General features: G+C 33.2%; 7 protein-coding genes and 4 long non-coding RNA genes across 16 annotated transcripts; 6 read left to right on the top strand and 5 right to left on the bottom strand.

Annotated features, from left to right (window-relative positions):
- Positions 1–14,617: 14,617 nt before the first annotated feature.
- LOC106449912 lies at positions 14,618–17,131 on the top strand. Of its 2 annotated transcripts, none has more exons than XR_002657713.2 (7): positions 14,618–15,487; positions 15,566–15,602; positions 15,672–15,722; positions 15,819–15,916; positions 15,999–16,086; positions 16,170–16,267; positions 16,342–17,131. It is a non-coding gene; the product is annotated as an uncharacterized LOC106449912 (long non-coding RNA). The 2 variants fall into 2 exon arrangements; XR_002657712.2 differs by having other exon boundaries at positions 14,618–15,499.
- Positions 17,132–17,531: 400 nt separating this feature from the next.
- BNAC04G36530D (uncharacterized protein At2g24330) lies at positions 17,532–20,103 on the top strand. Its single transcript, XM_013888418.3, has 5 exons — positions 17,532–18,032; positions 18,098–18,242; positions 18,364–18,473; positions 19,116–19,539; positions 19,623–20,103. The coding sequence occupies exons 1-5, from the start codon at positions 17,730–17,732 to the stop codon at positions 19,856–19,858; spliced, it is 1,218 nt and encodes a 405-aa protein (XP_013743872.1). The 5' UTR covers positions 17,532–17,729; the 3' UTR covers positions 19,859–20,103.
- A 1,570-nt stretch (positions 20,104–21,673) lies between these two features.
- On the top strand, positions 21,674–23,146 carry LOC106449910 (alpha/beta hydrolase domain-containing protein 17B). Its single transcript, XM_013891573.3, has 5 exons — positions 21,674–22,244; positions 22,332–22,368; positions 22,440–22,676; positions 22,757–22,804; positions 22,880–23,146. Exons 1-5 carry the CDS (start codon positions 21,778–21,780, stop codon positions 23,138–23,140), a joined length of 1,050 nt encoding a protein of 349 aa, XP_013747027.2. The 5' UTR covers positions 21,674–21,777; the 3' UTR covers positions 23,141–23,146.
- A 2-nt stretch (positions 23,147–23,148) lies between these two features.
- Positions 23,149–24,270, bottom strand: BNAC04G36560D. The gene has a single exon (XM_013891574.3). It carries the CDS (start codon positions 24,071–24,073, stop codon positions 23,354–23,356), a length of 720 nt encoding a protein of 239 aa, XP_013747028.1. The 5' UTR covers positions 24,074–24,270; the 3' UTR covers positions 23,149–23,353.
- Positions 24,271–25,539: 1,269 nt separating this feature from the next.
- Positions 25,540–36,776, bottom strand: LOC106446637 (calmodulin-binding protein 60 E). 5 transcript variants are annotated; one of them, XM_022712563.2, is made up of 10 exons: positions 30,084–30,574; positions 29,355–29,630; positions 28,708–28,838; positions 28,199–28,288; positions 27,826–27,901; positions 27,683–27,741; positions 27,101–27,597; positions 26,855–27,015; positions 26,552–26,755; positions 25,540–26,462 (listed from the first exon to the last, which is right to left on the bottom strand). In XM_022712563.2, exons 4-10 carry the CDS (start codon positions 28,282–28,284, stop codon positions 25,782–25,784), a joined length of 1,764 nt encoding a protein of 587 aa, XP_022568284.1. In that variant the 5' UTR covers positions 28,285–28,288; positions 28,708–28,838; positions 29,355–29,630; positions 30,084–30,574; the 3' UTR covers positions 25,540–25,781. The 5 variants fall into 5 exon arrangements, 4 of the variants coding, with proteins under 4 accessions (XP_022568284.1, XP_013743871.1, XP_022568285.1 ...); XM_013888417.3 differs by having other exon boundaries at positions 29,355–30,574; XM_022712564.2 differs by having other exon boundaries at positions 28,708–28,818; positions 29,355–30,574.
- Positions 36,777–39,297: 2,521 nt separating this feature from the next.
- On the bottom strand, positions 39,298–40,131 carry LOC106449908. Its single transcript, XR_001289324.3, has 3 exons — positions 40,119–40,131; positions 39,933–40,050; positions 39,298–39,856 (listed from the first exon to the last, which is right to left on the bottom strand). It is a non-coding gene; the product is annotated as an uncharacterized LOC106449908 (long non-coding RNA).
- A 26-nt stretch (positions 40,132–40,157) lies between these two features.
- On the top strand, positions 40,158–42,899 carry LOC106449907. The gene is made up of 4 exons (XR_002658053.2): positions 40,158–40,650; positions 40,753–40,818; positions 40,899–40,975; positions 41,777–42,899. It is a non-coding gene; the product is annotated as an uncharacterized LOC106449907 (long non-coding RNA).
- A 1,141-nt stretch (positions 42,900–44,040) lies between these two features.
- On the bottom strand, positions 44,041–45,389 carry LOC125586359. The gene is made up of 3 exons (XR_007322846.1): positions 45,118–45,389; positions 44,505–44,875; positions 44,041–44,437 (listed from the first exon to the last, which is right to left on the bottom strand). It is a non-coding gene; the product is annotated as an uncharacterized LOC125586359 (long non-coding RNA).
- Positions 45,390–46,277: 888 nt separating this feature from the next.
- On the top strand, positions 46,278–47,724 carry LOC106449906 (non-functional pseudokinase ZRK15-like). The gene has a single exon (XM_013891571.3). It carries the CDS (start codon positions 46,472–46,474, stop codon positions 47,522–47,524), a length of 1,053 nt encoding a protein of 350 aa, XP_013747025.1. The 5' UTR covers positions 46,278–46,471; the 3' UTR covers positions 47,525–47,724.
- A 632-nt stretch (positions 47,725–48,356) lies between these two features.
- On the top strand, positions 48,357–52,897 carry LOC106395137. Its single transcript, XM_048756387.1, has one exon. It carries the CDS (start codon positions 52,127–52,129, stop codon positions 52,523–52,525), a length of 399 nt encoding a protein of 132 aa, XP_048612344.1. The 5' UTR covers positions 48,357–52,126; the 3' UTR covers positions 52,526–52,897.
- Positions 52,898–66,506: 13,609 nt separating this feature from the next.
- On the bottom strand, positions 66,507–69,330 carry LOC106446636 (lysosomal Pro-X carboxypeptidase). The gene is made up of 10 exons (XM_013888415.3): positions 68,582–69,330; positions 68,310–68,490; positions 68,071–68,204; positions 67,868–67,980; positions 67,674–67,797; positions 67,450–67,605; positions 67,169–67,321; positions 67,013–67,092; positions 66,879–66,928; positions 66,507–66,811 (listed from the first exon to the last, which is right to left on the bottom strand). Exons 1-10 carry the CDS (start codon positions 68,939–68,941, stop codon positions 66,684–66,686), a joined length of 1,479 nt encoding a protein of 492 aa, XP_013743869.1. The 5' UTR covers positions 68,942–69,330; the 3' UTR covers positions 66,507–66,683.
- Between the last annotated feature and the right edge of the window lie 1,410 nt (positions 69,331–70,740).

The following is a 70,740-nucleotide window of genomic DNA, read 5'->3' as shown; positions in this document are numbered from 1 at the left end:
AAATTTGTTTCTTTTTGTTTATCGTGGATAACAAGATTTTTTTCTATTCTTTGATAAAAAATTATAACATGTAAAAATATTTTTTTGTTACTTTTTTTTAGGGGTGGACACTTTACCCGATATCCGAAACCGCATCCGAACCCGATCCGAAAAACCCGAACTGAAATCCGAACCGAAGTAGCAAAATATCCGAACGGGTATTGATTTAGGAGAGATTGGATATCCGAACCCGAACGGGTAATATCCGAACCCGAATGGATATCCGAAGATAACCGAACATATGTATAATTAACCATATATTTTTAGTTTACATCTCTCATTTTATATAAAATATTTATATTGATACTACACATATTTTAAGTTCATATGAAATACATAGAATTACGGAGAAAATGATTTGATACTCACTTAAAATGCATGTCAAACTTTTTATTTCAAGAATTAACAAAATGTTACATCCAAAATTTTAAAACAATAACCAAATTAATGTATTTTTTAGTTTCATAATGTTATGTCCAAATCTATTAACCATTCAATCTATTAAAAATAAAAATTAGTTAAGTGAAAGTTATATTTTTAAATACAAGAAATTTGAAAAATGAAAAATTTAAATTTTAAATTTTTTTTTTCAAAATTTAAATATTCGTACCCGATCCAAAATAACCGAACCCGAACTAAAAAAACCCGAACCCGACCCGAAGTACAGAAATACCCGAACGGGTTCTATACCTCTATACCGAAATACCCAAAAATCCGAAATACCCGACCCGAACCCGAACGGGTACCCGAACGCCCACCCCTACTTTTTTTCATTATTTGATTATCTTTACTAGACAAATTAAATAGGAAAACCAATTAAATTCTCATGTTAATCAATAGTGTGTTAGTATATATATATATGTATCTATAATATTATTTGAGATGTTAGTTTCTTATGTGTCGCACTCACGTTAATTCTTACGATGGTTGGTTGATTACGGAGGTATCCTTAATGAAATTCAAATATTAGTAAACAGCATATAGACAATAGTGTGTTAGTGTATATTAATTACCACTAGGTGATTTTCCTGTGCTCATGCACGAGTATAAATATTTTTAAAGTAAATATACTATAATAATTGAATGCTATTTACTTTTAAATTTAAATTAATTTATAATTTATAGACATCATTTATATTAATAATATTATATTACTTTAATTATACATATGATTTTATATATGTTATATCTAATCGGTTTTGTTGTTTTTATAGTCGATTTAGTTATCATTTGGGTAAATTGGATTGCATCTTTGAATTCAACAGTTTATTCTAAATATACTAAATTTTGTTTAATTTTTTATTTTCATTTAGGTAGATCTTGTCGTAGATATGTAAATATAATTTATGAAGATTATGTATAACTTAAGATATATTGTGTTTAAAATGAAATAAAAAAATAAACTAAAGTGTCTGATTCCAAAGTACATAAATTAATATAACGATAATATTCTGAAGTCTCATGCATATATATACATTTTACAAAAAGAACTAAATTGTAACAATTGGTTAATATTTTATTTCCAATTTTAATATGTTTTGAGTTGTCCTATGATTTATATTTATAAACTAAATTACTATTCTTATAAAATTATATATTCTATCGTATTTAAATCTATTATTTTAGATATATGTTGGATTAGTCGAGTCACTCATGGTGTGAGTATATTGAGTTACATATATTCTTTCAAATTCAAAAAGCAGTATAATTATTTTTTATTATAATTAAGTCAAATGAAATCAATTTTATTTATCATTTAAATGTGCATGTATTTTCATAATATTTATCAAATTATATGTTGATATTTTTTTTAAAAAAATATTAGAAAATAAAGTGATGATCAATAGGAAATTACATGCATAAGTAGCTGATACATTTTGTAAGCTCATGAACACATATCAATATTTACAATAATTAAAATATTTTATAAATTCTAAATAACTTTATGTCTTTGATTTATTGAATGAAAACTGAAATTTATTTAATATAATCTTAAGAATGAAAATTCAGATTTGCTTTGCTATTTAGATTATGGTTATACTAAGTTCTACAAACATAAAAAAAAAAATTTAAGCGTAAATTTAATATTAAGAAAACAAATAACTTTAATAATGATAAAATATAATATATTTACCTCATTAAACTTTTTTGTAACTATTTGATCAAACGATGTTTATTTTTAAAATCTATTTTTAGTTTTTTTTAATATCTCTTAAAAATAAACAGTAAACAAAATTATGATTGTATTTGAAAATAATATTATATAAGTAAAATATAATTTATTGATTTTTTTTGTTGTAATTGAAAGATTTTATAATCAACTAAATAAATAAAAAATAAATAAAACATTTAAATAATACTAATTATAAAATATTTTTAGTCAATTAAACATATATTAGGTTATGTTACTTAATTATTTTATGTAATCATCTAAGAAAAATAGATAGATATATAAAAATATTTATATTACTTTGAATTTTTTTGTATTGTTTAAAATTATGTTTTAAAATAAATAATATTTGTTTTTCTAATATCAAGATTATATGTGTAAATTATTTTTAATGAAATCACATTATATACAAATTTATATTTTTCGTCTATAAAAATATAGATATAGAGAAAGTATTTTTTTTACTTCAAAAGTATATTTTATGTTGTTTTAAAATATTTTTTAAATGTAATATTACTATTTTGTGAACTTTCTATTTTTTATAAAATCATATTATATACACATACATATTTTTTCAATTCTTTATTTTAACTTTATAAAACAATTCCTTTTTATTATATGTATATGTGTTTTTGGAAAATTTTAAACAGGAAACTAAATAAAAAAAATAATAGTATTTTAAATGTAATATTTTAATTCATTAATAGTATTAGTGTAATCAACCATTGTGAGAATTAACGTAAGAGCGACACATAAGAAATTGACTTCTCAAGTAATATTATAATGATTATTAAATTTTATTTTCCTTTTTAGTATAGTTTACGTATTATATTTTTACAACAACAGATATTATAAAAAGGAAATATTTCAAAATTTCAACACAAATTTATAATAGGGGAATTTGCGAAAAATGACTCAAAACTTGATTTTGAATACAAAAGTGTACCCCAAATTCAATCAAATGCAAAAGTAACCAAAAAGCCTAGTGAAATTATAATAGTCCCCTTATGAACAAACAAAAAACATGTATTCAGTTTTACCATTATAACCCTCTGTTAGAGAAAGCTTATTTGTAAGTCTTCTCGTTCAGTAGATTTTAAAAATAATTTTATAATTTTATAAAAAAATATTTTGATGGGTAAAAAATTGAAATCATGTAATAATAAACATTTTTCAATGATGTAAATTTAGTTCATCTGAAATTAAATTATTTTCAACATAGATGAGTGAATGTATATTGGTTCATGAGTCATTGGTTTAAGGTTTGGTAACATATGTTATAGTATTGTATGTATATTTAGGGTTAGATTCTGAAATCTTACCTTCATTTTTTTTCCAAATTGACTCATATATGTTTAGTAAGTATCTAATAACTTGATTTAAACATTTTCTAAGTTTCTTTTAAGTTTAAGAAATAATTTTTTGCATAGTTAATTAATTGTAGGGTCTGGAAGACGCACAGAAAACTTTAAAATAAGTCTTCCGACACATCCCGCCTAAATTTTAGTAGAACTTAGGGTTCCCACCTAAATTTTGGAAAACATTAGGTTTCCCGCCTAAATCAAAGTCTTCCATAAGTCATCTAGGAGTCTTCCAGAGAAAGTCTTATTATGGATTAGATCTTAAAAATAATTAATAAATTTTATAAAAAAATATTTTCAATGAGAAAAAGTCAAAATCATGTATTAATAAACATTTCTAAAAGATGGAAATTTAGTTTTACTGAAATTGAATTATTTTTACATAGATGATTGAATATATATTGAGTCATGATATTCTTTGGTTTAGGGTATGGTAACATATGTTGTAGTATTATTAGTATTTTTAGGGTTAGATTTTGAAATCTCATCTTATTATTTTTTTTAAAAAATTGACCTATATGTGATTAGTGACTATCTAATAACTTGATTTAAACACTTTCTAAATATCTTAAAAGTTTTAGAAAATATTTTTTGCTTAGTTATTTAATTATAGGGTCTGGAAAACTCACAGAAGACATATCTCGCCTACATATTAGTAGAATTTAGGGTTCCCGCCTAAATTTAGAAAAATTTAGGTTTTCTGCCTAAATCGAAGTTTTCTAGAAGTCTTCCCGAAGTCTTCTAGGGAAAGTCTTCTCATGTATTAGATCTTAAAAATAATTAATAAATTTAATAAAAAAATATTTTGAAAGAGAAAAAATCAAAATCATGTATTAATAAACATTTCAAAACGATAGAAATTTAGTTTTACTAAATTTGAATTATTTTTAACATAGATGAGTGAATGTAGAATTAGTCATGATAGCATTTAGTTTAGGGTTTGGTAACATATGTTATAGTATTGTTTGTATTTTTAGGATTAGATTTTGGAATCTTAACTTAAAAAAACTTATTTTGACCTCCATGTGTTTAGTTTTGTGTATATTAAACACTTTATAAGTTGATTATAAGTTTAATGAATTATTATTTGCTATTTAGTTAGTTATTTGATTAGGTTATGGTTTGGAAGACTTCCAGAAGACTTCACAAGAAGACTTCCCAAGAAGTATTCTGACATATTTCCGCCTAAATTTAGTAGAATTTAGGTTTCCCGCCTAAATTTTAGTATAATATAGGTTTCCCGCCTAAAGCGAAGTCTTCCAGAAGTCTTCTCATGTATCTGAATTTAGGATCTAGAAGACTTCCCAAGAAGTCTTCCCTTAGAAAACTTTCTAAGAAGTCTTCTATATCGAAAATATTTAACCTAATTGGAATTTTTGTCTCTATATATAAAGAAAATGTACACATTATATTTCTTCCTCTCAAATGGCTGCAACAAAAATGTAATGTTTCTCACTCTAAAACTCTCCAACCCCTCTCTAATCTCTTTGAACATCAAAACACCAAATTTAAATCCATTTCTCATTTTTTCTTATGTCTTCTCACTAATTTATTTTCTTTTTGCAAGTTTTTCATTACATGGTTCTCATCTTTCACTCATTCAAAGGTAGATCTATAAATGTTGGATATGTATTTTTTTATGTTTTATATATTATATTCTAAAAAACTATAGATTCAACCTATTGTGACTGTTTTGCTTATTATTTAAGCATAAAATTATATTTTCGAAGTTTTTATCTATTTTGAAGCCATTTTGCAGGTTTTTCAGATCTAAGACTGATTTTGAAAGACTCTCGGAAAACTTCTAGACAAGTCTTCCAATGCATTTTATGCTAGAAGACTTCCCACGAAGTCTTCAGGAAGTCTTCTGCCCAAAGTGGTACAAATTTTGGATATGTATTTTTGTGTTTTATATATTGGATTCTAAAAAGTTATAAATTCAATCTAATGTGACAATTTTTTGTTTATTATTAAGCATAAAAAAGTGTTTTTGAAGTTTTTCTCAGTTTTGAAGCTATTTGAATGCTTTTGAATATATAAAATTTTCAGATCTAAATAATACTTTGGAAGACTTCTCAGAAGGCTCTTGGAAGACTCTTGGAAGACTTCTTGGGAAGTCTTCTAATGCATTTTATGCTAGAAGACGTCCCACGAAGTCTTCAGGAAGTCTTCCAAAGTTTGAATACGCAGATTTTTTAGATATGAATTAGACTTTAGAAGATTTCTCAGAAGATTCTGGAAAACTCTCGGAAGACTCTTGACATACTTCTTGAGAAGTCTTCTAATGTATTTTATGCTAGAAGACTTCTCACGAAGTCTTCGGGAAGTCTTCTGTCCAAAGTGGTACAAAGGAATGATGTCAAGTGGAGTCCAAACTTATCTATGTTGAGGAATGATATCTAGTTCCATGTGTAATAGTTTTGTTTATGGTCTGTTTTATGATTTGTATGTGCACTATTTAGTTGTGAATTCTTTTGTAAAATTAAATGAATGTTAATCAAAAGAATTTGCTAAATATGTTTATGTTTTGCCAAAAGTACTTGATATTATTGAAGTAGACTGCTCAGATACTTTGAATTTGGTATCCTGTTTCATCTTCATACCAGAAACCGATGAACATTCCTAGAGCTCATTGTTGTGTTAACTGAAAAATAAACACATGGGTTGACTCTAACTGTACTATTTGCCTCTCTTCACCTCAAAGATGGACATTCCTAAAGTTCATCGTCAGTCTATCTTTTTCTCTAGCTATATCTGATCCTCAAAATCTTAAACCTAAAGTCAAGGTCTCGAACCTAACTACTCCAAATCGTTAGAGCCTCACCATTCATTGGATAAGCCGCCATTTGCTGATAATCCGTTTTGCCAAACACAGACTCAACGATATTAAAAAGCTTAATAATAATGGTGGCAACACCTCTAAAGAAGACAACACCTTTCAAAGGTTTAACTCATGCAAGCATTATTATAATTTGGTATAATTTGAGTCTCACCATTCACTGGATAAGCCACCTTCCACTTATGACTATAATAGTTCAAAGTATTATTAAAATATCAGATTTAACTAACAGTGATTCTCCTTTTTAGTTATTGTTCTATGTAGGCTGATGTATATAGGCTGATGATGATGACATATATGAAAGGTTAAGTTCATACCTATTGTTTGCATGTAATGGAAAGCATGATTATAATAAGGTGTAGCCGTGCAGAAGACCTCGCATTAAATAAAGTTAAACCATACAAAACTATATGGGTCGTCAAATTATTCAAGAAGTCAGTCAGTACAATGTATCATTAGTAAATAGTCTAGTTATGGAAGGATTAAGGTTAAAAGAGGCTAAAAAGGATTCTCATGATGACACATAAGCAAAATGGCACAAATGTAAATAATTTACATTTTAAATATTACTTTTCTATTTTGCTTCTCTTTTAATAATAAGGGGATTTGATCAATTAAAATCCTACCAACCGACCTTAATTTAACTAAAATTCAACCCATCGCGACAAAGGAAGAAATCAGAAAATTTAGTGTTTTGATTCAAATTAGTGAGAGAGAAAGGAAGTTGGTGAAATCGTGTTGGGTTATTGACCATAATCGAATGAGGGAGAAGTTAATCGACCCCGAAATCGATTAACACCTCTCTCTCTCTCTCGATTTTCGTCGATAACCCACCTGATTTCACCAAATTTATTTTCTCTCACTGATTGTATTAAAGCTTAATCTCTTAGAGTTTTCCCTTTTGTCGCGACGGGATACGACGTCCCCAATATTTTTCTAATAAAATTGGGCCGATATTAAAATTGGGAAATTTGCCAAATATGACTCAAAACTTGATTTTGATTGCAAACGTATACCCAAACTTGAATCAAATGCAAAATTAACCCAAAAACGTATAACCCCGTAAAGTCTTATGAGATTTTTTAAGTCTTCGGATGTTATGTAAGTCTTCTGGAAGACTTCCATGAATTTGTTTCTCATATAGTATATCTTTAAAATAATTTATAAATTTTGTAAAAAATATTTTGATAGGAAAAAATTGAAATCATGTAATTATAAATAGTTGCAAGTGATATAAATTAAAATATAATAAAATGGAATAATTTTCGACATAGATGAGTGAAAGTAGTGAGTCATGATATTTTTTGGCTTAGGGTTTGGCTTAGGGTTAGATTTTGGATGCTTAACATTTTTTATGAAAAAACTAAATTTTAATCTATATGCATTTATTTTATGTATATTAAACACTTTTTAAGTTGTATTTAAGTTTAATGAATTATTTGTTTCTATTTAGTTAGTTATTTGAGTTTATGGTATATTTAGGGTCTAGACGACTTTCATGTAGTCTTCTAGACGATTTCTTGAAAGTCTTCTTGTGTTTTTACGTTAGAAGACTTCCAAATCTTCCTAGTTAAAAATATTAAAATGTTCTTATTCCTGTTAAAAATATTTTTGTTTACTGCTTAAACTCTGGAAGTCATCTAGATGACTTCGAGAAAGTCTTCTTGTGTTTATTAAAAGTCTTTTTATTTCCGCTAAAAATATTTACGTTTCCCGCTTAATCATTAAATTAATTTATTTTGTCAAAAAAATATTAAACTCAAAATCTAAAACTCAAAACCCTAGTTTCTTTTTGCCAAAAAAAACCTTTATCTCATAATTTTTTTTTTGTTACTCTCTCTCTGACGGTTGTTCTTCTTCTTCCCTTGTCGTCTTCTTTTCTCCCCTCTCTCCTTGAGACACAAGACATAGAAACAGAAGAGAGAAAAAGAGAAGAGAGAGAGAGGAGATAAAGTTCGGACATGAGAAAGGAAGAAGAAGAGACGACGGCCGGAGTGGTGTCGATGACGACGGAGAGAAGACAGAGATCTCGGCTTGGTCGGCAAAGGCGATAGCTTGGGTCTGATATTCTGAGATTGAGGCTTCTTCTGTAAGATTAGACTCTAAAGGTATGTCTCCCACTCTCAGATTTAGTTTCGTTTTTTCATTTAAGATACTGACGTGGAAGCTGTTGACCATTTGTGTACAGATCCCGAACTTCTCTCCCATATGGCGTCGTCTGTGGTAACCAAAGTTTGACCAGAATCTCAGAATAAAATCCTGGAAGACTCACACGTAAGTCATCTAGCGGAACACTTACATGTAAGTCATCCGGATAAAATTAAATATTTAAGTTTTATTTTTCAATTGCAAAAGTAAACCGAGACGACTTACATGGAAGTCGTCAAACAAAAATTAAATATTGAAGTTTTATTTTTTTGTGGAAGACCTCTCTGTAAGTCGTCTAGGAAAAATCAAATTTCTAACATAATCCGGTCAAATGCAAAACTAACATATTTATCGTAGACGACTTAGAGGAAAGTCTTCTCTGGGATTTTTGAATTTTTTTGAAAACAAAGAAAACTGGAAGACATCCAGAGAAGTCGTCTCGAAAAGACACACATAAAATCAATTGCAAAACTATCCTCTGCATTGACCAGAAGACTTTCATGTAAGTCTTCAAATACAAAACTAACCTCTGCACGAAAGTCTTCTGACGGACAGATCTGAAATTTTTTTTTATTTCATACCTTAAATTCGTGAAATAACTTCCTTAGCACAAATAAGTCTTTTCCAAGCACCCAAAACCTCAAATGAAAGCGACCCACCAAGAATCGTGAGGTTGAATGATTGAAACTATATACAAACAAATATAAATCCAAAACAAAACTCATGTACAAATAACTTGTATAGTATCATTTTTATAGAAACCCCGATAAAACTAAATTAACAAGTATAACTAACATTATTATTTTTCAAAAGGAACACACAAATATGAAGAAATGCAATGCATGATCACATATACTTTACAATAAAATGATCACATATGACTTGGTCAGAATATTTCCAATCCATTGCTACTTTTTTTACTTTTATAATAGCAATTAGAAGTAAAATTTCTCCAATCCATCTATATTTCTTTTTCTAAAATGAAAGTTTTTTTTTTCATTTATTAATAAAGTAAAAAATAACATTCCTTTATTTTTACTTTATATTTTTTAAAAATACATTGGAATATATCTCAAATCTATTATGGAATTTTCTATTTTAAAAATAAAAATAAAAAATATATTGGAGATGTCTTAGTTACTTGGAAATTACCTCTTTCAACATGAACTTTACACATCATGTCTTTTTCTTCTCAAACTTCATAGGGAGTTTTTCAAAACTAACCTATCTTTTCAAGTCAAATCCAAAACCAACTTTTTTTTTGTTATTACTATTCATCAATGAATTTTCTATACTATCTTTATATTTTTGAATTATTTACAAAATTGCCATTATTATTTAATATTTTATTAATTTCAAAATTCACAAAAAAACAAATACACCCACACCATTTCTTCTTATTTACAATAATGTCATTATCATCAATTTTACCAACCATCATGAACCACCATTTTTGAGCTCTTAAAGCCTATAATTCAATTTTCAACCACTTTTTCTCATTCTAAACCAACAAAACTTCATTTTCTCTATATTTCAATCTAAAAAAACTCTCATAACTTTCATTTTCATAAGCACAAACTTCATATTTTCGAGTTTATTCATTAGTGAATCGTCAAAGGTGGTCTTTTTGTTCATATTTGGAGTTTGGGCGGTTGAGAAGGTTGGAAACGAGCTTTACACCAGAAAAAATAAAAATTTACATGGTTTTCATCATTTTTCAGATCTGTGTCGAGATAGTAGATTGTTTTGTATGTCTACGCCTATATGCAGACGTACAATGCAGTCTACTTGTCAACGCACACGTCAGTTTTGTAATTGACCAAACAAATTTTTTTTTGGTACCGCAGACTTCCCCAACAGTATTCGTCTTTACCTTTGAGAACAAAAACAAAAATTTAGGTAGACTTATAAGATGTCTACGTAAAAGAAGTTAGTTTTGCATTTGACCGAACTTTTGATTTTTTATTATAGACTTCAACGGAAATCTACAAAGTGTAGACTGCCTGAGAAGTTTGCAAAAGGTCAGTTTTGGTGACCAAAACTTTGACTTCGTTGAATAGGTTTGTTTTGTGTTTTACTATTTAAAAAAAAAAATAATTAAAAAATAATTAAATTGTACTTCATGTGCAATCTTTGTATCTTAGAAAAAAAGGTAGACTGCATGTGAAGTCTACTATTTTATTTTGGTCAAATGCAAAACTAATCCGTCAGATTTGAGAGTAGATTTCAAACGAAGTCTAAAAATATGTAGACGTTCGTTTCCATTTACTCGTAGAAAGTCAAACTTGGTCAAATTCAAAACTAACCTCTTTCAAAAAATTTAAAAATGTAGACAGCATATGAAGTCTACTTCCGAAATTCAAATCATGGATGAATTTTGGTCAATTGAAAAACTAACATTTTTGAATAGACTGAAACGAAAGTCTACATGTATAAAATCACAACTTTTTTTCATATATAGAAAGTAACCCGTAAAATTTCCAATTGCAAAAACCAACCCAAAGAGTAGACCTATTTGATAGTCTACATTAGTAAAGTGAAAAGAACGTCTACATCTTTGTAGATTGAATATGAAGTCTACATAGAAAAATATATTAAAAGTGAATTTGTGTATTATTCATTAAGTTTTTTCAAGTTTTTTTTTGTTTGAAAGTGTGTATTAGTTAATCCTTATGAGTTCAAGTGATTTTGAAAACAAAATCTTCGGATGATTATGAAAGTATAATACTTTTTATTTGACTATGTTCTTTGCTAATAATTGTAGATGTATTTGTAAGCCTACCTTTATAGTTTTATGAAACATGAATTATTTCTCCGCTAATTATGTACTGTATTTTTTCCCCAAAAATAGCTATGTTACCTGTTGTATACGGAGAATAAGTGGTGAAAGGCTCTTTGTGGGATTTTGTGATCAATAATTGGATATGAGGAAGAATGTTCCTTGTGCATGATGGCTGTACACATGGTGAACTTCTTGAAATGGCATAAGAAGATTATGATTTGGACAAGAAAATCGACAAGATGGTGCTAACATTTCTTACCATACGTCATTTTACAACAAATGACTCCGAATAGGCGAATACTCCTCTTATGCATGTCATGAATTATCGACAAGTGCAGAACTTGATCGAGTTATCTAAGACACTGTTTATACGTCTTTGTGTATCAAGCCAGCGCCAAGTACACTACAAATTTTTGGTTTGAGAATATATTAGATAATAAGTGTTGACATCTTTGTAAATCTACAAATGTAGACTCTAGTTGAAGTTTACGTTGTAAATTCTATTAAAATTGCATTTGTGTATTATTCATCATATTTTATTTCACGATTTAATTATTTTACAGTGTATGTTAGTAAAATTTTATGGTCTTGGATGAAATTCAAAAGTTAATGTGTTATAATTATACACTTGATATTTATTGCAAAAATTTGTGATTAGTTTTACTCTTGAAACTTCTTGGAAATTTTGTATAGATTTTTTTCTTCTCACATGTGTTTTAGTTATTGTTTTAGCTTATGGCGGTTTTACTTGTTTGGTTGATTAGATCTTGTGAAAAAAATGATATCTAACAAAAAAATTAATAATATCATACAAGTGAAACACAACTAAAAATGAATACAATATTTGTAGATTATGCATTAAACAATTATTTACAAATTAATAATTTATTATGCGAAATTATCTCAAAGCAATATATTAAAAAGTATTCTTGAGTGTGTTTGATTTTTCATAATCTTGATGCCTTAAATAAAGTTTTAGATAAGAGTACGTGCAAAGTAAGATAATTTTATGAAAAAAACATAAGATAAAAAATGAAATCATATTTTAGTAGACTTTTTATTAAGTCTACGTAAAGTTATTTTAGTAGACTTTAGTTGAAGTCTACACTAGCGGAAAATTTTCATATCTGAAAGTGTACATTTAGAAAATTTGAAAATACTTTATTCTAGAAAATATTTCAAAATAGTTTTTTTATCAACCTTGTAACAAAGCAAAAACATAAAGTATAAATCTATAAATTTAGTTCAATATAAACTTAAAATATCCTATAATGAATATATGTAAAACTTACATTTTTGGGAAGATGATTTGAAAACTTTGGAAGAGAATACTTGCAAAATAAAATAAAATTATGAAAAATAAGATAAAAATTAAAATCATATTTGAGTAAACTTCTAATGAAATATGCTTAAAAGTTAAGGCTAGTAGACTTCACCAGCCATGACTTTTAGGTAGACTTCAAATGAAGTTTACTCAATCAGAAAAAAAGTTAGATCTGAAAATATATACATTGAAAATATGAAATAAGTTTAAATCTAAAAAATTTTAAAAAATATAATTTAATAGAAAAATATTAATAAATTAAAGACATAGAATTTGAATATGTAGTTTTATTTAAATATAAATACTAGAACACATATTTAAGATAAAATTATTTAAAAATCATAGAAAAAAATTAAAGTCATATTTTGGTAGATTTCCAATGAAGTCTGCTTAAACTTTGTGGTTTAGTAAACTTCATATGACGTCTACTAGCTTTAGTCACTGTCTGATAATTTTCAGATTTGAAAAAATTTATACATTTTGAAATGTGAAAATAATTTTAAATCTGAAAATACTTTACAAAATAGAATTTATAAGATAAGATAGTAGCAAAGTAAATGCCAGAGCTTGATCTATAAATTTATTTGAATATAAACTTATAAATACACATTTAAATTTTATTAATCTAAAACTTACATTTTTAGAGGAGAAGATGAAATCCATGAGTGATAATAACTACAAAAAAAATATTGTGAGAAAGAAATAACACAAAATTACACATTTAAAAACTATAGATCTAAAACTTATATTTTTAAAGGAGAATATGAAAACCATGAATCATAATACCTAAAATGACAAAATAATATTATGAGAAAGACTTGAGAGAATTTTAGAGAGAAAGAAAAGAAATGAGAGAGTTTTAGTGAGAATGGATAAAACTTTAAAGAGAAGTGAGAGAATTTAAAAAACTTATGGAGCCATTTTAGAGAGAGATTGTATAAATTTCATTTATATAGGGAGACAAAAATGTAACTAGGTTAAAAATTTACGACATTGTAGACTTCTTTTGGAGTTTACTAAAATTAAAATTTTGGAGTAAATTTTATTGTAACTTAGTATACCTTTTTGGAAGTCTACTATAATAATTTCATTATTGCTGTTCATTCTTTATTATTTTAGTAATTTTAATATATGATTTACTAAATTTTTATTTTATTTTTTAATATTTATAGTATATGATTTCACATTTTTACTTTTAAGGAACTCAACTTAGTTTATATATAATGATTTTTTGTAAACAAATTTGAAAAATGTAGACCGAAAAAGACGTCTCCAGCTAAATAGACTTTATTGTAGGTCTATGAAACCCTAAACCACAAATCTCAAACTCTAAATGTTTTGCTCTATAATAAAAAAAGTCTTAATTACTGTATCAAATATCAAATTATATAAAATATAAACTACTAAACATTAATACACAAATTTAAGTCAATAAAACAAAAAAAAAATCTAAATGTAAATCTAACCCTAAGAAATCTACCACTGGAATACATAACATGTTATAAATTTTTTGTTTCTAAACTATATTGTCTAACACATGGTTACCAAATTAGAGTATATTCTTTAAAATTATTCAATTATATAAAATTTTAATTTATTTACTTCATATTAATCATTATATTGTTGATTAATTAAAAATATCACAACAATTATTTTTATACATTTTTAAATTAAATTATTAGATCAAATTACGATATAGACTACAGAATAAGTCTACACATTCTATTACGTGTAGACTTACTAAGGACATGATCGTAAAATACATTTTTGGTTTTTTGTTTGGTCATAAGGATTACATAGTACTTTTACCATCCATTTATGTTGGTTTTGCATTTGATTAAAAGTGAAGTACATTTTTAGGTTTGACATGAATATTTGGGTTGGTTTTAGCAATTCTCTCAACTTTGTATTAGTGCATATTCTATATTCAACTAAACAAAAAGTTAAAAATGCTAGATGAACTTTAAGCGTCATGCCTTTTTTTTTTGAACTTTATAGTAGTGCATATTTCATATTGAACTAAACAAATCTCAAAAAATTTACATGAATTCTCAAAATCGTATTTATATATATATTGACACTCGTCAAAGGTGTTAGTCAACCATTAGTTTATCAAAACGACTTCATTTTTGATAAATACTAAATAAACTCTCGAAATCGTGCTTTTATTTATATTGACCGTCAAAATTTTAAAATAAAGTTAAATTTTTAATTTTTGATTAATTTATATTACTAATTTAATAATATTATTTAAAATTGAAATTTATTTTTTGAAATTTAATTTAATTTTAAATGTAACTTTATGTATATATATATATATACAACAAAAAATTCTAAATTTTCATTATATTTCAAGTTTTGGTAATACTATAAAGTAAAAATTTGAATTACTAATAATTAATTTAAATTTATAAAATAATCATTTTTAAAGTTAAATTTAAAACTCAATGCCGTGGAAAAGAATCCCAATGTTGCCATAACACTCCTTGTCAGAATCTAGTGTAATTCATTTATGAAGCTATCCTTCTTATCAATGATGCTATCCTTTTTGATAGGATTTGGTAAAAAGAAGCGGATGAGAATGCACTGTTACGGTAGTATCTTGTGACATGCGCCATGTTCCTGTGAGAGAGGTGATATTTTGGTCAGTAAATATAGATTCTAGGGGGCTTGTTTTAAGTTCTATAATCTTTCGAATCATTTTTATTTGATACCGATCTTTCTCTCTAATTGCTGGGTTCCTTTGTATATAATCATATCTCTCTTGAGTGCCTTGACAGAGCCCAGAGGTTTTTTAAGCCATACAGGATTTGATACCATCCTCGTACGTTTTTTGGTCAGTTGAATCACTCTAGTCCTATGTCATAGATTACAACATTTATATATTTTCTGGTGTTTTCAGGTATACAAGTTTCATACAGCCAATTACAACTTCATAGGTATCTTCTGATGTCTGCTTTTAGTTATGCCGCTATAAGCTTTATGTCAGCATACATTTTATCTTGCAGGTGAAGTGTCAAAACGATCTTTCCTACGCTTATTTTGTTAATCTGTACCAGGTAGTCAGCCTTTCTTCTCCCCAACCTGTAAATCTCTCTTTCTTTTTCTTCTTGTGATAGTTAAAACTAAAATTGTTATAATTTCTGTTAATATAGGTGTTAAAATTTAAGCATCCAAAATTTTCGAGAAAATCCAACAACAAATGTCACAAGCAGTGTTGTACCAAGTGAGATGGGTTCTGCTTTGGTTCATGGTATGATTTTCTTGGAAACATCTCTTACTTTCGCTCTAACACGAACCAAATCTGATGCGGTCTAATGAATTTGTGTGACTAGGATTTACTGCCTATTTTGAAGCTATACTCTATGATAAACTGAGTATTAGCACTGTGCCTAGAAAAGCAACATAAAACATGTTCGGCTGGTAATATACTATTTGATCTTCTTGTGTGGTGCATTCAAACTTTGAAAACAATAGAGTTTGATTATCCATGGTTGTTGTTGAAGGTTGCCAATATGTATTTTCCATTGAGGAAGCCTGTTGAAGTTTACTCTCTAACGATCGAGTAGAAGCAATGATCTGGAGATGTAGCGATTCCAAAAAGGTAAATAAAGAGAGAGCAAAAATTTGAGTCAACTGAACAAAGCATTCATACATTTTGGTGGTGGTGGTGGACAGGTTTGGTAAAAAATTGTATCAACTGGATGAGCCTTTAGGATACGATACTGTCCTAGAGCACAATGGACGGAAATTTGTTAGTAGAATCAAAAAACAAAAGGGTTATAAAGAGAAGTGGTTGTACATAGAATAATAATACAAACCCTTTAACAAAAAAAAAAACATAGAATAAAAATACAATGTAAGCGAAAATGGTATGGTATGGTATGGTATGGTATGATTGATTGTTGAGAACGTGTTGTGTTGTGTTGTTTAGAAGAGAAAACGCGTGGCAGTAATGATGAATAGACGTAGGAAGGAAGTGGACGGATACAACTTAACACGTATTGAATCATATTATTATCAACATAGAAAGTGGTGGTTGTAATTCACACCTAACTGGGTAAACCGTTTGGTTCACCCTCTAAATGCGTAAAATTGAAGGACATAAAATTAATGAGAAAGTTGGGAAAATTAATGGATGTTTTTAGTTCTAAAAAAAAATCTTCCAATACAGAGTAATAATATCTGATTTTAAACATGGTAATATTTGATTTTTTTTTTAAATAACTATTTGAAGATTTTTTTGTACATGAATTGTTTGAATATAGCAAAGTTTATTTTGTATTTAGGCGTGTATTATAAAGTTGTAAAAAAAATTATTCGAATTTTAATATAGATGTTTTCAAAGATTCATTCAGATTTTAAAATTTTGTATCTAAAATATTGTCATTTTGATAATTTTAATACACTAAAATTATTTAACTATATAAAAAAAAGGGCAAATCTCCAAAATAGCACATTTCTAAGTTTATATCATAAAAATAGCACTCAAAAACTAAAATGACAAAAATAGCACCTTTCTAAGTTTATCATTTGAAAATTTTAATTTTTTTATTTTTCAAAATTTGAAATCTTATCCCCAAAACCTCATTTCTCAACTCTAAACCCTAAATCCTAAATCCTAAACCCTAAACTCTAAATCCTAAACCCTAAACTCTAAACCCTAAACCCTAAATCCTAAACTCCACCCTTTAACTCTAAACTCTAAGTTTGTGACTTTTGATAAAATATTAAGTGCTATTTTTGTGACATTTGACCTTAAGAACTAGTTTGAGAACAAAAACTTAATTTAGTGCTATTTTTGTTTTTTTCTCTAAAAAAAATGTCTGTTTAATTTTATATATCATACATAGGTTAACGATAAAGGTGTAGTTAATGAATGAATACTATTAAGTTCTTGTTTGGGTTGCTTCAAAGAAGGGGAAGAAGAAACCCTTTGGCAGAGAACGAAGCATCCTCCTCTCCTCTAGAGATTTCCACAGAGTAATCGATTGGGAGAACAATTGCGGTTTTGCGAGAGTCGAATCGAATCGAATCCCCTATTTTGATTTTCAAGTCGTCGGTAGATGTCGTCGTCGGTAGAGAAGGATCACGAAGGCACGGTGGCTGATACCGGAGATCAGAATGATTCCGCCGTCGTACCCTCGGAGACTGTCGGCGGAGGGGAGAAGAAGAAGACGACGACGAAGGGCAAGGGTCTGTTCTCGCGAATCTGGAACTGGATATTTAGGGTCAAGGGAGACGACTTCGAGAAGAGGCTGAAAGGCATATCGAAGGAGGAAGCCACGATCAGATCCAGGATGAAGCGAAGATCGGTCACCAGGAGGAAGCTCATTAGGAATCTAATCGCTTTCTCCGTCTTCTTTGAGGTCAGTGGAACAAAAAGTCGACATCTTTTGTTGTGATCAATGAAACAGTTTTTGTGTGTGTTCAGGTGATTGCTGTGAGCTATGCGATTATGTCGACTAGAGATGAAGATTTGGATTGGAAACTGAGGAGTTTCAGGATCTTGCCTATGTTTCTTTTGCCCGCTCTTGCTTTCCTTACCTATTCTTCTCTCGTTAGCTTCACCAGGATGTGTGAGTCTTTGTGTTTTTTTCTTTTTTCTTTTATATGCTTGTTTTCGTGTGAAAGGTTGAAACTTTGGTCTTGGGTTTGTTGTTGTGTTGATCGCGTTTGTGTGTAATGGTTTTGGTGTAGGTGACCGCAGAGATCAGAACACATTGGAGAAGCTTGAAGGTGAAATGCTGGGGAAGATCGATGAGTTGAAAGAGAGAACCAATTACTTCACCACGCTCGATATTCTTCGTGTAAGATTTACTATGACACAAGTCTTTTTTGCTTGTGTGAGTGCATTACTTTAGACATCTCTTGTAGGTTACAAGCGTTACACATTTATCATATAACACGTAATGAGGCCAACATGTTTATTATCCCCTCTAGCTTTGTCGATAATTTTTCATTCATATGTTTCATGTTGTCTTTAAATTCAAGTTTGACAAAGAGCATGGTTTAGTGAATTTGGATTGGAGCAGTACAGCTCTAGAGAATGAGTACCTTGTTGAGAGTCTCTTCTTTCTAGTTTAGCTGCCTTTCTTTTAACAGAGATCAACCACCCCTTCTACTGCTTTTTCCCCTAGTTTTCACGCTATACTGACTTTATTAGCTCTCATAGTAGTTTCTCTATCTGTCAGCCAAAGAATGTTTGATTATGGTTTTGGATAGAGGGCTATTAGGAACCCCAACACAACTGTTATATTTGAAATTCCAACTGTGATTATGTGTCCCAAGTTTGAGTTAGTTGGAGACCCACACTTGTGAGTTCTTGAATCACTTCTTATTGCAATATGTTCAGGACCTTGAAAGAGCTCATATATGCCTTGGTGCTTGTTAATTTGGTGTTCTTATTGCTACTGGAACTTGTATTTAACTTGAGGTATTTTTTGTATCAGAGGTTTGACCCTGACCCAGCTGCAAGAGCGGCTGCTGCAACTATTCTAGCATCCAAGCTGGGTGCTGATTCAGGCTTGAAAGTGTATGTAGGAGATGAATCCCAACTTGACCCCGCCACAGGCAAGAGCAATGACATGGAGATCAAACACTCGCAAGGTCTCAGGAATCGAAAACAGCCAAATGCAAAACGCAGCGTTGCTGGGACCACTTCATCAACCCACCATTCAGATAATGAGTCTAACCATTCTGGAACAAGCGAAGCCACCACAGAGCAAAACCAGCAGATGGCTTTTGAGCATTTTAACCCTCAGGGATATGCTGCTCATGATGGCAGCTGGATCTCACGTATAGCCGCTCTCCTCGTGGGTGAAGATCCAACTCAGTCATATGCACTCATCTGCGGAAACTGCCATATGCATAACGGTGAGCGAAGCCCATTACCTTTGTCTTTTGTTTACATCAATGACATAGTGTAACAATGTCTCTCTTTCTCTAACATCACGTAGGACTTTGCCGGAAAGAGGACTTCGAGTACACTACTTACTACTGTCCTCATTGTCGAGCCCTGAACAAGCCGAAGCACTCAGGAGAGCAATCACTTGTTCCTCCTGCTAACACAGTCTCTCTGAATCCAATGGAAAGCGAAGTGATTAATAGCAGTAGCTCCACTAGTGAGCGTGGTGAGAGTCCAGTCCCTGCCGAGATTGTGGGAGAAGCTCCAGAAACGACTGAGCTGAGCTAATAAAAGTTATATTGTGAGGTAAAGAAAAAGGCTTTCATATGTGGTTTGTGGTAGAAAGAGAGTTTGAGATGATCGTTTTGGTAATGCTAAAGTCTTATACCTGCTTTGCAATTTTGATTGTGGAATGAACGTCTGAACAAAGACAATCCTAATAGGTTTTTATTTCTTTTATCTTATTTTTCGTCTTTCCTTGTAAACACATCGCACCTTGTATTTTTATTTATCTTCTTTACTTTGGTTTGGCTTTTGGCTTGTCTCTGGTTTGAACTCAAGATAATGGTTTCGAGATATCTCTCTTTTTACTGATTATCAAAATGAAAAAGGAACACAAAGGCACATAAAGCAATTTTTTAGAAAGAATTGTAAACTAAAAACACACACTATAACACCACGCGCAGGTCGGGCTTATAGTTTCTATGGCTCTAATACCAAATTTATAAACACATAATAGGTATAACCACCCAAAGGAAGTATTTAGGATCAAAGTATATTGATAAGGTGTTTAAAAATATACACATGATTTATAACAAAGGAGGATTTTTATTTTATTAAAAACATTTTAAAATATTACAAATGATTCTTTTTTTTTGTTCAACTATTACAAATGATTGAAGAGACTCGTTAGGAGTTAATTCACTCTACTCATTTGGCTTGAATCACAACACACTCCAAGTCCAAGCCTCCTTATTTATACTACAAGGTCTAAGGATATTTGATATCTTATATTATACACCATAGTAACATCTTAGCTTACACACCACATATAATTGTCTCTAGTTAACAAAGAAAACTTTTAAGTAAAAAAGAATATTTCTGTACACTTTGAGATATGACCAAATCTACTTCAAATCTTATCGGCTATCTCGTATATAAACAAGCTTAAAATCCTAAGAAATGCTGCTAGACATCCATTCGACTTTTACTACGGTCACTTAACTAGGAAGTTAGAACTAGGTTTCATACTCCAAACATTTACTCCTTAAGTTCAAAAAAAAAAACATTTACTCCTATTATAAATATTAACAAAATATTCTTTGGTCAAAAATATTACTTTTGATCTTTTTATTTTTTGTTATTGTAGTACCACAAAGAACTACTAGTCGTTATTTTATCCTAACAAGAGATATTATGATTAAATAGGCTAAAAATACATCTAACATTATTGTTTTTATTGAACTTCTAAAAAAAATCCAAAGATTTTCAATATATTTCGTAAATCACACAGGCAAAAAATGTTATTTCTGTATAATTTTCTGTTTTTATAAGATATATAATATCCAATATAACTGAGAATGGTTTCTGAAATTCTTAGATTTTTCTTGAAGATCATGAAACACTAGCATTCAGTTCTAAGCTCTGAGAAGCTTTTAATTTAAATGAGTCACCACGAGCTTTGATACTCCTCCGGATGACCATCGATGTGGAAGCAAAAATTGAAAACTCTCGACCGCGTTTGTCATTCGTCGACCTTGTCCTAGTTATATAGTGAACGTTTCCTTGTTGGCGACGGCTCAGCTTGTTGAACTAACAAAGTCGAGGTAACCTACGATATTTGTTGATTCTTAACATGTATCTGATATTCCTATGCATTCTTGTCAAGATTCTGTATCTAAATACATATCTTGTTAGAATGAATTAAAAGTTTCGAAGGCTGACTGTATTTATGGAGTATACACACAACACAACAGTAAACCGTAGTCTAGTCTATATATATATATATATTTAGAAAACATATATTGTACGTATCTATAAAACGTCTCTTAACATTTAGTCCAAAAAAAAACTATAAAATGTCCCATTTCGGGAAGAAAAGATGACTTGAACTCAATAATAATCAATGCTCATAACAATAGAATAAACACATAAAAAAACGAATAAGGTTTGTAACTTGCTCAGCTTCTTCTCCCCCACAAGATCGGATGAAATATTCTCCTCCATCACTTCCATTTTCTTTGCCGCCTTCCTCTCCTCTAAACATAAACCCACCAAAAAACAAATATTTTAACCTCTTTTTTTTCTTAGCTCTTAGAAAAGGTTTTTTTCTTCTTTTTTTTTTTGCCTTAGCAAAATTATTATTTGCTATGGGTAATGTGACGTCAAATGTAGCTGCAAAATTAGCTTTCTTTCCACCGTCACCGGCTACGTACGGCGTAAGTAAAGACGAGGAGACAGGAAAGCTCATGTTCACCGGAGTCACGCCGGAAAAAAGCATGGTCGACGTCCATCAAATTACCACTAAATCAGGCAACAAAGTTGTGGCTACGTTTTGGAAAGACCCATTTGCAAGATTCACTCTTATTTATTCCCATGGCAATGCTGCGGATCTCGGCCAAATGGTCGAGCTCTTCATCGAGCTCCGAGCTCATCTCCGTGTCAACGTTATGAGGTTTAAATATACAAAAAAAAAAGAATCCTAAACCTTTTTTTTTGGTTGATGGACGAACCTTAACGCCTTTATATATAAATGAATCAGCTATGACTATTCAGGCTATGGAGCTTCAACAGGCAAGGTAAGAAATATATTTATTCAAGAACATTTTGTTATTGATTTGCACCTTTGATTGCTTTTTAAATGAAAAAGCCGTCTGAGGTAAACACGTACCACGATATTGAGGCTGTGTACAATTGCTTGAGGAGCGAGTACGGAATCAAGCAAGAGGAGATGGTATTGTACGGTCAGTCCGTTGGAAGTGGACCGACGTTGTACTTAGCGTCTAGATTGAAGAGACTAAGAGGGGTTGTTCTACATAGCGCAATTCTCTCTGGCATTAGAGTTTTGTATCCTGTCAAAATGACATTCTGGTTCGACATATACAAAGTAAAAGAAGCTCTCTCCTGTTTCTCTCTCTTTCTCTGGTTAGTTTTGGTTCTTTTGTCTCTCAAACTGTAATTTTGCAGAACATTGAAAGGATACGCCATGTGACATGCCCTGTTCTTGTCATACATGTAAGATTGATTACACATAACATCTATTAATTTTTTTCCAGAGAGATCATTAAACCTTGGTGTATGAAACTGCAGGGAACAAAAGATGAGGTCGTGAACATGTCGCATGGGAAGAAATTGTGGGAGATTTCAAAAGACAAATACGATCCATTGTGGGTTAAAGGAGGAGGGCATTGCAACTTGGAATCATACCCTGAGTACATAAAGCACCTGCGAAAGTTCATAAACGCAATGGAGAAACTAGCTCTCAACAATCCCCCAACTAAACAAGCAGACGACGAGCCAAGCATTACCAAAACTAAGCACAATTGTTGCTTAAGATTCAGGAAAAAGTAGAGCTCGATTTGAACCAACTACAATCATTTCAATGGAAACGGCGAACCAGTTTTAATCTTTGTAGGGATTTAGCCTTGTAGAAAAAGAAATGTAACGTAGCTTATGATTACTTGTCGCTCAAGCAACCAAAACCGTAAAGCTCTCAAACTTTTGTTTTTAACGGGATGTAATTGTTATAAACAAGAAAAGGAAAGAAGTTGAATTGGTATCTATTTAGGGGAACTTGAGGCCATATCGTTTGAGGATGTCAACGTAGCTAACTCTTTCATCTCTATCGTCGAGATTCTCTCCATTGTTACGAAGAAGAGCTTCGATAACTTCTTTGAAGGGAATCTCAATTTCATAATCATCACCACCACCACTTTCAGTGACCTTGATTCCTTCGGTTGCAGACTCAGGAGAAGGAGAATCGAGATCGGAATGCTTTCCCGGAACCCTAACATCGCCGGCCGCGAGAGATGACGGAGGAGAAAGAGGCGTCACCTCCGTGACAGATTCTTTGCGATCGGAAACACGATTCATCTCGAAAACCCTGACAGTCTCCGCCGTGAGAGACGCTGAAGCAGAAACACGCGACGGAGATTTCGATTTCGATTTCGAACCTCCTCCTCGTCGCCGAGGTTTGAGCTCCGAAGCCCTACCTCTGGGTTCGGATTCGGCTGCGGAGGAGGAGAGAGACGCGTTCTCGGGAGGAGTACGGAACACGTCCTCATCGTTGATGGAATCGAGGCTGATCGGAGTCGAAAGCGAGAGGATCGGAGTTCGGGTAACCGGCTGCAACATCGGGGTCCCGAGAACCTCCGTGCCGTCAGAGTCAGTGTCTTCTTCCACTCCGGCGAGAGGATCGGCGAAGGGGCAGTTATTAAGGAAAGATATCTGAGAGGAAGTGACACTGCCGAACTCGCTCTCGCCGCTTCCAACATTTTCCGCCATTTTTGGTGACTTCTTCTGCAATTTCCCCAATTTAATGGAGATTCAAGTGTTGTACCAAGTCCGGTTTAGTCATTTCTAATCCTCGTCCGGTCTGACATCGGTCTTTCTTGGTTAAAAATCTACGATATTAATCACTAGGAGATGATTTGTTACATACAAGTTTCAACTTCCTTCTTCTAAAATAAAAAAAAGAAATACTGTTTTCAAATAAATTTAAGGAAAAAATCATCTTCTTATTTTCTTAATGTAAATTAGGGATGGGCGTTCGGGTACCCATTCAGGTTCGGTTCGGGTCTATTCGGGTTTCGGATTTTCGAGTTCAAAGATTTCAGCCCCATTCGGGTATTTCTAAATTTTGGTTCAGATTTTTGGGGGTTCAGTTCGGGTTCGGATAACCCATTTAAATTATTTTAAAATTTTTAAAATTTATTATATACTTTAAATTTTTCAAAATCTATAAACAAAACAATATATTGCATATAAATTTGAATAGCATATGTCAAAGTACCTAAAATTAACATATAAATTGGTTTGATTTGAAATTTGGATTGAGAATCAATAGATATTTTAAGTATTGTTGGTGTTTTGAGTATAGTTTAGCTATTTTAGACATGTACTTTTGACTATTTGTATATATTTATAAGTAATTTGGACAACTTAAAGTATCTTATATATTTTGATGTTCTTAATATATATTAAATCTAAAAATAATTAATATATATAGGTATATAAATCAATTTCGGATATAATCGGGTACCCGAAATACTTTGGTTCGGATCGGGTTCGGTTTCGGTTCTCTAAATACCAGAATTTTGAACTCATTCACATATTTAATCAATTTCGGTTCCGGTTCGATACTACTTTTTTGGATCGGGCTCGGTTCGATTTTTCGGATCTAGGTTTTTTGCCCAGCCCTACTGTAAATATAGATGAATGACATGTGGGCTTCGAATGTTTTATTCTGCACCGCACCGCAGTTAACAGTAACAAAATTTTTTACATATACGATATATATATATACACGTTTTTTATAACCGTTAGAACTGCTGCAGTTGCACTGTTTGTCCCTTACCGCTCAATCTGTTGTTACCATTTAGAGCCTTAAAAAGAATATATTGAAATAACTCCACCTCTATTATTGTGTTTATCTATTATAGATGAAAATAGCAAAATGCAATGTAAATGGTCTTAAATATATGTTTTATATCTTTCTGTGAATATTAATTTGTAATTTTTTTTTTTTGTGTATTATTTTTGAGACAAAAACTTGTGTACTGTTTGATTATTTCTCCAAATAATTGAGAAATACAAAATATATTGTTTGGATGGTTTTTAAAAGGGTTGGTCTGACATCGAAGCTGAAAATTATATTAATAGACTATCTAATAATAATATAATTGATTGGTTAGTTGGTTTTATAAATTAATCATGTTCAGTTCTAATTAATAATCAAAAAGGTTATAAAATGAGGATAAATTGTTAATAAATTTAACATAAAATACGATTTTAAAAAACAAAAATTAACATGAAATGTAAGAGAGCAAACAAATAAAGCATTACAATACGAAACAAAGTACACTTCTCTCTACTCTTAAATTGTTCATCCAAAAGATGAACTCTTGTGTTTTCAGAAGCCGTATCCAAAGCTTTTCATGAAAACGAAATGTCATCAAAGAAAAGCCTAAAAGACTTCTCTCTTCTCTTTTTTTCATTCGATCTCCACAATCTGAGGCCTCCTCTCTGCAGCTTTCTTGCGTATGAAGATACCCCATCTCAAAGCAGCTTTAAGCTTAAGCCACCCCACAACAGCTTTTCCCGATCCTCTATTACGCTCTCTCCTGTACGTGTTATCGATCTGAGCTTGGTACGGCATATTATAACCGTAGCAAGACTCATCCGTCTGACCAAACCCGCCTTGTGTTGTTCCCATAGTGTTCATACCGATCCCAAAAGTCTTCAACAGTCTCTGCATATCGTCAGTCTCAAGCATCTCAGAACTCCTTAGTCTGATCTCTTCACTGAAAATGTCTTCGAGACCTTGTCCAGCTCTTGGTCGACACCAATCTTCTCCATTGTTATAGTCTTGTACGTTGCTAGGGAGTGAAGGTAATAATTGACTGCAATGTTGCTGCACAAACTGAGGATATTCAACCGGCTGAGGAAGGGGAGAATAGGTAATAGCATTCTGATGACATTGCACGGTTTGTCTATTGTTCTGGTTATGCAGCTGCTGATGGTTCTGAGCTGTTGGTGCTGTTACCATTTTTGGTTCTGGTAAGCCTTTTATCTCCTTCTCGGCGACTGGTAAGCAATTCAACAGCTTACCGTCGTATTCAACAGCTTTATGCCAGTTTTCATAAGCTATCTTCACCAGAATGTCTGCAGAGATCTGATTGACATAACCAGTGATCAGCTTAACAACCATATATAGGAGCAGTTTTCAAATCTTGAGAGAAAGAATTGTCTGTATGTCTTTACCTTTTGGTCATGGTTAAGAGACTCCAGAGATAAGAACTGTCCGTTTGCAATAAGGCCACGGAACTCATAGATATGATTGAAGACAACTCCTGTAGCGTGGGTCTGATCCGTGTAAAACACATAAAGCTTCCCACCCAACACGCATGTCTTTGCATGCTCCATAGTGTTCTCCCACATTCTATTCGACATTCCACTCCCTAGCAACTACAATATGAGAAACAAAATCAAAGAACATGTAACATGTATAGATTTTTCTCTATATTGTTTTTTTTTTCTATCACATAAACAGAAGAAGATACTTACATTTCTCAGCTTTTGTGGATCCTTAACTAGGAGTCGAAGGAAGTCTTCCACTGTCACAATGTTAGCTTTAAGTAGCTTCTTGTGTAGCACTCCGTCTTTTGCTATTCTATCCAGTCTCCAGACTTCATCGTGTAAAGCCGGTGGATAATGTTTCTTGTATACTGAAAAGAGATGAAGAAAAGAGCTAAGTTATTAGTAACGAACACACTACTTGTCAATATAATCAAAAGGTTAAAAAAAACTCACATTCTCCTCTATGATCTTTGACAGCAAAAGGTTCTGTTTTGGCTTCACGGATGTGAAAGCCATCACCATACCCTGGAGCGGCCTTAACACCAAGCCTAAACTTTCGGCTCCTGATCCAACTCGAGTTGTCGGTAAAAGTAAGGTCTCCTAAAGTTCCCACACCTTCCTTAAGCACTACCTGCGTGTCACCGGTCAAGATTGGGCGTTTCCCTTCTCGCTCTTTCACTTCAAAGCTCTCGAAGTGCTCTCTGGTCCAATCTTCATCATCCTCATCATTGAAGTCTCCCTCCAACACTACCACATTGAGCTTCGAAGCCGACTCTTCTCCTGTTTGGACTACATTTCCAGTGTTTGCATCGATAAGAACCACATGAATGGCCGAGCCTCGCTCTCCCTCCACTTTCCCACCTGTGAATAAGTGAGGAGGCATTCGCGTCTTAAAGTGAAGTTGAAGGTTTCTTCCATCGCGGCCTTGGATCCTCTTAGGTTCTGGTGACCTGGAAATTTTATAAACCAGAAACTCAAACGCTACAAAGATCACATAACCATTCCAAAAGGAAAAAGTATAACTGGAGAAAGTACCTGGACGTTAATTTTGAATTTCCCAACTTTGATAAGGCTCGTTCAACCTCTTCGCTAACCTGTTTATTTGTCCACACCATAGATAAGTTTACAACTACACAAGCATAATTTTTTTACTCTAAAAGCAGAGGATAAAAGCTCACGATTCTGCGAAACAATGGCTCCAAAGACGAGCAAAGCCTCTGCAGACTATCTACCTTGACAGCTTCCACAATAACACTGTAAACAGTTCATTTTATATGACGGGTAGGTAAGCAAACCAATAAGCTTGCAAGCGAATAAAGAGCTTTGGAAACTAAACTAAACAATTTTGAGAGCTTAACAAATTAGCCCAAACAAAGGTTACATCTACACTCAAGAAGAGTTTAAGAATCTTAGTTTTAAATGCAAGAGAGTTTACATTCTCCCCTATGATCTAACAACAAAGCAAGTTTTTCTTCAATAGTTGTTTGTGAGGTATAACCATTGAGTTACTTTGAACTGAAAAATGACAGAAAAAGTATTTAAGGAAGTTACCTTGCCAAAGCAGGCACTTTTTGTCTCTTCGATTCTGCCAAGTTGTCTGCATCCTCTTGACTGCATTCGTATCCACGCTTGTTCATGGAACTTTCCATTTAAGAAAAAAAGAAATTACAATCTCTGTGTCAAGAGATATACAAAAATTAGAAAAAAAAACAACAGAAGTCCACGAAAGGAAGCTTCAGAGGAAGAACACAAGAAACATAACACACATCATAAGTTGAATATAAAACAAATAGCCACAAGCTATAGAGTCTAGACAACCCACATGGGTTTTGGACGGTTTGCAGAAGTCACTGAACCGAGATCTGTTCTTTAATGGTAGATCCAAAGCGTTTATAAAAAGAAAAAACTTTATGGAATCTGTCCATGTGAGCATTAGAATAATGCATAGAGAGAGACACTATTTTAATGGCTGACACTAGTATAAACAAATCGAATTATATAGAAAAAAAGCAGCTGTTTTTGTGCTTGAATGAATATTGAAAGCTGATACGGCGTGATACCTGGAGCTATCATATGCTGCATTATGTCAACCTTATTGCGTTTTTGACTTCTCCAGTTTTGTCTCTTCTCTGCACTTGTCCCCCTTCCCACATTCTCATGTTTCTCCACATCTGAAAATGTATTTGCTAGTCTTTACAAAAAAAAAAAGAAAAGAAAATAGAGTCAAGTAAGTAACTCTTGACCTACTTATGCATAGGCCATGTTCATATAACAGTTATACAAATCCTCATAAAATCAAATCAGTCTTGCTGTCTCAATCAGATGTAAATCTCAACAAACACAAAACGCTAGTTTAGATAGATCTTAAATCATATATTTATCTCTGGCTAGTAAGAATTTGATGGTTAGGTTTGCTGATGAACATGAATATAAAATACAGAAGTCGGTGACTTCTTTTCCAATGTGACTACTAGACAAAAATATATCTGAACTTTGAAGAAAAGTCAAAATAAGTCACTTTCATTATCTATACTTGGATTCGAGAGCATAACAAAAAAGAGCTACATATAAAACTTTGCCTTGTGAATTAAGCGATCCTCATGTTCTCATGAGCTATATGCGGAAGAGAAAATCTAGTTTGCTTCCAACGAGAAACCCTTCAGGGGACACTGAGAAGAAGTCACAAAACAGTGAAATGCTTACTCACCTTTCCAACCTAATTGCCAAGCCCTCCGCTCCCACAAAGAAGTGACCTTCTTCTCTTTGAGAAACAATTCTTGAGCTCTCTCTCTCTCCCTAGCTGACTCGCAAATTACTGTTGCAGCGTTACACTTCTCAGCCTCCTTTTTGGTACTGTGAAGCAACCCTTTTAGCTTCGGCCAATGTAAAATTCATGTGACGACTATGCTCTTCTGAAACTGCCCACAAACTGCTTCTCCATCTTCTTTTTGAAGTTTGAACTTAGGATCATCACTTCCACAATCTGTCACACTAACATAAGTAAGGATCTTTAAAAAGAGATAAACAATTTAAAACTAACTTTTCAAAGTGTTCCTAATGCAACAGATAAGAAAATCTCATTCTACCATGACTGATCAAAAACCCCTAATAGAGTAGTTACCTTAAGAAAGTTAGTTACGCTCTGGAGAATTGGTTACTTATACACCAAAACTCACATGCATTCAGATGATTCCATAAGGTTCTTGATTAGGAATCATCTCATACAAATTACATCATTAGAGATAGTATAATCTGGATAACAAATAGCTATCAACTATATTTCTAAGAGAAGAGAATCTCAAAACCAAATTCAAGGGCTCAAGAACGAGACGTAACTAGTAGTAGAGAGGTTTGCAAGCAATGCAAGAAGAATACAAAAAGAGAACGAGACTTGTTAGAATACAACGAAAGATCAAAATGTAAGAGATTCAACCACCTTCATCATCAATTTGGGAGAAAAAGGTCCCGTATTCACACTCTAAAATGAACCAAAAATCAAACGGAGGAACACAGATGATAGATTCTCAATCAGAGCTAGAGAGAAGATAGAACGAAAAACCGGGGCATCTAGCTCTGGTGGTAAAAGGCTCACAGCTGTGAGTACCGCCACTTGGGTTCGATTCCCGGCCACGGCGAAATTTAACATTGGGGTCGCAGCAACACAGATTAGTCCATTGGGTCTGGTAAGTCTTTGGGGGAAACTGTGTATAATTCAAAAAAGAAGATAGAACGAAACCTCGAGTTGATACTAAAGAGAATATCACCAGGAACCTAATGCAGTTTCCCAACCTCCGCGACAGTGCAGCGGTGACGAATGCTCAATTTTGAAAATCTTGTCGATCGGAGGATCTCAGGCTAAACGACGTCGTTTACTTCTTACTATCATGAAAGCATTTCGTTTTAACTTTTAACTAATTTCAGCAGCAGGGGGTAATTGGTAAAGGTCCAAAACGAGTCGGAATCGTTGTATATGTGACTTGCCAATTGTTAAAGACCTACCTCGAAGGTAAAATGCTTTCTACCGACAGTTTGATATGCAAATTTTGAAAATCATTAGAGAACTTTTCATGTTTAACACTAACTATTATAGGGAAAATGACATGTTCCCCTATGAACTAATTGTTCCCGGTTTTTTCATACACGAATTTTTAAGCCATGCCAAAAATTACATGAACAATGGGAAAATGGTTTATTCTCCTATGAACTAGTTGTTCCTGATTTTTTCACACACAAACTTTTAAGCCATGCCAAAAACCACATGAACAAACTAATTCCCCTAAAACCTTAAACAATGTTATTTAAAAAATAACTTGATTTATGACAGGTGGAGAGTCTGTTGAATTTTGTTTTATAACATTTTATCTTTATTAATATCAAAAGAGGTTTAACATAATACAAGAATAGAAACATACAACAAATACATTTTTAAATTGAACATGATAATAGAAAAGTAATAACACGATGCTTCCTAACTCTTTTGCAGAATAGACTAATTCACTAACTTTATCTATTTTTGTTCTCGGTCTTAAATGATCTTGTGTTCGGCTGTCATCTATTGTGATCCATCGCCTTATGTCACTTAATAGATCAGTGGGTGCGATCTATTTGTCACGTCGCTGCCCATTCCATATACTCCTGCACCAGGAGATAACATGATTTGTTGTAGTCGCTATACATACCATACATAATTCCTCTAATTGACATTGATAAAAAATACTGTGCCATTTTATTCTTTTTCTTCTTTTTAGTCAACTGCTATTCTTCTTCGGAAATCGTTTTATTTTTCATCTTCAATTGAAGATAAAATTTATTATTCTGTAGAAGAATAAAACGTTTTACATGACGCATAAAGAAAGAAGAGCATCAAATACTAGCTTACCAATCTCCATGTATTGCCACTAAGAACTATAAAATCAGTGCAGTATCTCCAATTGATGATGAAAAATAAAAAGATCTATGAAGAAAATGAACAATTGACAAAAAAATAAAAAAAATAAAAATAAAACGACGTAGTATTTTTTTATCAACTCAAATTAAACTCTCTCTATCTGTCATAAACCAAGTTAACGTTTAAATATCACGTTTACGGTTTTAGGGGAATTAGTTTAAAATCAATAGTTTGTGTATGTAATTCATAAAATAGAGTTGTTCATGTGGTTTTTGGCATGACTTAAAAATTTGTGTGTGAAAAGCCAGGAACAACTAGTTTATAGGAGAATAAGCTATTTTCATGTTCTTCATGTGGTTTCTGGCATGACTTCAAAGTTTGTGTGTGAAAAAACCGGGAACAACTAGTTCATAGGGAAATATGCTATCTTCTCAACTATTATATTATGATGTGAATTTTTTTATTAGATAACTTTTATACGTGTAATCCTATTTTTATTATATAACTTTAACTTTTAGATTCTTAACTAGGTATAAATTAGGTACACGTATATGAATAATACTCTCAATATTTTTTTTTTTTGATAATCCAGGGGTTCTCCACTTACGTGGATCATTCCCCTGGGTCCGTTTAGGCAGCGGTCCACTTCATCCGGGAGGGCTTTACCTGGGCTGGGGACAAGGCCCAACACCCAGTACCGCATTTGGTGACAGAATGGACAGTTCGCCTCCGGGTGGCGTCGAACCCGTGAGCATGACAATTGGCCCACAAAGTCCTTACCAAGTGAGCTGCCTCATCCCGTCATAATACTCTCAATGTTTTTCTATCATTTTAGGCAGACGCCTTAACAAATATGGAAAATATACCATCATATATAATAATTTATTAGATATTAAGAGTTTTCTTAAGCCATCCGCAGAATAATAATTTTAAATATAATATCATTTATTTTAAAAGGAAAATTTAGTTTGTATTTAGACATTATTATTTTTATATTTTAACTTCATCCAGCAAAATATTATGTAGTCTTGTTTCTTGTGCTTTGTTTAACTATTTCAATTTGATTTTGTTAAACTTCCATAGATTTAAAATTATATTTGTAATTATATTTAGCTTAGTTTGTCATTAATGTGCTATATATATTTTATCTAATGGTGATATATAAATTATAAATTATTCCTATATTTCAAAAATCTTGTCAAAATTAAATATTTATATGTAAATTTACTTTAATAGTGATATATAATTTACTAGTTATTACCATATTAAAAAAAAAATCTAAAATCTAAATCTTTATAAAACCGTATCACTGTTAAGTTGATGCTATGTCATGTTTTTAAAAGATCATATCATATTTTTCTTGTTGAGAATGAATATGGTGATAACATGTTTTTTATATAATTGTATATTAATTTCAGTGTGGTGATGTGAATACGGTGATGACATATGTTCACGAGACCCATAATTATCACATTTTGACCCAAATGACACAAAATATTTTTATATGTTAACATGTCGATTTTTTTTGTTTTATATATAAAAAGAAACTTAACCTAGAAACGTAATTCACATTTGACATGGATCATATCATAGTCTATTCTATTAAAATACAAACAGTAAATAAATAAACATTTTCTAAAGTATGATGATATGTGAATTAAAAATATTTTAATTTTACCTTTTTTATTAATAGCAATAATGTTGATTTTTTCTAATCAACTTACTAATAATATCTTCTAATAATAAAATCTTATATAATCTTTCCAATCTTTTTTATGATTAGTTAAATTCGTAATTGTTATTAACATTGTAAAATAATATTAATTTAATTTTAATTAATAAACGAAGATGAAATATTACAAAGCATAACTATATCGTTGGTTAGAAATAATGTAGTTAGTACACCAATTATTTTTACAGATTATAAAATCAAATTTAAGTAAGTATACACCCAAAAATAAAATATGTGCATTGTAATTTGTAAACAACACTATTTTTAAATGGCTAAATATAAAAATTTATAAAATTAATCATGTGATTTGACGGTGAGTACGGAAATTTCACTACAAGAAATTATGTATTTAGCCACGAAAAATATGGTGGCTATCGACTAATTTTCGTGGCTATTTAACACTTAGCCACAAATCGCCACAACAAAAATTCGTTGACTATGAGCTTGTGGCAATCGAATAAGTGTTGCTATTTGTTGCTCTACTTCTACGACTTAGCCACAAACGATTTTTGTAGCCACTAGCTACAAATAGCGCTAACTCAAGTTTGTTGCTCTTTTCGCTACAAAAAACCATATTCTAAACCGTAGAAAATTTTCTACAATCAGCCACAAACTAAATTGTTGCCATTATTATAAAATTTAATTAAAATGCATTTTTTCTATAATCAAATTAATTAATTAATTAATAACAATTACAATAAATACTAAAACCAAATCAATTATTTTATTTTCTTTTATTTCCAATAATATTTTCAATATGGTTTACAAATTAAAACTGGTTCATAAATAATAAACTGGTTTTGAAAACCTAATAAAAACCTAAATCTAAACTGGTGCACGGTATCTCTTTGCTCCTGGTCTCTTGGCTATATCAAACTTGACCGGAGGTTCGATTTGCCTACGTACCACTCATCCTTATACCCAAACTTAAATCTCCTTCGAGACTTGTTTCTTCCTCGTCACTGATATCAATCAATTATGTCTCTTCTTTGCTACTTGCATTGCGTCTTCAGGAATAAGTATGGCTCCTCCTAAGATCGCCCTATATTAGTGTTGTAAATCAAAATAATCAAGCTAATCGGTAGCCTAAAGGTACTTATATGCAGAATGAGTTAGGAGAATATACCTACCTATAGCATTACTTCGTGTTTGAACATCTCCACAAACTCCTTGGCCATCTTCTCTACCATCATATCATTGCCAAAGTACCAAGCTTTAGAGTCAATAAGCAGAAAAGGGATAATCAAGTAATCAGTTACTAGTTATTGCATATTTTGATTTTTTGATCTTACCAAATGCAGTGACATTATAAGTATTAAACACAGGGATGCCACCGCAATCTCCAGCATCATTTGAATTTCCTTAGAGCCAGAGAACTGTACAAGTGACCCCTGCTACTTGGATTCGTATATCATGTCCTTGCACGAAGATAGAAACAAAGAGTTTGGTAAGTATGTGAGAACAAATAGAAAACAAAGACAGTCTGGAACACACATACTGCTTAGACAGCTTCTTCAAAGTTTTCTCCTTGATATCAAGCAGTACACAAAACTTCGTCGTTTGCAGAAACCTATGACAATGGAAACACAAAGTGAGTAAAGGATTCATCTTTTTATCTAATCACTCGTCAAATCACAAATCAAGCACCATTCAGAATGAAATAAAAGCAAGGGTTTCAGGTTCTCTTGTTGCGCTAAGAACCAAACAAGATTTTCATTTAAACCTCAATTTCACTAATCTAAATGTGAGATAGAAACAAAACTCACAGAGACAGAACCTAACCCAAGAAGCGCATAAATTACAATCGGATCGTGAGCTATGGAACTGAGGCATGAAAGAAGCGATTTTAAGATTGACGCCTAGGAGATTCATCTGCAATCCAAATCAAATTTGAGTCGAAGGCAAGAAACAAAAGGGTGAATCAGTTCAGAAGAGCGAATGAAAGAGAGAGACAGCTAACCTTAAACACGAATTAGGAAGCAACAGCTATATTAGAAGGTTGAAGAGAGAAGATTGAGAAAAGATACAGAGGAGGCTGAAGAAACAAAGGGAGAATTGAAGATAAGTAAAAAAGATTTTTTGTATTTCTATACTTAAATAAATTTTGTGGTTTCGTTTCAAACAGAAAATAATTTGTTTGCCCCGGAAATGCTTTAGCCGGGAAAATGAGAAAAAGGCAAAGCGGGAATGGAAATTTTTGTGTTAAATTTCTGAATTATTATATAGCCACAACATAATATGCAGTTATTTGTAGCTATATTGAATTTGATATATTATCATTTTAATCAATACTAAATTAAATTATTACTATAAAGGTTAAGATATAATACTCTAGCTAAACATTGCTTACTCTAAACCTCAACAAATTAATCTATGAAAAGTGAATAAGATATAATACTGTCATTTTAATTCTACACTTATCGAAGTATAAGTAAGAGGGATATCTCTGCTGAAAACACAAATTATAAGTGTTGTACTCAAATAAACATATACTCTAAATACATACATTGCTCATGTCATACAGGTGAGTGACCAATAGAAACTAGTATTCTTTTATCTTTTTTGACGCTCCTAATTTCTTTTATATGCATTTAAAAGATTATATAGATATTGTATTTAGTTTTATTTTAATTGTAAAACATCTTAAGTATTATTTGTAAAGCCATTTTATGTTTTTAATTCAATTTTTCTAATTTTTTTTGTAATTCGATTTTTAATGTGTAAAATTTAATTAAGAGTCAAAAGTACTCACAAATGATTTTATATTAAGTTATAAAACTTGACTTATGATATAAAATTATTATATATCCTTTTAAGAATTTTGAAGTATTGGATTATAGATAAAGATTACTTATAAGTTAAGTTTACGGTTCAAAGTTTGAATATAAAATAGTTATATTTGAAATTTTGTAAAATTTATTATTAATGTTTAGTTTTTTTTTCCTTATTACTTGCTGTTTATCTTTAATTTATCACCAAAAATTAAAATTTTAGGGTTTAAAGTATGTTTAGGGTTTCAATTTCTACAAATAGCCACAAATCATGTTGTGTCTTCTTATTTTTCACAATTGTTATCGTAGCTAATAGTAGATATCGATTTCTACAAAACAAATTGTGGCTAATCACGGTTTTTTAAATTCAATTAGCTACAAAGTGTAATCTGTGGCTATTTAGCCACAAAAATCTACGTAATAGCTACTGATTTTAGTTTGTTGTTATTTTGTGGCTATTCGTGCTTTAAATCTTCAGCCACAATTTGTTTTGTAGCTAATTTGTGGCTACGTACAGATTTTCTTGTAGTGTTTAGGGAGGTGTACTCAATCTGGAAATTGAAGCAATTTTAGTTTTACTGAGTTTTTAGATTTGTTAAATCATTATAGAATCTCATCTAAAACTATACAGTTTGGTTTTTAATTTTTAATTTAACTAAGAAACCCTATCCAGACATTCTCAAATACTAGATTTTTTTTTTTAAATTCACAAATTAAAATATTTTCAATAACAATGAATTTTAGAGTATTTTATAAACTGTCAAATTTAATAAGATTAGATTTTAAATAATTTTTAAAAATTCATATTTGAATAAAAATGAATTTCTTATTTTAGTACAAATCATTTCAATTTCTCGGTTGAATACATCCCTTGATTGTATTTTAAAATTACATGACCAACAACACCTGAAAATGGTTTAAACTTTTAAATCCATTAAAATACAAAAACTTATAACACCACCATTTTAGGTTCAAAACTCTTAACCGAACCCAATTTAAGATTATTGATTAGTTACGGTTGATGTCGTATGATGTAAACCAAAAACACACAAAATTTATTTTAAGGCAAAACTACGGCTCGACCCGCGCGGGTGTTTGATTTAACTTGTGTTCAACGTAAACTCATAAACCGCTGGTTTTATAAAAAAAATCTCATGTATAATTTTTATGTTTTGTAATTTATATATAGAGTAGAATATATTATTTCATAATGTAATGTTTGATAATAAGTATTTTTATTTATACATAATATTATATTAAAATTTTATAACTTAATGCAATTTGATGTAATATATGAAAAGATTATCTTCCTTTAATACAAGTGATTTAAGTAATATTTGTACAATAATATTAATAATGGTAAATATATGAATATAGATTTGGTTAGATAAGCTTTGGAATTATAATTAATTAATTTAAATTGATTTTAAATGCAGTGCTAAAATTTGTAAATAAAAATAAATACAAAAAAATATTTAATTTATTGTAAATGCAATATCTAAATGTGTAAATAAAAATATGATTATCCATGTTTCCAAACAATTTATACTCTTATCTATGTTTCCAAACACTATCGAAAGGTACTTCACTTTTAATAATATAGATGATTTTAAATGCAGTGTTAGAATCTGTAAATATAAAGAAATACAAAAAAGTATTTAAGTTACTGTAAATATAATTTCTAAATGTGTAAATAAAAGAAAGTAATTAAATATTGTTATCCTCTTTTTAAATAATTCTCATTTATATTTTTATCTATGTTTCCAAACAATAAAGTATTTCGGTTTTAATAATAACTAGAGACTTTTCCCGGGCTACGCCCGCGTTTATTTTTATAAATAGTTAGTTGCTTTAAGATATTAAGTTATTTTTATCGGAATATTTAATTTATATATATTGGATACAATGACAAATAAAAAATTATTAAAATGAAGTTAAAATTATTAAAATGTAAATGTAAGCAATAATAAAAACACACATATTACAATATTACATTATTCAAAATATTATTACAGTAGAAAAAATCTGGTTTAAACTCAAAATTTTAAATTTTGATTTCCTAACTTATTCATTCCCTCTATCTTTCGGATTTGTATTATCTAATTAGTGGCTAACAGCTTTTTTTAAGTTTTAGCAATAAAAATAATCTTTCTAGAAGTATTAGAAGTATGCATGAAAAAAAATTGTTGAAAAAACTTCAAAAATGTTGGATTTAATAAATATTTTGTAAATACATTAAAGGTAAACAGTTAATTGCTTATTGTATATTTTCTGAAAATTCATAAAAGTTGAGAAAAATAGAATGGTTTTCATGAGGTAAATATGTCATGCAGACCAGATATATCTACTAAATATTATTTTCTATATGTTGTTCTCTGTTAAATATTATTTTTATGAGTTTTTTTCAGGAAAATTAGTAGTTTCAAGGGTTCTTTTCAGCGTTGATGTTTAACAATTCTATTTTTCCACCAACAGTTGGGTTTAGTCGAGATATACGGTGGATGGTTATAATGTGAATGTTCTCTGGTTGGGTTTAGTGTTTCTTCGAGCTAGTTCCGATGCCATGAGCAAGAAACCATCGATGTAGTGTATCCGAAACCAATAAAACGAAATGAATAAAGAAAATGTGGTATCATATCTGAATTTTACACTAAACTTTCAGAAAGAGTAACCAGGCAGTTCAATTATCTGGTTGAGCAAAGTATATATGTACATATTATCCAGTAACATTGCGTGACTCTGCCACATGAAGCATAATGGAGAGTTGTACTCCCAGCACCTTCATTACAAAACCAAAGAGACAAAGGGAAACAATAAGCTAGAGTTAAGTTTCTCCCTTCAGAATCTTGTGGTTCAATATTCCACAGTGAACTGAGCAACAGAAGTTCCCAAATTCATGAGTAACTGCACTGTATCTTTGTGTTTGTTCCTCCATCTGATGCTCTAAATATCACTTCGTGGTTGAAAGACATCTTCAGCTAATCATTTGAACGGAAGCCTTAAGCTTTAACTCTTTCAAAACACTATCAAAACTTTTTGATCAAATCCAACAACTAAGGATTTGTTATCCTTCAACAGGCTCCAGCAATTGGGAAACTGGTTACACTCGGAAAGCAATATCATGCTACATCGAGGATGGCTATTTTGAGGCGCGAGATGCAGAGCAGTTGCACTGTTTAGGTAATCTGATCTGTGAATATATTTTCCTAAAAAATCAAACACAATCACTGTGTCAATCTGTGAGAATAAGAGTTATCAAATGCTTACATTATCTGGAGAAACTTTGCTTTGAGGAAAATAAGTTCAACCCAAAGTAAAGGGTAAAAAAACTAAATCTAAAAATTATGTTCAGATATGCAGAAGGAAATCCTAGAGAAGTACATAAACTTAAGCGACATAGATAATGGGAGAACTAAAGCAACATGGAGCTGGGATTTGACAGGTATTAGCTACTAAATCTTGGATGCTTGGCTTCCTGTTCCACTTCACTGTCATTAGTTGGAGCACTTCCACCAGCAGAAGACCCAGCGTAGAAAGTTCCACCAAATGCGGAGTTACATGTTACAATTGGCCCGGGAAGTTGCTCACCTTCAATGTTTGTGGTGACTGATCTCCATAGGTGGTTCTTACATCTGGCAAGACTGGAAGACAGACAAACTTTGTGACAGATATTGTATGCCTTTTTTCTGTGAAGTTGTAGTGAGAGACCTTCACTTTGACATTGTGGGGTTGGCCAATTGTATCCAACATACACTGTGGAGTTGCCATCTCATGATGGGGATCCATGGTTAAAAGAGCTATGCAGGTAAAAAGGCTGCCTGCATTTGGTTAAGAGCAAGCATTAATCATAGTAAGTTTTGATGGTTATTTGTGTTGTAACAGTTTTCAAACTACCTGAATGGGTTCCTGTTTGAGGAAGGCATAGATCTTACCCATAGTAAGGGTTTCAACCTTGGTGGCCTCTAATGCAATAACCATGGAAGCAACAATGGGTTCTCACTTTTCAGCCAACCTGGAACATGAACTCTGAATTAGATAAGAGTTTTGAAGTGCAAAATTCATTGAGACAGAAACACATACCAAGAGAGATAATTAATTGTCTGAGGCACATCCTTGTCAGTGAAAACTCTTGATGAAGACATGGAGCTCGGTGCAACATTACCATTTTATTTGGAGGGATGGTTAACACGTAGACATTAGCAACGTCTGTTGGTGTTCCAAGCATATTTTCTAGAGTTTTATCTATTAATGAATCAAAACGAACATATTAGTGTTTGAATGGGAGCACAGGATAAACACAGATCTCCTGTCCTGTTTTTATTTTCATATATTTTAATCATTCACACTTTTCTGTATGATAAACCTAAAAAGCAGGAGGACTGCATTGGATACTAATTTTTTTGTCTTCTTGTGATAAAAGGCAGGCGTCCTGCATGTTCTTCTTCCCGCATAGAAATAGGAGCTGTACATGCAATGCTTCTTTTAACTAACCAATAGGTATATTTCTAATTTAAATTAAATTTAAAATATTTGTTTATATCTACTATAAATGACAGATATCAACACACACCATTGCACTCATTCATTCTTGAGAATGAGAATAGACATCAACGTATGCTTCTCTCCTTTTTGTGAAATCAACATTACTTTTTTCCTTTATTTTATATCACTTCATTATAGCTAATTTAGAAATTTTCTTTCTATTGATTAATAGGAAATCAAGGCTGAGAAATATGGCATAGAGCAAGAGTCAAAAGACATTAAAAGAGACAAGCATTAGGTTTTACCTATTTTCTACTCTTTATTACTTTCTTAGATTTGTTGATTAATTTTTTTTGTGTTGAATCAATTTTTCTTCAGTGTTCACTATTATAATTGAGTTCGGCGATAAAACTATTACTAGACGTACCAGAGGGCTTGCATTTCTGAACCAAAAGGTAAATTTACTTTAATTAATTATTTAAAGACAATTTATTGTAGTCTATAAAAATTAAAACAAATTTGTAAATTTAAATCTTATAAATTCAACAAACTACCAAAATTAAAAATATGGTTATTTTTTTTTTAAAAAATGTGTGGTTTTAAATTTTTTAGGTAAATTAACATAAAAATATCAATGATATCATTATTTTAAACTGAAAAATTATTTTTTTAAAAAATAAAAGTTTTAGATTTATCATATCTTGTTTTACATCAACTGAAATCACATACTATTTATTTTTCATAATTTTTTTTAAATACTACAAACATGTCCACCTTTAATATTATGCCACACTGTTGATACAATATTTTAAAAATATTCATTGTTATAAAAAAATAAAAATTATGTCAATAATAATATAAATATTTTTTAAAGCAGTAGACTATAAGAATTATACATACGTATATATATATATATATATATATGACCATATTTATTTTAAAGAAACAGTAGACTATAAGAATTGTCAAAATATTTTTTTGTAATAATCATTTAAAAATTAAAAGAGACAAGCATCGAGCATAAGAAAAATTAATTGGATGGAAAACTCATACTTACACAACTCACGTACATGCAGTTACTTGCTTGTGAAAAAAATTTATATAATGTATAACATATACATGCAATGCTTATTAGTATAATACTATACTTGTATCAATTGGAAAATGTATGTGTTACATTTTAATTCAAAAAAGAGTGGTGACTGCTACAATGGGATTGCATAATTTCATCAGAATTTCAAATTATTTTGATGAAGATTTTGTTGAAGAAATGAGACATACAAATACCAGCAACGAAGATTCTGAAAGTGATATAAATGACATGGAGACAACAAATATGGCTGATGGAGATCATATGACAAACATTAGAGGCAACATTGCTGATATGTTATGGGCAAATCATTAAATTATTTTACCTTTGTTTATGTATTTTTTATTATGTGTTTTGATATTTTTGGTGTAATTTTTTATTGTTTAAATATATGATCTGCACTTTTGAACTGCTTTTGCCATTCATAACTTTGAAACATAACTTGTTCTGCTTGATCTGCATTTCTCCTGCATGATCCGCTTGATCTCCACTTGTCCTGCTTGATCTGCATGATCTGCTTGATCTGCACCGCTTGATCTGCTTTTACCATTCGGAACCTTAATACAACTTCCTGACAATGGAAACCATAAAACTGAAGGACAAACACATGATATAATAATTGAGCGAAAAACTAAGTGGTAGTAAAATTCTGAATGATACTGGAAAATACTCATTTAGGGAAATTTGCACCTGGACTAACTGAATTGTTCAACTAAATAAACCCACATATGGAATTAAAGAATTTGCTAAGTATTAAATGAAATAGACATAAAACAAACACAGAAAACATCAGACAACAACAAACAAAAGCAAAATAATTCAAAACAAACACATCAGCGTGGGATTAATATTTGTCACGGGATGCTAATAAAAGCCAGAACCAGATGCAATGAACTCTTTATGGAAACATAACTAATCATTTCATTTATAAGTGCAGGAGTAAAGAAGCCAATACCCAAAATTACACGGCATTTGAAGACCTTGAAAAACGTATGTTCGGTTCTGAAAGCATTAACATAAAGCAACGTAGTCAGTCTCTCACCTGAGATTGCTCAGCATTGAAAGATGGAATTTCCATAATGAGTTCAATCAAAACATAATTATTATGCAAAATAGATTTGTATAGTGTGTTTTTTTTTCCTGACTCAATAACCAATCCAGCCGAATATCAATCATTCTATTGGCTAAAAGATACGCATACACCAAGATTAGAACTCACCTGTCCCTAAAAGTAGCCAGAGTACCCACAGCAGATTAAGCAAGCTCAGAGTAACCATCAATGCTCAAAATTCTTTATTTTAAAGGCATAAGAAAAAAAATACATGTGTAGTCCATATATTATCAATCGATCACTAAACAGATTGAAAATCCAATACCTCTTTCTCGCTTCCAGTTTCCAAATATGGTCGATTAGAAGCCTAAGAAGTTCAGCAAGATTGTTTTGCCTCTATCAAATGCTCTCTTCATGACAGTGTAGACCCGACCACAAAAGGATTTGCCATGTTCAAGCCATTTACGGTGACACTCAGATGAGGCTCAGATCTTAAGATCCATTGTAGAGTTTTGTCAGTGGAGTTTTTCTGGATGCTTCGTAGGAAGGTCGATCAATAGAGCTGTCGGAGACGGGAGACTTTACGGAGATGATAGATTTTACGGCGAATCTAACAGATTTTATGGCCATGACTTTATTTTCTACTATGGAGGTAGTAGATTTTGGTTTCAAGTAAGATTCGACGAAGAGGATTAAATAGAAGGAAAAACAAAGGAAGATGGAACAAAACTATGAATAAAAGAATAAAGAACATCACTGAATGTTGTGGATCGTGATAATGTTAGAGAACCGAAACGATGCGATTGACGACGAAGTGGAAGAGTCAAGACGTTTCCTTGTGAAGAGTTGAATGGGCCATTCCGAAATCTTTAGCGGGCCACCCAATTAAAACTGTTTAAAGTGAAAGATAATCTCACGTGGCAAAATAGAGAGTTCTGATTGGCCGATTTTTTAAGTGACATGGACGGTCACTGTTGAGTATATCCAACTTTTAGTATTGTTAGATTAGAGCATCATTATCCCTATAAGTCCATTTGGGTTCCTTAATGACTTGTTTAATAATAAAAGTTAGTTAAGAAATTTAATTAAGAAACTCATAGATTTTGTGTTCCATTGGGAGTTTCTTAATGAAGGGTTCTTAACAAAAAAATTTAAACATTGTTTTATTAAAATTTATTAAAAAAAATAAAATAAAACATAGTAAAAATAGAAATTGTTTTGAGAAGAAAATGCCATATATGTGATTAAAAAGTATAAATTATTTTTGATTACTTTGTGTATAAATTTTGTGATGAAAATGTAGAGAAGGAAGAGAATTTGTTTTACACTTGTTTGGAGAAGAGTTTTAAAGACAATACTTTCACTAAAATACACCGCAACCAGAATTTGTTTTTGATTACTCTGTGTATAAATTTTGTGATGAAAATGTAGAGAAGGAAGAGAATTTGTTTTACACTTGTTTGGAGAAGAGTTTTAAAGACAATACTTTCACTACAAGATACACCGCAACCAGAATAGACATTCACTAATGATCATCTAGTTCATAAGATCAAACACAAGAAATAGAAGTCATACTACATACCGGCAACAGAGAGCTGAGTAGCGTCTATAACACTAACGCATATCCATTTTGCAGCCTCAGTGCCAAAAGCTACTGGGAGAGACTGAAGTCCCATTGCTCTGTCTCCTTCAACACTTTTGAAGTCATTAACAATCGCTATTCCCAACTGCAAGTACATGATGCTCAAAGTTTCCAACCCATCCATTTTGTTTTAGCTGCAAATAGATGTATTGATAAGTGCTAAACTCCAAAACAGCGCTGGAATGTATATATAGAGCTTACCTTAAGAGGTGGAGCAGAGTGTATATAAGACAACAAGGACCCTCCCGGTGGTGAAACTTTACCATCCTGAAGCTCTTTATCTTGGGAGCTACTTCTTTTGCTTTAACCAACACACAACAAGAAGCATATCATCAACAACCACATTCTAATCAAATCGTTCCTTCCCTAAATATCTTTGACAAGTTTGCTTTTTTCAATGATTCATGCCAAATAACAAAGCATACTCACTCTTCTTCAACAGCAGCATCACCATCTCCCTCTTCCTTGCTCTCAAAAAGTACCTGAGCTGCTCTCAGAGCTCTAAGTGCCTCTTTACGAGCAGCAGCTTTCTCTTATATCGAATCACTTTCACTACCCATTGATACTACTTCCTGCAAAAGAAATTAACAAATCACAAAACGTGTAAAGATTAAACTCTAAATCGACACGAATCAGCTCAAAATCTAGCAAAAATCACACGTAACCTACCAAATCAAACTTAACTGAGAAACCAAATAGCTCCTCACCACACACTGTCAAGTTCGTCTACAACAACATACGCTCAACAATCACAATCTACGAGAACAATCGTTCACATAAGAAAAGAAAACGAATCTAAACGTTTACTATATACCTTAACAGCAAAATCAGCTCTACGATCCTTGAAGCGAAACGCTGGGGAAGACCTTCAGCTTCGACGCGAGGAATCCAGGTCTCGTGACTTTTGTTCTCTACTTCCGCCATCGAAGAGTACTTTAGGGTTTCGAAGGAGCAGAGAGGAGATTTAGAGACGATGATTGAATGCCATCCCCGTCGGAGAAAACAAAGAGAAGACGAAGAAGTCCCGAAAAAGAGAAAAAAATATATATATTTGAGGTTTACCCTGCTCTTCCTATAGCTAAGGATCGGTGCCAAAAATCTCAGATTAAGGATCGGTAACTATAATTTCATTTAATTTTCATTAATTAAATGATGTAATTTGTTTAAAAACCCTATTAAGAAACTGCAATAACCATGGTCTTAGATATGAGTTATTCTTGGGTTCACCCCCTAGGGTGAACCTTTAGGTTCACCAACCAATAGAAAGTTGTCATTTTAAATCTAGTATCTTTTAATTAAGGAAACCAAATAACTTGCAAATTATATTATTTTTTCAAAATAAAATTTAAAAATAAATAAAAATAATATATAAAAAACGAATTCAAAAAAAAAAATGTTGTCAACAAAACACTAAACCCTAAACTCTAATACTAAACCCTAAACTCAAATCCTAAACCCTAAATCCTTAAGTAAACCCTAAATCCTTGGGTAAAACCCCTAAACCCTTGGAAAAACACTAAACATGTTGTCAACAAAACACTAAACCCTAAACTCTAATCCTAAACCCTAAACCCTTGGGAAAACCTTAAACCCTTGGGTAAACTCTAAACCCTTGGGTAAACCCTAAACCCGTAGGTAAACCCTAAACCCTTGGAAAAACACTAAACATTTGGATAAATTCTAAATTATAAATCTTAAACACTAAACTCTAAATCTTAAAAATAAATATTTTTTTAAACAATATTTTTTTAGAACTATTGTTATTTTTATTTACTTAATTTTTTATTTTTTATTTTAAAAGCATAATATAATTTGGCAAGTTATTTTGTTTCCTTAATTAAAAGATACTAGATCTAAAATGACAACTTTCTATTGGTTGGTGAACCTAAAGGTTCACCCTAGGGGGTGAACCCAAGAAAAAGTCCTTAGATATAGACAGATGTTAAAAAAAGAAGAGGGACATTCATGTGACGACGTATTATGAAAGTTCTCCCAAGTTTCGTCGCGCCGAAACCGTTTGTGGAGGAATATTCAACGGCGACTTTATATATGTACAAATATTTTTTACTTTTTAAATCGTACGATCTTGAGGGTTTTTTTTTTTAATTTCTTTGACTATTCAACTCAGCATTGGCCTTCAATCTGTGTAATTTAGGTTCTATTCTGAGATGGATTGGTGCAAGAGAAAGAAGTCAGGAGCCCTTGTTAAAAAACAGAGGTTGGTTAGAGGGCGAGAGAGAGGGGAGATATTGTTAGAAGAGCTAATCGAATGTTGTGATGGCAAATCCAATCCCATCAAATTCTTCTCTGCTGATGATATCCTCAAGGCCACCGACAATCTCTCTGAGTGTACTTGTGTCTCTAAACTATTTGGTCATGGAAAATGGTATTCAGGTATGCTCGATAGCCATCGCACGATACTAGTCAAGAAACTATGGCGTGGACATCCAGATTACCCTAGAGACTTTTATCGAGGTGCCCGCGATATAGCTATATCATCGATGGTGAGTGGTCACAAGAACTTTATGAAGTTGGTCGGATGTTGTCTTGAGTTTAGATTCCCTGTCATTGTTTATTATGATGCAAAGAAACAGTATTGTCGTCTAGATTTACAGTTAATGTTACTATCGTGGAACAAGAGAATGAAGATAGCAGAGGAGATTGCAACTGCTTTAGCTTATCTTCACACTGCTTTCTCAAGGCCCTTAATATATAGGAATATGTATATTCAGAATATCCTATTGGGTGAAGATGGTGTTGCCAAGCTTACTGATTTCTCCAATTGTGTCTTAATTCCACAAGGAGAAACGTTTGTCAAGCTTGGCTTTCGTTGCGTTGGGGGAGATTATGATTACATGGATGATAATTATATGATCAACGGCCTTGTCTCGGAGAAAACTGATGTGTTTAGCTTTGGAAGTCTCATGCAAAAGCTTCTGACAGGAGAAGAAAGATTTCGTGAGTTTTATGGCCGGGATGATTGGAAAATTTTAGAAAAGAGGAAGTTTCCAAATTGGTTGTCCAAATCCATTGGAGAGGGGAGAATTGATGAGATCGTGGATCTAAAGATGTTAGAGAAAATGGGTGAAGTTTCAGAAGAAGAGCGTTGCCGAATGAAAGCTTTCCTTTTCCTCTCAGAAAGATGCATCGGTCTTAGAGGTGAAGTTCCAAAAATGGTGCAGGTGGTCAAGGAGCTAAGGAACTCTTCTTCTGGACTTTAAATGCCAAGGCATTGCTAAGATGCATGCCAGCTGTTATTCCACGAAATGTAGCAAATTAAATGTGGTAAAAATAAGGTAGATTCATTTTCCTATATTATAAGATCATCAAGTTTGTTATAGTTTCACCAAGATTCATTTTGTTTTCATATATACTAAGTTCTGCACAACATTAATATTTAATAACAATGGATTTTATGTTAGTGACTCAGTTATATGTGAAACTTCATCGATCATCGTTTTAAGATTTGTATTTGTTTCACGCTAGCTTTACAATTTCTAGTCATGCGAAATTAAATTTCCTTTTAAGCTTCATATGTGCATGATTATTATATAAGATAGATGGAACGGATCACCGAATAATATATAAGATAAATGATCTATTCATTTAACACCAATTGATTTTAGGTTATAATAGCTAGAGTTTGGGTGTTAGTTTTTACTTTTTTATAAATTGTTCGGTGAAAATTTTAAACATATAGGCTATTTAAATATTTTGAGGTTCCTAAAAACTTACCTAGACTCGGAAAAATCAAATTCGAACCCTGTCCGAAAATTAATAAAATATAAACATAGTTTATTTTTTTTAAATTCAAAAACCTTATACCCGTAAAAACCGATCTATATCTGAACATATATTTGAATGTCCATGTCTAACTGATTATGTAAACAAATAAAAACAATTTTGTTAACCGGTTTGAATTCTTTTCACTAATAGAGCAATTTCTTTTAAATGACACATGAAATTATTATGGTTAATATGTAAAATAAATGACATCAAATTATTATGGTAAATACAATTAATGAAGTAATTTGGAATAGTGAAAAAGGAAGGTAAAAGATGTAAAACACTTAACGAAAATAATAAATGAACCGGTTAGAATTAGTCAAAAAAGAAATAAAAATCTGTAAAAATCCACTTAAAAATATGCAAGTATTATTTTGTACTTTAGTTTTAATAGAATAGATTATTTAAGTCATTATATGTTATTTGATTGAAGCTAAATTGATTTTATGATGAACCTGATAAACTCAATGATTTGGTGACATTTCTAATTGTTTTTGTTTGAAGAATATTTTTCCGTTAGCATGTCTCCCATAATATATGCTTCTTTCTCAACAGACTTTTAAGTCGAGGGTTACATATGAATCTGTTATCGATTCATATTGCCAAGAAGCTTTGCCTTGTGACCAGAGCCGGTCTTGAAGAATTGGGGGCCCTAATCTAATTTTTTTTACTACAAGTTTATTTATATTCAAAGTTTTAGCAGAAAAAAGTTTATTTATATTCCCTTTATATTTTTTCATAAATTTTACTAAAAAATATTTTATATTATAACCATAGTAATGGTTTTCCTTGCGAAAAATAATTTACAAAAAAAATTATGTCGACAAAGAAAAAAATCTAAGTAACAATAGGTTTAGTTTCTTAAAACGTAAGTGAGTTTACAAAGAAAATTATTTCTGAAGACTGATAACAGAGTTATTTTATTCTGTAGTGTTAGTTTAGTTTACAAAAAATAACTCAGTTACACAAATATTTTTTGAAAATGGGGGTCCCTTGGGGTGGAGGCCCCATTCAAATGTTTCACTTCACTCCCCCACAAGCCCGGCTCTGGGTGTGGAAAGTGATGAGATTTGGGTAGAGGTTAAGAGGTTTGACCTGGTCTAGAGCTTTCTTGGGGAGCAAGAAAACGATCTCGTGCCCTTTTTCTGCAAGCTTGTTGGAGAGGTGAAGAAAAGCAGTCATGTGACCAAATGCTAACCAACCACGGATACATTACAATGCTCCTTTCTTTTACTATATATAAAAAAAGTTTTTCTCCTATGTGTTTGCGTGTTTTCGGTGTAAATAAATACACGAACCAAGGATTGGCGGGTCCCTCCTGGTGGTGGCTGATAGCCAATTAAGAACATGATTATGTTCTTAGAGTTGGGTTATTATCGGAATATAAGAACCCGTCTCTTAACTTTTAACTAAAAAAGTTAAGAACCGGCTCTTAAAACTCGTATTTAAGAACCGGCTCTTAACTTTTTAAATTAAAAATTAAGAGACGGATTCTTATATTCCGTTAAGAATCTCACCCTAAGAGCACCATTAACCCTAGCACCCTATTTGGGGTGCTTAATTTTTTTTGGTTTTTTCTCTGATTTAAAAAAAAATAAAAACGAAACGATCGCAGGCCGCCACGTGTCAGTGGGCCCCGCGTAACAGGGCTAACCCAGGCACTTAATTAGGCAGAAGAAGTACAAGTGCTTAATTTTTGTGTAGGTCCCACCCACTATTATATTAATTTTATGCTAAGTTCCCCCCTTTAAGCACGCCCATTAACACTGCTCTAAGAACCCCCAATAATCATGCTCAAAGTGTCTCGGCAAGTATAGCTGCCGGGTAAGTGGTAAGTGCAAACAAGAGGTGGTGTCGTGTCAGCAAACGAAAAGACAATACCGGACTTGATGCGTTGTGCCTTGGGCTTTCAAGATTCAACCCATTTTAATTAATGGCCCTATTTTTTTCTTACGTCGACTACATAATATTTTAGGGGCTGTTATTTGTTTGTGATTTTAAAATAATTTTGATGATTTTTAAAACTAAACAGTATTTTGAAATTAAAAAGTACTGATCATTTAATCACGGGCTATTCTCTCAAATAGTCATTTTTAAGTTTTGTCACAAAATAGCTTTCAAAAAAGAAAATGACCAAAATAGCCCTTTTATTTTAATTTTTTTAAAATTTGAAACCATATCCCCAAAACCCTAACTCTTATCTCTAAACCCTAAGTCTAGATTAGTTAACCCTAGCGTAAAACTACATTTTACCCTTTAATAAAATTTATTTTGGTCATTTTCTTCATTGAGCACTATTTTTGTGACAAAAACATAAAAACGGCTATCTTAGAAAATTTATCTTTAATTACTTCAAAAAATAAGGCTAAAGAATTTTGTAGAATATTAGAATTTTAACTGAAGATAACTATAAACTTCTACAAAGCTTATCTTTTCTTTTGTCAACCAACAGAGTTTAAATATTTTATAATATGATTATTTGTGTTTGTTATTATCCTTTCCGTATTCTGTTTCATCCTATGCCTCTCTCTCTCGGTGGTGGAGCAAGAAAAAAGTTTTACGCGGGGAAATGTAATATTTCAATTTAAATTCATAAGGGGCATGTAAAAAATTTTACCATTAAATCATAGAATTCTCAAATAAAAAATAAAAATAAAAATGATTTGAATATTCCATAGTGGGCATCTGCCACCCTTACTCCTTCTCTCTCGGCCACTGGTTGATCTTCTTCTTTTGGCTTTTGATCAACATTTTTATCCACTTTCCATTGGTCTTTTACCGTTTCATCTACGGTTAGATTCGAGTCTTTCTACCATCTTCAAGCCAATCCTGTTTTTTCCTCTATAATTCTAACTGAAATAGTATAATTCTATTATAGAATATGTTTTGTTCTAATGGTTGATTCTACAATAGAAAAATAGAAGAATATCATTTTTTCATTCATTTTTGTAGTGAAAAAGTGATATCTTTCTATATTCTCCTCTATAATAGATATAATAGAGTAAATCTATTATAAAGTCAATTATTGGAGCGAAACTTACTTTATAATAGAGTTACACAATTTTAGTAGAAATTATAAAAGAAGAAAAATAGATTTGGGTTGAACATACCCTTAATTGGCATCTTAGTTGGGTCACAAAATTTACGATGCACTAGTGATAGAGTAGAAACCGTTATATATTTGGGCATCATGATACTTTTACAATGTGTTTTGTTAGCAGCAATTACATTTTTTTAACTATAATGAATACATGATCAATATGTAATACTTTGATAAACATGTTCCAAATCAATAAACTAATAACAACAAACTTTAATCATTACTCTCAATTTTTTTGAACAATCCAATACTTTTGTTGATTTTGTAAAATGATGATTCCAATAACTTAAATTGTTATAAACTTTTAACTACTTATTGCAAGTTCATAAACTAATAACAAAAGATTTTGACATAATTTTGAGGTGTCTTTTAATTGAAGAACACTAGAATCATTATAAAATCTAAATCTATATAACCCTTTATAAATACACAATAACAGTTTTGAAATTATTAAATGCCTACAACTTGTATTATTGTAAGTTTTTTGCTGCAACGAGTTATTGTAGTGTAAAACGTACATGTGTTAATTCGATGTTGTTACGTTTTGACTCTCAAACTGTAACCCTCAGACTCAATTTAGCTTACTCATTCGTATGTTACTCTATAAATTGTTTGCTTCTTGAGATATCTTAAAACATTCCAGTTAAGAAACTATTTTCTCCACAAAAAAAACATAAAAACAGTAGACACCATGGAAGGTAGGATCCAAGCTCTAGTATCAATGATTCTGATCGTGACACTATGTGCCACTATACTATTGCAGCCGGGCTTGGCCGAGGTGCAAGTAACACCTCAATTTACTTCCTTTCCTGGCTCCCCTATAGATCTCACAAAATGTTGGTCATCTCTCTTCAGTGCTGAAGATTGTGTAATTGACATCTACAAGTTTTCTGTAACCGGTAAGTTTGGTATTAACTAGGCGTGTTGCAAGGCGTTTATGGATATGGATGATAAGTGTTGGCCAAAAATGTTTCCGTTCAATCCATTCTTTCGTCCTCTTCTCAAGAATAGTTGCTCTCGTATCAACGGAGTTGTTCTCACACACACCACACCTCATCATGTCCCTACCATTCCTGGGGTTTCTCATCCCGGTTCTCCAGTCGATCTCACAAAATGTTGGTCATCACTTACCAGTGTTCAAGGTTGTGTAACTGAAATCTACAAATCAGTGTTCACGGGAAAGTTTGATAATGTTGGACCAATGTGTTGTAAGGCAGCTTCGGCTGTGGATGCGAAATGCTGGCCACATATGTTTCCACTAAATACATTCTTCCCTCGTCCTCTCAAAGAAAGTTGTTCTCGCATCATCAATGAAGCAGAACCTACGCCCAAATGAAGTCAGTACCAGAAGAAATCATGGGAAATGCTTTGGGTTAAGTTACTTACAGCTTGTACTTCATACTTTCAATAGTTTATGTATTCCAATGAAATTATCTATTTTAAAAGAACTAATTCAAAAACTATATTGTCAAAAACTCAAACCATAGATCATCACATTCTGATCTAGCAGTCTTAGATCTTCCTTCCACCGAGACTAAGGCTAACTCGAGCTGTATGCTTATAGAACCTATCATGTTCAAGTAAAATCGTGCCAATAGCCATATAAACGATGTGGGATACTTCATACGAATAACAAATGTTAGAAGTATTTTTTTTTTGGAAATTTTATGTTTACCATTTTCATGGTACCACTTTTCATCTTTACTACTACTAAAGAGACATTTCCAAAAATATCTTCTTCATTAAGTGACAAAAGACTCTTATACCCTTGTTATCTCTATATAAAATAAATCGTTATTTAAATAAATAAAAAATAAAAATAATAAAAAAAATAAAAAACTAAAAAAAATAATTTTTTTTTTTTATGTTTTCAAATTATACATTTTCAAATTCGAACTTTTTCATAAATTTCTTTTTTTTTTAACTTTTTTCGATTTTTTTTTATGTTTTTCAAAATTTCTTTTTGAAATCGAAAATTATGTTTGAAACTATTTTTAAAATTTTATTTTTTATTTTTGAAGTATTTATTTATATATTTATTAGAATCCTAAATTTCACATTTCAAAAACCCTACTACTCCTCAATTCTATACCCTAAGTCTAGATTAGTTAACCCTGAGAAATTTGCCTTCCGTCTCACGGAAAGTTCTTATAGCGATCGCATCGCAGTTTCTCATCGCAGTAACTTTCCCATCGAAGAAAGAACCAATGCCCTCGTGTCTCCTCCATACGAAGCTTTTGCTTCGTGCACAAGCAAGACGACTTTTGAAGACGGGTAACCTAGTGGCGGTTTAGCTAACTCCTCCGCTGACATTTCCTTCCCATCAATGATCTCTCGCTCCGCAGCAGGGACAAGAGTTAGGGCTATTGACGCAGCGCTGAAGGTATTGTAGCAAACAATTTTAGCACTGACCGGTTTAGCGATTTCAGGTATCCAATCAGCGGAATCGTAGAAAACCAAATCCGGTTTGTTTGTACGCAGAATTGTCTCTTCCTCGGGCCGGGTTTGGTTCATTGCAACCGCAAGCAAATGGGTCAAGAAAAATGGTACATCGGAGTTGGTCTCAGCACCGTGAGGGAGCCCTTTGACATGAGGAATTGAGATGGTGTGGACAGAGTCGGTCTTGAAGAATTGGGGGCCCTAATCTAATTTTTTTTACTACAAGTTTATTTATATTCAAAGTTTTAGCAGAAAAAAGTTTATTTATATTCCCTTTATATTTTTTCATAAATTTTACTAAAAAATATTTTATATTATAACCATAGTAATGGTTTTCCTTAAGAAAAATAATTTACAAAGAAAATTATGTCGACAAAGAAAAAAAAATCTAAGTAACAACAATAGGTTTAGTTTCTTAAAACGTATTCATGTAAGTGAGTTTACAAAAAAAATTATTTCTGATGACTGATAACAGAGTTATTTTCTTCTGTAATGTTAGTTTAGTTTACAAAAAATAACTCAGTTACACAAATATTTTTTGAAAATGGGGGCCCCTTGGGGTGGAGGCCCCATTCAAATGTTTCACTTCACTCCCCACAAGCCCGGCTCTCCTTGTGACTTTTTAAAATCCTTGTTCTTTCATCAGTACAACAAGTCCTTAGTTGTTGTTTACAATCCAACAAGTCTATGGCATATACTTTCTCAAGAGGCTTCTAAGCTGTGTAGAAATAAGAATCTTTAAGCAGTTGACTTCTTTAGTGAACAAAAAAAAAAAAAAAAAAAAGCAGTTGACTTCTTTAAGCCGTTGGGCTTTTTTCTATCAACAAACCGTTTGTTGTTTTCACCATCCAACAATTCTAAATTGATCCATAATCTTTCTTGAAAGACATTTCTAATCCGTTGTCTTTGTTTAGAGACTTTTAAAAGCCATTGCAGTTTTCGTTTCAACTGTCTTAGTACTGATGTCATACAATTGGTCTATACATCCAACTTATAGACATTTCTAAGCTGCGGGACATTTCTAAGCCGTGGGTTGTCTTTGTTTAGAGACTTTCCAAAGCCGTGGGTAGTTTTTGTTTCAGCTATGTCGTCTTACGACTGATGTCAGACTGTTGGTCTATACACCCACCTTATATTTTTTGTCTACTTTTAGGCCTTGTGGTTAACGAACATAAATAGCTTATAAGCATTTTGGTTCATAGTCTTTGTATTAAGACTTTTTACGCTGTTTTTTGTCATTTTTTTTCATCCAAAAGTTTATTCTCTCAGCTATTAGTCATTTTTTTCTCCATCTAAAAGACTTTTTTTTTCTAAGCCCGTGGTCATTGGTTCCATCCAGCATGTCTACAAACCAACCCATATTGCCTATCTTAAAGACTGTGTCTAGAGACCTTTGTATGCCGTTTGTACTTTATTTTCATCAAGGACTTAAGCCGTGAGTAGAAAAGTAAGGATTGCCTCAACGCTTTCTTAAGCCTTAGTTATCTGACTGGTCGTTCTATACTTTTAAGCCTTGTGGTTATCACAAAGACAGTTTTCAGTTAAGAATCTTTGTCATAAGAAATCTAGAAGCCGTTGCTTGTCTTTTCCCCCATCCAAGTCTTATTTAAGACGTTAGTCGTTTTTTCATCTAGGAGTTTCTCAATGTGGCCCTTAAGACATCTTTAAGCTATTGGTCATTTTTCCCATCCTAAAAGTCTTATTTTAGCCGTTAAGTAAGACACTCGTTTCTATTCATAATCCTTGTTAAGAATCTTTGTGTTATGATTCTTCAAGCCATTAGTAGTCTCTCTAATTTAAGATTGATCATTCTTATTGACATTAAGAGATCAAGTTTGCCTACAGCATTGAAGTGAGAACTTTGAGATAGCTACATTGAGCACTTTGATGTTGTAGAGAAAAGACATATCACCTACGGCATCAAAGTGGGCGATTTGAGAAAAGACATATCACCTACAGTCCAAAAGAAGTTTAAATTCAAAAATACAGCTGTTGGGAATATAGCTGTTGGAATCTCATCTCTTTGTCTTCTCTCCATATCTTTAATGTTTATGTATTTGACTATAAAAGCTCTCTTTGTACACAGATCTAAATCTTAGGAAAATAAAATCCTTCTTTACTCTATTTCTCTTACTCTTGATTTCTCTTCTCACTCTCTCTCTCTCTTGTTCTTCACTTTGTTTTTCATTCACTTTCATGGTATCAGAGCTTTAAGCTCCTGATTACCTCAATTACTTCCGCAAGCTTACTCTATTTCTCTCTGGTTTTATTTCACAAAATTTCTCTACAGATTTCTTTTATCTAGTGGATAATAAATCTGAGTTCTTGTGTGTTCTTGAGTATTTTCTTCAAAATTCTTGGTTGTTCTCACTCTGTTTTGTCTCTAATCTTATTTCTTGAGAGATTGAGAGAATTTGAGCAGTACAGAGTAATTCACATTCCAGTCACACTCAAGGGACCAGGAAACTATATTACCTGGTCTAGGATGGCCAGGACAGCCCTTGGAGGTAGAGGTCTTTGGGAGCATGTCTCTTCTACCACTGGGTCTTCATACTGATCAGATTCAGCTCCATCTTGATCATGAACTGATGCTGAATCATCTTCTGGTGTTTCTGGTGTTGATTCATGTCTCTTCAAGTTCAGCTCCAAAGCAAATCACCCAAGGAGAAGATGGCAAGGAGGTTGTAGTGGTAGATGAAGGCAAATGGGTTCAGGAAGATCTCATGGTGCTGTCTACCTTGCAAAGCTCTCTTGATGGTCCTCTTATGGACTCTTACTCACACTGTACCACCACAAAACAGTTGTGGGATACTTTACACAAGGTGTATGGCAACACTTCAAATCTCACCAGAATCTTTGAAGTGAAGAGAGCCATCAACAACTTACAGCAAGAAGAAGGAGACTTCACCAAGCACCTTGGGAAGTATAGTCAGCTGTGGTATGAGCTGAAGATGCTAAGGCCAAGCACCAATGACCCTGACACACTTGAAGCCAAGCGTGAGCAAGACGAGACCTTTGGATTGCTTCTCACACTCAGCCCAAGCTTCAATGATGTGGTGAAACATATATTGAGAGACAAGGAACTTCCATGCTATGAAGTGTGTACTCAACGTCAAAAGGAGATAGGCTCAGATGGTCTCTTTGGATGTGGAAAAGGAGGTCTTTCTATGGCACACAAGGCTGAGAATATGGACAGAGCATCAGCTAACAAAGCTTACTTCAAGCCAAGGGGAGGAGGAGACAAAACAGTGACTTGTGAACATTGCAAGAAGCAAGGACACTCAAAAACCAACTGTTGGATCCTCCATCCTCATCTCAGGCCAGCCTCAGCCAACAAATACAGCTAGACCAGAGCCCATGAAGCAAGAGCTCAGGAGCATCCAGCACCAAGCTACATGCACATGGGAGATAATGGGAGAGCCTTGGTCTCTACAACCCACATTGGTGCCTCCACCTCTCACGCCATGCCTCAGCCATCTCATGAGGATGCATTCATCAGGAAGTCAGACATTGAGGCCTTGATCAAGGCTCTCAATGCAAATCCTGGTAACCAAAGTATTAATGCCTTAAACTCTATTCACAATGAATCACACACTGCTAGGCCAATGATCATTGATTCAAGAGCTTCTCATCACATGATTAGGGATGCTAGACTGATTAGTGATATTAAACCATCTCTAGGAAGTGTTGTGATTGCAAATGGTGATAGAATTCCAATTAAAGGAGTAGGAAATCTGAATCTGTTTGATAAAGAATCTCAAGCTTTTTATATGCCTACCTTTGCCTCTAATCTTTTATCTATGAAAAGAGCCACTAATGATTTAAATTGCAATATTATTTTTAGTCCTAATGATGTGTGCTTTCAGGATATTGAAACAAGTAAGATGCTAGGCAAAGGTGTGAGCAAGGGAGATTTGTATTTCCTTGAAGATACCAAGCTTAGAACAGATTCTACTTATGCATTTAATTTTGCTTCTGTTTTAGCTAATGATGTGTTATGGCATGCTAGATTAGGCCACACTCATTTTCATTCTTTTCAACTGATGTTACCTAATCTATCTCTTAAAAATGAAACTTGTGAGACTTGCATTCTTGGTAAACATCATAAATCTGTTTTTCCTTCATCTATGACTATTTATGAGAATTGTTTTGATCTAGTTCACTCTGATGTTTGGACTGCACCTTGTGTTTCTAGAGAAAACCATAAATATTTTGTGACATTCATAGATGAGAAATCAATATATACTTGGCTCACATTGATTCAAAGTAAAGATAGAGTTTTAGAAGCTTTTATTAACTTCCAAAACTATGTAACTAACCATTTCAATTCCAAGATCAAAATTTTTAGGTCTGATAATGGGGGAGAATACACTAGCAATGCCTTCAAACAACACTTAGCAAAACATAGAATTATTCAGCAGACAAGCTGTCCATACACACCACAACAAAATGGCGTGGCTGAGAGAAAAAATCGCCATCTTATGGAGGTTGCAAGAAGCATGATGTTTCACACCAATGTTCCAAAGAGATTTTGGGGAGATGCTGTGGTTTCTGCATGCTTTCTCATCAATAGAATCCCAACCAGAGTCCTCAAAGATGTCTCTCCATTTCAGGTATTGAACAAAACTAAACCTCCTATTGATCACTTGCGTGTGTTTGGGTGTGTGTGCTATGTGTTGCTACTAGGTGAGCAAAGGACCAAGCTTGATCCCAAGAGTATCAAAGCTTTGTTCATAGGATACTCTCACACACATAAAGGATACAAGTGTTACCTGCCAGACTCAAGAAGGGTAATGGTCTCAAGGGATGTCAAGTTTGTGGAATCAAAGGGGTACTATGATGAGAAGAGCTGGGAAAACCTTAGGGATCTCTCACATGGACCATCAGATAGAGCAAACAACCTGAAGATCATCCTGGAAAGTTTAGGAATCAGTAAGCCTCAGAGCAGTGAGGTGCCTAAAACCTCTCCCTCAACACCAGTGGCTGTAACCAATGAAGAAGCAGTACCAATTGTTGAGCCAGTCCATCCTGATCCTGAGGGGGACAATGAGCATGAATCAACACCAAAAACACCAGAAGATGATTCAGCATCAGTTCATGATCAAGATGGAGCTGAATCTAATCAGTACGAAGACACAGTGGTAGAAGAGCAGATTCAACCATTGAGGAGGAGTACTAGAGTGAGGAAACCATCCAAGTGGGTCGACACCAGGGTATACTTCAACAGCAATGCAGTGGCTTATCCTATCCAAGCAACCTGCTCCTTTGCAATCTATCCTCAAGAGCATGTAGCTTTCATTAGTAACCTAGACCAAGAGTATGTTCCAAAAACATATGAGGAAGCTATGGCTGATGAAGAATGGAGAGAGTCAGTTGGAGATGAAGTCAATGCCATGGTCAAAAATGATACTTGGTATGAAACTGAACTTCCCAAAGGCAAGAGAGCAGTAACAAGTCGCCTCATCTACACTGTCAAGTAATTGGCTAATGGAAAGCCAGAAAGGAAGAAAACAAGACTAGTTGCAAGAAGATACACCCAAGTCTATGGAGAAGACTATCTAGACACCTTTGCACCAGTAGCTAAGCTCTACACCATAAGAATTATGCTCTCTTTGGCTGTGAACTTGGAATGGGATCTATGGCAGATGGATGTCAAGAATGCATTTCTACAAGGAGAGCTTGAAGATGAGGTGTATATGAGACCACCACCTGGTATGGAAGACATGGTCAAGCCAGGAAATGTCCTAAGGCTGAAGAAAGAGGGGGTTTTCTTATCTCAAAGAAAGTACACATTTGATCTTTTAAATGAGGCAGAAAAACTTGGAGAAAAAGTAGCCAAAACACCACTTGAAGAAGGGTACAAAGTCTTGCGTGAGGGGGAGTTTGAAGATAAGCCATTTGGAGACTTCAAACTCTATAGATAAATGGTTGGGAAGCTGATTTATCTCACCATCACAAGACCAGACATCTGCTTTGCTGTAAATCAAGTCAGCCAGCATATGTAAGCACCTAAAGTTCACCATTGGAATATGGTGGAAAGGATCTTGAGGTACCTAAGAGAAGCTCCAGGCCAAGGTGTATGGATGGGCTGCAACAAGAGCACAGAGATTGTGGGATATTGTGATGCAGATTGGGCTGGTGATAGAGTGGACAGGAGGTCCACAACCGGTTATTGTACCTTTATTGGAGGTAACCTAGTGACTTGGTGACTTGGAAAAGCAAGAAGCAGAAGGTGGTGTCATGTTCAAGTGCTGAAGCAAAATATAGGGCAATGAGGAAGCTCACGAGTGAACTCTTTTGGATCAGAAACCTCCTAAGAGACTTGGGCATATATATAACCACACCAATCACAATGCATTGTGATAATCAGGCGACCATTCACATTGCATCAAACTCAGTGTTTAATGAGAGGACAAAGCACATTGAAGTGAACTGTCACAAAGTGAGACAAGCAGTAGAGCAGAAGATCATCTTACCTTGCTATACAAGAAGTGAAGATCAATTGGCAGATATCTTCACCAAAGGGGCAAGCACCAAAGTCTGTGAGTTCATTCATCCAAGGTTGGGACTCATAAACCTATTTAGATCATGATCTCCTTAGCCATGAAGCATCTACTCTTTTTCCTTTGTGTGTTTTTTGTCCCACTGGGTTTTTCACACAAAGGTTTTGATGAGGGATGTCTTCATGGGTTCCAAACTTACCCATTCCTTATGGCTAAGCTTGAGGGGGAGTATTGGCATTAAGAGATCAAGTTTGCCTACAGCATTGAAGTGAGAACTTTGAGATAGCTACATTGAGCACTTTGATGTTGTAGGGAAAAGACATATCACCTACGGCATCAAAGTGGGCGATTTGAGAAACCTGCATTGAGCACTTTGGTCAAAGTGGGCGATTTGAGAAACCTGCATTGAGCACTTTGGTGCTGTTGGGATTCGCAGCACTGTTCACTACAGTCCAAAAGAAGTTCAAATTCAAAAATATAGCTGTTAGGAGTATAGCTGTTGGAATCTCATTTCTTTGTCTTCTCTCCATATCTTTAATGTTTATGTATTTGGCTATAAAAACCCTCTTTGTACACAGATCTAAATCTAAGGAAAATAAAATCTTTCTTTACTCTATTTCTCTTCTCAGTCTCTCTCTTGTTCTTCACTTTGTTCTTCGTTCACTTTCAATTCTTTCCTTCCACCAAATTGGTCAAATGAAATTATGAAAGTCCTTATAGCTTTTGCAGACGTTTTCTTAAGCCGCTGGTCGAATCGAAATCTAACAAATCGAAAACTAAGCCATTTTCTTTGTCAATACTTCTCTTAGCCGTGGTTTGTTTCTCTACCCTGAAAGTCTAATACCAATCCATAGTCTTTTTCTAGAGACTTTTTCCAAAGCAGAGTATGTTTTCGATTCAGTCTCTATGTTAAGATTGATTTCAGATAATTGGTCAGTCTTGCGTAGTCTTTAGTCTTACGAGTTGGTCGTTGTATCCATCCAATTCATAGTCTTTGTATGCTTTTAAGCCTTGTGGACCTTGTGGTTGTGAAACAGAAATAGTTTTTATTCTTAGTGGTTCATACTTCATAGTCTTCGTCTTAATACTTCTTTTAGCCATTAGTCATTTTTTCTTAACTTTTTCTGAGCTGCTGGTCATTTTTTCCATCCAGCATGTCTAAGAAAGTGACACATGTTATCTTTGTCTAGAGACCTTTGTAAAAGTTCTTTAAGCCGATGATAGTTTTTCCATCCAACAAGCTGTCTAAAACCAACCCCATATTGTCTTTGTGTAGTGTTTTTTTGTAAGCCGTGGTCATATATTGTCTTTGTCTTTAAAGTTTTTCATTGGTGACATTTTTCAGCCATTGGTCATTCTATCCATCCAACTCATTTTTTGTGTACTTCAAAGCCTTGTGGTTATCAAACAGAAACAGTTCTTTACACTAGGTGGTTCATAGTCTTTGTCTTGAGATTTCTATTAAAGCTGTGTGGCACTGGCAGAGTAAAAAATCAATTTTCCATCCGTGGTCTCAGTCATGAGAGATCTATTTCATTTGACCCCTGGGCTGTTTATCCATCTTTAGTATTTGCCTTGAGACCTGTTCAAAGCCGTTGGTCATTTTACCAAACTGACCAATAGCCTTTTGTAAAACGACTTCTAAGCCCTGTTGTTACAAACGAATTTGTTGTCGTTTTCATAATTGTCAAGAATATTTTCCTTGTGACTTCTTAACGAGCCTTTTATCGATACAACAAGTCTACAAGTCTACGGCATCGACTTTTTAAAGAGGCTTCTAAGCCGTGTTGTTAAATAAGAATCTGTGTTTCATTCATAATTTGTCAAGATTCTTTAAGCAATTGATTTCTTTAAACCGTTTTTTATACAGCAAGTCATTAGTTGCTTTTTGAGCTGTGTCACATTTCTAAGCTGGACTTTCCAAACCTGTGGTAGTTTCATTTCATATCTGTCTTAAGACTGATTTGAGACAGTTGGTTGTTCTATACATTCCAACATATATAATCTTTATCTACTTATGGGTAAACATAAAATTGGTCTTTAAGCTTTTTGGTTCATGTAGTCTGTCTTGTGACTTTTTAAAAGCTGTTTGTCATTTTCTTCATCCAAAAAAGTATTCTCTCAGTCATTAATCGTTTTTATTTATCTAATGACCTTTTTCTTTTCTAAACCGCTGGTCAATGTTTCCATCTAGCATTTCTAAATACCTACTCATATTGTCTTTGTTTAGAGACTTTAATATGCCATAAAGCCTTTTTTTAAAAGAACCGTTATGTAAGAATCTTTTTTCTATTCATAATCCGTGTTAAGAATCTTTGCGTTATGATTCTTTAAGGCGTTGGTAGTCTTTGTCATAAGACCTTTCTAAGCAGTGGGACTTTCCAAACCCGTGGGTTGCTTTTTTCGTATCAGCTCTGTCTTAAGCCATATTTCAGACAATTGATAATTCTTTCCATCCATTATATTACACACCAGCTCAAGAACTTTTTCAGACTTAGGTTGTTTCTTTGTCAATCAAACAAATCGTAAGCCAAGCCAAAGACTGATCAAACGTGTTGAACTTTGTCCTCGTTCGAATTCACTCCTCAAAAGACAGACATTCGAAAAACAACAAGCTGCATTTTAATTTCTGATGCAATCCTGATCGAACCGGTGGAAGCATACAAGTGGAAGCAATCCCGTGGATGTGATTCTGTTGATGAACCTGAATGAATGAAAACCCGTGGATGTGATTCTGTCAATGAACCTGAATGGATGAAAACCCATGGATGTGATTCTGTTGATGAACTCAATGTTCAGAAAGAAAATCCATTTGCCATATATGTTGGGCCCATTACGAGATTAAGGTCCAAGAAGCTGAGTGAGAAAGTTGTTGGCCTTATTCAGAATCTGGAAAGTGAAGAAGAGCTACTTGGTATAACCTCTACTTTCTCAACCACCTCAACCACCACCTAACTATTTACTCCTTTGTCTCTTTTATGTTTTCTATGCTGAACATGCAACACTTGTTGTCTTTTCTATTTAAACTATGTTTCAGTTTCATTTCAAATCAATCATCATTTTTATAAAAACTATTTTTTCTCTTATTTGATGATTCATTGTTCTTATGAACAACCTGATTGTGGAGGTGCGTAAACCCAAAGTAAATCAGCAACCTCTCCTGTTGACTGGTGTGTCATATCCAGAACAAGAGAGTGGTGAATCTGAGGCCATTCCGCAACTTCAGTGTGACCTATCGATCCATCTATCTATCCATAAACTGTCATTTATCCATTCATCCCAAAATAAACCATCTATCATCTGTCCTTTTTGATCCAACCAAAATCAGAGTGGAGTATCCTAGGGAGGGTTTCATCAAGTGGTATCAGAGCACCACTCTGAAGATCGATTCATTTTGGGTTTATCTCTCATTCTTTTCTTTGTTACACATTCTCTGTTTTTTGGGTTTCAGTTCAGTTTATGTTTTCTCTGGGTTTGATTTTTGTTTCCTCTTTTGTTTTTGGGATTGATTTCAGTTCTCTATTGTTTCTGGGTTTATTTCTCAATCCCTAATCTGTTTCAAGTTCATCTCTTTCTGGGTTCATTTATATTTTGTTTTCTGGATATTCTAGTCTGCTTGTGGCCAATTTTGTTTGTTGGATAATCATGTATTTTGGAAGAAAGAGAAACAAGGAGGAGAAATATGAGATCAAAGCAACAAAGGGGTCATTGCAAGGAAGGAAACGATCAATCCAGATTCCTTCTTTCTATGGGAAGATTGATTCAGATGCATACCTAGAATGGGAAAAAGAGATGGAGTTAGTCCTTTGCTGCCATGACTATACTAAGGAGAAGAAGGTACATCTAGCAGTCACTGGTTTTTGTGGATATGCACTCACTTGGTGGGATAAAGTTGCTAAGACCAGAAGATTCAATGGAGCACCACAAATTTCTTCTTGGTTTGAACTAAAAACGATCATGAAGAAAATATTTGTATCCAGAAGCTATTGTCCATCAAGTTCATCCCGAAGTTTTAGTCAACAATGTAGCAGCAGCAAGATATCTCGTTTTTCTCATGATTTTGGTTCAATTGATATTAAAAAAAAGAAGCCAAAAGATGCATATCCATGGTCAATCAACAACCAGCTAGAGATAATGAGATTGGATAGAGAAAGAACAAAGCTTGAGAAGAGTTCAGATCAGGAAGAACACAAAGACAAAGCTGAAAAGAGTGAGCAGTTTGATCATGAAGAAGTGTCTCCGGTTCAAGGGGTTAAGCTTTCTACAGCTATGGTTAAAGTTCAGCACGAGCTGATTGTACAATCTGTGGAAACAAATCAAAAAGAGGTGGTTTCCAAGGTGGCAACACAACATGAAAGAAAGGAAGCTACCTTGGAGATTTTGTTGCAGAACAAAACAAGAAGCATATGTGATGAACTGTCCAAGAGGTACTTTCTACAACATGATCCTTATATTCCCTGTTTTGAGTTGTTGAAGGAAGTGGAATATGGGAAAAAGAAGCGTAGTAGATCATTGAATGATTATGAGTTTCAAGGATCATATTTGGAAAGAATTAAGTTCTGCAACTTGGAAATTTATGAGAAGAAACAAGCTGTGGATTTTGTGTTTGGATATTCAGCATTTTGGAATACAGAAATCAAAGCTCAAACTTGGTTTTTTGAAAGAGGAAGAGGATTTCAAATTTTTTTTTGTCATCCAAGAAGGAAAAATTTGTGGAGTTTTGTTATAAGAAGACATATCAGAACGAGTTGCAGAATCAAGATTCATGTTCTCTTTAATTCAAGAAGTCTAAAGTTGGAACAAGAGCTCAAGGAATCCATCCTCTGATTGATAAGGTAAAAGATGGGTGTGGTGTTATTAAATTCAAGACGCTATCGAAGGAACAATGGTTGTATGATGGAGATGAATCTATTGAGCTGTTTGCTGCACCACAACAGTTTCCATTTGAAGTAGGAGAGATGTCAGATTTGAGGACAAATCCTTTCAAATGAGGAGGGGATGATGCAATCCTGATCGAACCGATGGAAGCATACGAGTGGATGCAACCCCGTGGATGTGATTCTGTTGATGAACCTGAATGAATGAAAACCCGTGGATGTGATTCTGTCAATGAACATGAATGGATGAAAACCCATGGATGCGATTCTGTTGATGAACCCAATGTTCAGAAAGAAGATCCATTTGCCATATATGTTGGGCCCATTACGAGATTAAGGTCCAAGAAGCTGAGTGAGAAAGTTGTTGGCCTTATTCAGAATCTGGAAAGTGAAGAAGAGCTACTTGGTATAACCTACACTTTCTCAACCAACTCAACCACCACCTAACTATTTACTCCTTTGTCTCTTTTATGTTTTCTATGCTGAACATGCAGCACTTGTTGTCTTTTCTATTTAAACTATGTTTCATTTCAAATCAATCATCATTTTTATAAAAACTATTTATTCTCTTATTTGATGATTCATTGTTCTTATGAACAACCTGATTGTGAAAGTGTGTAAACCCAAAGTAAATCAGCAACTTCTCCTGTTGACTGGTGTATCGTATCCGCAACCTCAGTGTGACCTATCGATCCATCTATCTATCCATAAACTGTCATTTATTCATTCATCCCAAAAGAAACCATCTATCATCTGTCTTTTTTCATCCAACCAAAATCAGAGTGGAGTATCCTAGGGAGGGTTTCATCAATTTCATAGACAGAGAATTTTACCTCGGCATATGACGGTGGTTTCACGCAGAGTAAGATTCCAGGAATGTAAGGCAGTATGTCTGGCGAGTTTCCTCCTCCAAGCGATACTATATCATCTGTTCAAACCAAAAATACCATGTTCAGACACTAAACCACGCTGACTTGTATGAGATTTATACAAGAGAATGAATTTTGAGATTGCCAGGAGAATAACTACAGTTTGATATCTTAATCAACGGTGTAGATCATTTCTGGCGCTTGGTGAAGACGCACGGTTATAGTTTTAAAACTGAGTCAATTGATTTTGAATCGAACCGGGCCTGGATTTTTCGCCTAAACCGTACCTGACCTGCATTTCCTACCAATTATTTTAAAAACTGGTTCAATTTATCTCGATTTGAACCGGTCCTATCGGTTATATTCTTCCACGTTGTCAGAAAAAAATTATATATCTTTTCCCACTTAAGCCAAACCGGTCTTGTATTTTCTATACAATGTCGATCGTGTCTTCTTTCACAGGCCAAACCACTCAACGTCTTCCTGGTAAAAAGATTTCTTCAATCCGATGCAAATTATTTGTTTGATCGAAATCGAAACCCCTTGTCTAAAATCAGCCAGCTTTTAAACAGTAGGAGCATTATGACTCTTTTTGTTGTTAAAAGATGAAATTTTAGTTCTTGCTATTCTTTTAGTTTTCAATATCTTTCACTGAAAACTTTACATTTGTTTAGTTTGATAAACATCAAGTTTTGATTTATTACACTGAAACTGAATTTTAAACTACATGACAAACACACAGTTTTTAATTGTTAAACTGGTGTAATGAACCTTTGGCTTTCTATTGGTTTTCTCAAACTTGCTCTTTATTCTTTCATATCTCTGTAATACTCACTGATCCATTTCTCTATAATGGCCACCTCTTGCCTCCTCTGCTCTTTCAGCCACTCCGGGTCTCCTTTCGTAGCAGCCCTGAGATCCGCATGGTGAGCACCTGTTTCATTCAAACAATGTTAAGTTTCAATTTTTCTCAACACCACCATTTGACAGAAGAATGTTACCTTTCTTGGTTACAAGCGCGATAATGCTGCTCGAAATGTTCTTCAGTACCCTAAAAATATATGACAAAAAAAATCAATATGTTAAGATCCAAATCCAATAAAAGTTTTTAACATCATGAAGTACTACTACTTACCCTCCACGGCTCCAAGGATCCTGCATTCCATTCGAGAATATGATGTTGCTTCCAAATCTCTTCAACACTGACTCTATTCTCTACAAACACATAACCAATAACCTCAATTTATTGAAATTAATCCAGTGGACGAGAAGAACACAATACAAAACTAACCTTCCCACCAAACTCTGTGGTGATCCAATGTGGCCGAGGCTTGACTCCGTATTTACTCATGCATTGTTCTTCAAATGCCTCATAGTCATTTTCGTACGGTGGGAACATGCTCTGGTTCGAGCAGCTCATTGGCATCACCATCTCCGTACACGCCTGTTTCCACTCAGTGACAACATTATGTTAATTTATAGTTTCATAACATACTCATCTTGTGTTACGCACACTGCAAATTCACTGGAGGAAAGATTTAAAACTTTATTCAATCGTATTTATGAGATTACCTGATAACCCCACCCGTCAAGACCATGATCATCAGTTGGTTGTTCAAGCTCAAAGCATTTTTCTGAACCCGAGTAGTTGTAGTATAAGCTTGCAGCAGCGAAAGCACGGTCAAGATTACTTGATCCTCGAGGGAACCCATCTATTATCTTACACATCTGATGCAAAACTAAACTGGTAAGAGATTACTTGATGACACACTTTGGCATGAAACTATTATTCTCACCTGCTCAACTGGATAACCAGGCAGTGGCGCCATGAAATTAGCTGCGGTCGCATAATTAACCATGGCTGTATATACAAACGCTCCCATCAACCAATCTCTTGCTGAATATATTGAATGAAGGCCTCTGTAGTTACAAGTAAACACTTTTTAGAGAACAAAGAATGGGTTTTACTAAGCTTTAAGCCACAACTTACTTGCAAGTTCTGAACTTTTTGCTGAGTTCTGGCAAGCCATGTTTCATGTTGGAAACTGCCTCTAGCTCTTCCCAGCTTCTTTTGATGACTTTGAAACAATTAATACTAGCATCCTGCTTGTAAAATTGGTTCATAATAAGTTCATTGTAACAACTAACAATACTTTTGTATGAATTTGAATCTGGAAACAGAGCATACAGCACCTTGAAATCCTGAGAAATGGCATCATAGAAGCTGGTCAAGGGCACAATGTTATCGAAATGCAGAATTGGAGCAGAGGATGCTAATGCTCCGATTGCTATGTGGGGATACTTGAGCCTGAACCACGCTGCAAGCACTGAACTCAAGACATAACACACAACAGAACGTAGTTTATGAGGGACTGATAGTTAAATAATTAGAAGTTATTAATTCCATTGAGAGAGGGTGGGTGTGATCTTACTTCCACCATAAGAGCCACCAAAGACAACAACAGGTGATGCCTCGGATGATAGATTCTGCTTCAAACTTCTTATCAGGATTGCATAATCAGCCAACGCCTGCTGAGAGTTCAAGTAACCCAATGTCTCAGCTGACTTATGTGACTTCTTACCAAATGGTGTTGACTCTCCATAGAACCGGTGCTGCAATGATATGCAACCAACACAAAAAAACACTATTATACACATTTTAAATCTCTCATTCTTGAAACCAGACTTGAGATTATGTTCTTACTTCAATGAAGACAAGAAGAGCCCGGAACTTGGGTGCAATATCAGACATGAAACCGGTGTTGGAAGCAAACCAGTCGATGTCTCCTTCATTTCCGGTGTAGACAAAGATGGGGCCACCTTTGCGCCAGAAACGACTGTTGATGAGGTACTTCTGGTGGAAGACTTTGTAGCTCTCTGGTCTGAAACTGAAGTGGTCAAGATTCTGAGGGAAGTAACGAGTCTCAAAAGGCAACTCTGATTTTGACTTGGAGGACTTCCTGTTTTGTCTTAGAGAAGAAAGATGGTGGAAACCTCCTGGAGGATAAGTTGCTTCTGCAAAAATAGTGAAGAACAGGAACAGTAGACACAAACAAGCAGACATGTTTTTTCTCTCTCTCTCACACAAAACAAGAGTAATTCAAATACAAGCAAGAAGTGGGCTTTGGTCTTATGCTTACAAAATTAGTTTTTGCATTCAACAAGTTTTGGTTTCCCGAGTAAACTGTTTTGTCCTTTTCAGAACTTGTGATGATGCTGCCTCTACCTCTCTCTCTCACTCAAGTCTCAAGCATGATGATGACACAAAAGAGAGTAACAATCAACCGAACTTTCCATACAAGTGGCCATAATGATCCAAAACAAAGACAGACTCCACAACAATATTTAGTTAAAATCTATGTTATTGTTGTTATTAGTGATTGTCATGAACAATACTGCCAAAACAAAAAAGGTTGGGGAAAGGTCCCAAGTGAGAAAACCAATGAGGCTATGATGTAAAAATAAAAAAGAAACCACTTTCTTATCTTAAGTTAGTTTCTGATAAGAGTTTTGAAATTAATTGAGACTTTCAACACCAATAACTCCACATAAGACATAGCAGAAGAACCTAGGAAGTCTAAACAGGTTGTTAATCTTGAATATTCCATTAGAAAAGTCACATTCTTTATCAAAGAACAAGATACAGCTCACATCAGTATGTTCTGTCACAACTCACAAAGTTTGAGAAAAAGCTGAACTGAGCACAACCACAAATGCACAAACTTTTTTTACCCAAAGATGAGAACTTTCATTATTGTTTAGGCCCACAATTTAGATACATGTTGTTGCCAAAGAAGAAAATTTTGTAGACTAATAGTTTCAAGGTTCAACATATTTAGAACCTAGACCCTTCTTAGATTATGAAACTGCTTTGACATACTATCTAATGCTTTTTGACATAACACAAATGAGATATGAACACAGTGAACCCTGTAAAGCAAAAATGAGGAAAATTGATTAAGATTAGCGCTCAAGAAGCTCATCATCGCGCTCATGTGGCTCGAATCGAACACATAGTTGAAGATCATTGGCTCCGCTTCCACCAGATGGTAACGACATTGAGACCATAGGCACTTCCGGGAGGGCAAAGCACAGATTCAGAGAGGTTTCTATGTGAAAGAGAAGAAATCTTAACCGATGTAACACAATGTATCTGAACATCACTTCTGATTAGGCCGAGATGAACCGTCACAAACCGGAATAAACCGAGTTGACCGACTTGTTGATTTAAGTACTCTTTTCTTGGTCAACGGTAGGGCTGGACAAAAAACCCGAATCCGAAGAACCGAACCGAACCCGATCCAAAAAAATAGTACCGAACCCGAACTGAAATTAATTAAATATCCGAACGGGTTCAAAATTTTGTTATCCAGAAAACCGAAACCGAACCTGATGCGACCCAAATCATCAGCTATGTCTCAACGAGGAGCTTAAGGTACGAACCAGCTAAGCAACTGATCATAGCTTGGCTTAATGGGTATTTTATGGGCCTTATCGGTTTGATCCATGAAGTTCTAGAACAAGAGAGGCTAATGGGCTTGATGCAGAACGTGGAGGCCTTATGTTCAATAAAAAAATCAGGGTTTGGATTTGTCCAAGAAAGGCCCACCAAGAAAATACAAGCCATGGTCGTATAATATATCAATCTGACGGTAATTCCGAGATCTTCAACCATGCAAAAGGACGGAACCACTCGAAGAGTTCTGCGACCAAAAGTTTCAATATTTGGTCAACAGTCTTGGTCTTTGGTCAAATCAATATTCCTAGTCAAATCTTTATGACTTTAAGAGCTCTATAGTTTCTAGGATTGACTAGAATATTTATTTCTTCCACAGTCTATTATATAAAGGCTTGCTATTGTAT

This window comes from Brassica napus, chromosome C4 (assembly GCF_020379485.1).
Source record: "Brassica napus cultivar Da-Ae chromosome C4, Da-Ae, whole genome shotgun sequence".
NCBI lineage: Eukaryota > Viridiplantae > Streptophyta > Magnoliopsida > Brassicales > Brassicaceae > Brassica > Brassica napus.
This window is presented reverse-complemented; position numbering and strand designations above follow the sequence as displayed.

Bases quoted from the DNA above. Each gene is read 5' to 3' on its own strand.
- BNAC04G36530D (XM_013888418.3), top strand. From the start codon at position 17,730: ATGTCGTCGTCGGTAGAGAAGGATCACGAAGGCACGGTGGCTGATACC. The intron at 18,033-18,097 runs GTCAGTGGAACA...GTGTGTGTTCAG, and splicing joins CTTTCTCCGTCTTCTTTGAG to GTGATTGCTGTGAGCTATGC. The intron at 19,540-19,622 runs GTGAGCGAAGCC...AACATCACGTAG, and splicing joins AAACTGCCATATGCATAACG to GACTTTGCCGGAAAGAGGAC.
- LOC106449910 (XM_013891573.3), top strand. From the start codon at position 21,778: ATGAAATATTCTCCTCCATCACTTCCATTTTCTTTGCCGCCTTCCTCT. The intron at 22,369-22,439 runs GTAAGAAATATA...TAAATGAAAAAG, and splicing joins ATGGAGCTTCAACAGGCAAG to CCGTCTGAGGTAAACACGTA. The intron at 22,677-22,756 runs GTAAAAGAAGCT...GTAATTTTGCAG, and splicing joins TCTGGTTCGACATATACAAA to AACATTGAAAGGATACGCCA.
- BNAC04G36560D (XM_013891574.3), bottom strand. From the start codon at position 24,073: ATGGCGGAAAATGTTGGAAGCGGCGAGAGCGAGTTCGGCAGTGTCACT.
- LOC106446637 (XM_022712562.2), bottom strand. From the start codon at position 28,296: ATGGAAAGTTCCATGAACAAGCGTGGATACGAATGCAGTCAAGAGGAT. The intron at 27,902-28,198 runs GTAACTTCCTTA...AACTGTTTACAG, and splicing joins AAAGTGCCTGCTTTGGCAAG to TGTTATTGTGGAAGCTGTCA. The intron at 26,463-26,551 runs GTAAAGACATAC...TATGTCAATCAG, and splicing joins CTCTTAACCATGACCAAAAG to ATCTCTGCAGACATTCTGGT.
- LOC106449906 (XM_013891571.3), top strand. From the start codon at position 46,472: ATGGATTGGTGCAAGAGAAAGAAGTCAGGAGCCCTTGTTAAAAAACAG.
- LOC106395137 (XM_048756387.1), top strand. From the start codon at position 52,127: ATGGATATGGATGATAAGTGTTGGCCAAAAATGTTTCCGTTCAATCCA.
- LOC106446636 (XM_013888415.3), bottom strand. From the start codon at position 68,941: ATGTCTGCTTGTTTGTGTCTACTGTTCCTGTTCTTCACTATTTTTGCA. The intron at 68,491-68,581 runs GTAAGAACATAA...ATATCATTGCAG, and splicing joins CTCTTCTTGTCTTCATTGAA to CACCGGTTCTATGGAGAGTC. The intron at 67,322-67,449 runs GTAATCTCATAA...GAGTGGAAACAG, and splicing joins TTGACGGGTGGGGTTATCAG to GCGTGTACGGAGATGGTGAT.